A 71,086-nucleotide genomic window follows, 5' to 3' on the forward strand; every position below is an offset into this window, starting at 1 on the left:
GTGGAAACTGTTGGGGAAGGGAAGGTGTCTGAAGAATGAAACCTTTCAAAAGTAAGGTCTGTTTTCTGAGGATATGTTTGATTTTTCTTTCAAAACCTGAAATGTGAAAAATTAGACATTTCCTTGCAATACTTCTGGGAGCTGTAATCCCGGTTATGTGTAATCTCTTTCTCATTTACAGGCCAGGCTTCACACCAGCACTTTATCTCTCCCCCCTATATGCACAGCATGGACCATATGGGCAAAGCAACTGTGCAGGGCTCCCATGATACAACAACTGCATGATGGGAGAATGCATCTGTACAGCTGGGGGGCCAAGAGGATGCCTCACAGACAAGGACCAGGGTGTCTTGGTGACTGACAAGCTGAAAACAAGCCAGCAGTGTGCCCTTGTGACAGAGAAGCCAACTACATCTCAGACTGCATTAGCAAGAGTCCAGCCAGCTGGTCAAGAGAAGTGACCGTTCCTCTGCATTTGGCACTTGTAGGACTACATGTGGAGTCCTTTGTCCAGTTTTGGGCTTCTCAGTGCAAGAAAACTATTGACATACTGGAAGGGATCCAGCAAAGGGTCATTAAGGTAGGTGGTCAAAGGCCTGGAACGTGTCATCTGAGAAGAGGCTGAGAGCTGGATCAGTGAGGTCTTATAAGGAGAAGATTAAGAAGGAGGGACTCATTGCTGTGTCTAGCTATTTTATAGGAGGTTATAGACAAGACAAGGCTGGAGTGCTCTTGGAGGTGGACAGTGATTGGATAAGAGACAATGGGAACAAGTTGTAACATGGGAAACTATGATGAGATATAAGAAAAAACCTTTTCACTGGTGGTTGAATCTTGAAAGAGGGGCTCCAACTGAGAGGCTGTGGAATCTCCATCCGTGGAACCATTCACATCTCTCCTGGACATCATCCTGAGCTACCCGTACTCCTTGGACCCAGAGAAGGCAGGGTGGAGACTTCCAGAGATACTTTCCAACCTACCTGACTTCATGAACATGTGAGGCACCCAAATGAGTCCTCCAATTAAATTCCATATCCATATTCCCAAATTGAAAATATTTCTTTTCTTTTCAGCTCACCTGTGTACCACCATGTAGATTCCTGATCCACAGGTGTCTACAAGGTGATCAGTCTTCAGACTCTAGTGACGAAGAGGCAGATTGTATTAGGGAAACTGCCTGCCCTTCCTCATTTCCTGAAGCCTACCCTGTCGGAATTACCCTTGGACTATTATAATGGAAACTACTCGGACATCTCTTAAAAATAAAGGCACCTGAGTCCTACCACTCACCTCAGCTTCCTCCTGCAGACCTGGCAGCAGAAACATGAGCGGTGCACACAGACTTTGTCAGTGACCACACGCTCCATGGAGTAGACAGACTGCTGGCATGAGGCACACACTTCTTGCAACATGGTCTGAAGAAGAAGGAGAAAACGAAGTTAAATAACTCTGAATCATGACCACTTGGAAATGCATCTGCCAGCTAATTTGCTGGATCTTCTGCTTGTGTTGGATTTTCTTGTTCATGTTCTTTTGCAGATCTGTTGTGACAGTTCATATTGCTGTCTGACTCAATTTACTTGTCATCTTGGATAGGTCAGCATTAATCTTCAGTCAGGGCAGAAAGACAAGACACCCTTGGACCTCTTGGATGAGAGAAATAATTCATTTGCTTGAGAGCAAATGATTCTCTCAATTGAATCATTTAAAAGCCTTGAATGAGGTAAGAAACATTGTTCAGAGGCTGGGCAACTCCTGAAATCGCTGATACCATATGGCTGCTCACATAAACCACACGATCCAAACCCTAAAAAGGCAGCACATCTCAGCGTTGAAGCTCCCACAGCTCCATAAACCTGATGGCTCACTCCAGTATGTTTACTCTGTGGACTGTATTTTATGCCATGACCTGATTCCTCAAACACCACTTTATGCGAAGAGCCCAGGGAATCTCTCTGGAAAGCATTGCCAATATCGGCTATTTTATTAGTGGAGAGAGAAAGGGAATAAAGAAGCTTGGACATCAGCCTAGCTGCAGAAATAGCTCCAGGTTGTCTGCATGGTCAAGTAATCCAGAGGATACTGGTGGCAATGCAGATATCTCCATGCGCCCCCTTTCACTGTGGTGTGAAGCAGAGGCTCAGCTTACCTGGTGAGTCCACCTGCAAGTCAAATCTGTCCAAAGCCCCAAAAGAAGCACAGCTGAGCCTAACCTAACTCTGACTGACCAGGTCAGTGCTCTGAGTACTGATACACCCTCACATGAGCGCATCTCTGCCTCCTTATTGAGGGTATTTTGCCACGGTTTGATTTGATAAGAGTTATACTGGTGCTTTCCGATCCCACTGGCTTTTTGTCCAGTATGTCCTCACCTTGGTTTGCAGTGTGTCAGCTCAGAGAAAAGGCAAGATTACTTTTGCTCTTACGTGAAGTGAGCCAATTGCCAGATTTTAGCCTTGACCAGAGGAAACATAAAAGGTGTTTCTACATCAGAAAGATGCAGTGTATCTCAAGAGATGAGTTGACAAGGGAACGAGGACCCTGTCTTTTATTTGCAACAGATGTCTGAGGGACCAATTTTTTTGAACTGTTCATTTTGGCTGAATGTACCTGTAAGGTCAAGTCATCTTTGTTTTGCTATGACAACACTTTCAAGAAGAAGAGTTTAATGTCTTCAGTTTTCTTCCCTTTTTCTAGAGGGAAGTATACAAACAAACCCCCAGTCTTTCCTTCAGTTTGTAATGAACTCAGCATACCTCTGCTATTTCGATCCTCCACATAGAAGAAACCATAGCTCTGTAAATGTCTACATATGCAATGGATGTCTAAACTCCCAGTATACTTAGTGGGGGTCCACTTAAGGATATCTAGAAGGTGACACATGTACCCTAAAACAGGCCCAGGTAGTTGGACAAAATTAGTCAGTTAGGCAGGATGAATTTTACCAATGGGACTACAGAACTTTGCTGGTGCCAATGGGAGGACAGTGCTGGTGAAGGTGAAGCAGAAGTATGCTTTCATGAAAAGATAATAGATAGATCCTCCAAGTGGAAAATGGTAGCAGAAACTACATGGGAAGTGATACCATGTCAGCAGGTCTCTCAAAGAGAAGTTGAAGCTCTGCACCTTTGGCATGGATGTCATTTCATTGGAGGGAATGAGCGGGCTATTTGGCAAAGAACAGTGAGTGGTGATGGGCAGCTGCACGAATCCAGCATCATTTGTGACGATGGAGCACAGTGCCTGTCCTGGGGATAATAAATCTCAGCCAACGGATCAACTTTGCTCTATCTGGCAGAACAGATCACAGTTACATCTAGATACTCCTGCAGATGTTTCCTCTGACAGTGATGAGCTCTCATACAGCACAAAGGTGTTGCGTCCTGGCAGAGAAGAGAGTAACTGGTGACATGACTCTGTTGTATAAGAAAAAAATACTTTAATTATGACCAAGGAAGAAAGCAGAGCTGTTTAGCAAACAAACTAGATGTCTCTGCTCTTAGTCAGGAACGAATCCATATACTCCTGGTGTATGTTCCCAAAGTGGGATAATCTTTTATAGGGGATGCAGGTCTCTTGCACCAGGGGTTTTATTTTAAGTGCTCACTGTGTGATGCATTGCAAATACTCTTGCTCTTCAGAGGTATTTTTGTCAGCCCCAGGAATAAGCCTTCCTAATGGTTTGGAAGACAGAGAGGTGATTAGCAGCAATTGAATGGCACTGGGGGCAAGGAAATTATCTTAAGACTTCTGTGAAAAGCAGTTTCAGAGTGTTCCTGGAAGGCTTTTAGTACACTGCTGATTACTGCCATGCTGAAAGTTGCAGCTGGCTTATGGCTTACCAGGTGTTGTCTTTTTCCCTCTCGGTGAATTAAAATCTTTATAGTAGGAGGGGTCAGCCTGAAAATGCCTGTATTATTGATAGATGGAGAAGATGGTGAGCACAAAGCTGTCTGACCTGAGTATCCTCAGAGAGATCAGTGGCTGAAATGGAGCTGGGCAGGGTGCTACTTGATATAGGCACTTCGAGTATGACATATTTCATGTTTACTGCTGCAAAAGTACCGAATTTGTAGCTGAATTTGTCCTTGGACCACTCAAGGAGATATAGTTAAGACAAAGCCATCTGTCCTCTGTCCACTGGTCCAGGTAATTCTCCCAGTCAGTTTGCTCTTGAAAATATCTACCAAGCACCGTGTGAGAATGCAGTGACCGATTAGGGCAAAGAATGGTGAGCAATGTTATGTCTTGTATCCAAAGATCACAGAGTATGACAACTCATTTGGGATTTGAAAGTTTGTATTTGTTCTGCTGGTTTATTATTGCAAGGTCTGAAGCCTGGAGAATGTGAGCTGATCCTTCAGCTTGTATTTGAGTTTCAAATCTTTGCTTTTTTTTTTTTTCTCCTGTTCTTTCAGTGCTTCAAGGAGCCATGTATGGTCCTGAAATAATGCAGCATCTGTCCCCTCATGATATTTAAATTCCTGGCTGATGGAAATACCATGAAAGAAACACAGCTTAAATGATCTCAGTCTCATAAATGGCTCATTGAGGCATTTAGAAATCCTGTAAAACCAGAAACACAAACAATAAGATCAGTATTTTTAAGCACTGGCAGTGCAGGATATTTGGGTTTATGTGAATTCCTGCGGAATCATTTTCATTGCCCAAGCAACCTGTTTGCAGCTTACTAATACTGCTCCGCAGCTGTCCTTAAAAAGAAATGATACAAACATCTGTTATGGGCATCTTGAAACAAGCTAAGATGAGAAACAAACAAGGATAAGAAAGCAGTATTGGAAAAATTTTGAAGAGAAGCTCCAGATGACTAACTCTTCCTTACTTCTGCAATTGGTCCTACTAAAACAATTGGGAAGGTCTAAGCAGTTATTTTTTCTGGTTCCCTGAAACCAGATATGCCCAGTTGATGACGATATGCTCTTCAACCTCAATCTTTGATGTATTCTTTGTTGGAATTGAAAATCATGTTCTTGCTGCTCTTTTGGCATTTCTTACTTTCAGGTTTATGGGGTCCGAGAGGCAAACCAATGAGCTCTGGGTATTTGCCTGGTTTTGGAGGGCAGAAGCAGTACTTCTACCTGGTCTACTACACCTTGAACAAGGTATTGCATGGTGCAACATGACATCTACTATTTAAAAACCTGTCTTTGGACTCAGGGATATAGAGTGGATATAGGACTCTGAAACAGTCCCTTCCTCCTCAGTGTCTTGCTCTTCATTCATCAGTGTGAGCTCATTTTCCTGAGGAAAAATGCAAATATTACATAATATCTTACTGAAATATAGTGATTTTTTTAACGAGGTTACTGTCCTATTTTGCAGAAAGGTAAACAGATGCACTGAGAGATGAGGTGGCTTGCCATAGATCAACTAGAAGGTTTACAGCCAGACCCAGGGTTTGGTAGCCTAAGTCTGAGCCAGGCTGTAGGGCACAGTTCCCTGAGAAACCATCCAGTCACTCTTCAGGTTCCTCACCTTCTCCCACACCGGAAGCAAACTTCTCGCTTGCTTGCCTCACTTCCAAACAGAGGCCACCCTGCAGTGTGACTTGAGGCACAGCACTGAGCAGCGACTGGTTCATCAACTGCCTCTCCTTGTAAGGCGTATGGAGGAATGATACCTCTGCTGCCTTCTCACATGGAGGAAACGGGTACAGGCAAGTGTTCAGATCTTTCTTGGTGTATACATCCTATCCAGTCTCCACACCTATACAGAGTCCTGGATTGGGAGGCATATATCATTTTGGACTCAACTCAGTTTTCAGACAAGAGCTTCAATGCTGCTTGCTGCAGGGCTGTTAATCCACCTACATTGTAAAGATGTAGACTAAATCTCTCCAGTGATTTATAGTGCTTTCACTATGTGATTCAACTGGTTCATTGAGAGACGATTTCTAGGTACTTTGAAAGGAAACAAGCACTGAACAAAAGAAACTCAACCAGACAAAAGTATTTTTAGAGGTAATGTTTACCTTCAGAACGCAGCAATAGAAGTTAAAAAAAAAAAAGCCACAAAATATCTGAAATCTTGAGTTGAGAATGTACAAAACAAAGTCATAATAAAAAGAAAATTGCTTTACAAAGTCTCAAAATTAATTTAAACAGTAAACGTGTGAAAGCATGAAAAATCTAAAATAAGGGTTTTGTATATATTGAATAATAAATTACAATTTGAAAAATAAAGAAAGGAAAGCAGTAACCATTCCGACTCAAGTAGAGAATCTTTCATAGTAACTTTCTTTGGGGGAACGGCGCTGATAATAGCTGTAGGTCTTGGCTTGACAATTGTCAGAACCATTGAGTACTTTCCAGGAACTGATAAATACCTCCCCCAACCCCAACAGTGACCGCAATTTGAGATTTTTTTTTTTTCCTTTTCTTAATGGCTAAGGGAAAACCTATCCAACCCACTCATCAATATGAGCATGTGTATATATGTGTGTTTAGGATGCCCTTCTTGGAAAGTCTGGATTGAAATTAGAAAAAGAAGATAGCATAAAGGTGTTTGTTTGCCAATGACTAGATTGGTTGGTTCTTTAATTGATCCTACCTGTCCTTTCTTCTGCATTAGTTCAGAGAAGCCCAAAACAACACCCTCCACCCTCCACCCCCCAAAACACTCCAGGGGAAAGAAGCTACTCTAAGGCGCCCATGGATGGATTTGTCCTTTGTGCTTCTAACAGTGTCAGGGCTCTGGGTTGTGGTGCAGCACCAAGTCTGGGTTGGCCAGGAGAGGGCTGTTCTTCTCCAGCATCAAGGCAGATTGCATTTGTCCTGTCTGTATGCAAACACCGAGATGATGGCCCTGAGAAGTCCTAAGGGTGTAGATGAATCCCTGCGTGCCATGTGGATAAGCCAGGAGATATTTTTTTTATTGTGGACTTTCTTTTTCATCCTACACAGTTCTTTTTTGCTTTCCAGAATCTCCTATTTCTTTGGCTTAGAGTTGCCAAAGGTGACAAAGACCACTCCTGGCTCCTGAAAACTGCCATTGGTGTGGAAGTCTTCACCTGGGCTCTTCAGGTACCTCTGAAACATGGGTGAAGCAGATACCTCGTACTGGGGATGAGAGACCACATCGCACGTGGAGGATGTTTGTGTCTCAGATTGCTTGGTGACTGTGGTGGATGAAGTGATGATTTTGTTTCCAAACTGGTCCATTTCCTCATACTGCTCCATGACAGTTCGTGTGGCTCCATAGAGCTTGGACCCATCGGGCCCTGTCTGCAACTCCAAGATGCTTTTCTGCCTCCGTGGACTTTGTGGGCTGGGTACATTCAGGGAGCAGTAGTCTGGAAAGCCTCCTTTCATCCCACAGTGACAGTTGCCTTTGGAGGTGTCCAGAGGGCACTTCTCTTTCTCACTGATCTGATGGTTGGCATTGCCAAGGGTGTGCTGCTTCATTGACCTTAGCCCAACTTTTGTTTGGCTGGGCTCCGATTTCTTCCCAAAGAGGGTCATGTCATGCCCAGCAGACCCTGCTAATGGGTGGTTAAAGGAGCTAAAGCTGTTCTGAGCAAAAACATCCCTCTTTCCTGAAGTATCAAGACAGTCTGGTGAAGGGACCTCCCATGGGGAATGTGCTGTCCTGGGTGATTCTGCCTGTTTCCTGGCAGCAGACTCAATGGAGATGTAGGAAGGTGAGGAGGGAGAGCTGACACGAGATTGAACGAGGTGAGGAACTTCAAGCTCTGCCTTGGTTACCTCGGTCTTTTCTGCCACCTTTGCACCCTTCACAGATGCTACTTCCCCTGTCTCCAGTGTGGTTCCCTCCTGCTTGGCTTTGCTTGAGACAATACTGATTTTACGGATGTTGCTGCTGCTCACAGAGCCTTGGGTGTTCCCCAGAGACTCCTTGAATAGACCTGAGAGCCCAGAAATGTCTGACTCAGACTTGAGACTAGAGGCAGAATAAAGAGCTTTCTTGATGGCCTCCTCGATGTCCAGGAGCCGGGCGAGTGTCTGCTCCTTCAGGTGGATAATCTCAGCACTGGCTCGCTCCAAGTCCCCATAAACCAGCTCCACCGAGGAGACACTGTCAGTGTCCTCCTTTGCCTGTGTCTCAGCCCTGTCCTGCTGCTTGGCCTGATGGGCCTTCTGACGAACAAGCCAGTCAGGGACCTTCTCAAATAAGCTCTTCAGAGCTTTCACGTCCACTTTGCTTGTCTCCTCTTCAAATGCCTTTACCAGAGTCAAGATCTCTTGCAGCTCCTCCTGTCTCCTGAGGTTCTCAACGATCTCCATAGCCTCCTTGACATTGCCTTTCATGATCTCCTCTTTGTGTACTGACAGCCTCTTCCGACGCTCATCTTCTGTTTCTCTCTTGGCTTTTTCTCTCATAACAACTGCTGGCTTCTCCTGACCAGGTGTCTCTGCCTCCTCATCAGGACATTTCAATTGCCCACTATTGCCCTGCTGTTGCTCCTCAAAGGAGTTCATTTGCTGCTGCTGGCAGGACATTGAATGACACATTTGTCTCCGCTCATTCACCTGCTGCATGACTCTCTGACTCTCCCACGATCCATAAGAATTAGATACACATTCCCTTTCCACCTTGGATGAGGCATTTTGTGCAATGTCATGACCTCTCTTTGGAGGAGTGTTGTGGTCCACAGAAGAGGTGCTTGCCTCAGTCTGTTCTGGCACATTAAGTGTCTGTGCTCTACCAAGACAGGTTGGATGTGATACTGAAGAGCGCCCATTCTTATCTTGGCACAGCTCTGTGTGTCTCTGAACCACCTCACCAGGGCATCTCCTTGGAGCTGCTGCTTTCCCGCTCATTGTTCCCTGCTTGACTTCAAAACTAACCACTCCATTTTTCACTGGCTTTGAAGTCTTAGCACTGTCTGATTCCACCTTTCCTTGTTGTCCTTTGCTTGCCTTGTACCTTTCCTCTGCTATTTGAAGAGGGGTTTTGGCAATATTTTTTGACGGTTTTCTATCAGGAGTCATATCCTGAGCTGTGACAGGTTTGTCCACAGATGTCTCCAAAGCACAGCATTTTGCCTGAGCCTCCCCATGGACTGTTTGTTCATGTACTTCCATGCAGCTTAATCCCAGCTCCGTGGGGGAAGACTTTGGCTTGCTAATCTCCCTCAGGCCTGGAGGTTTTGGAGGTACAGGTGGAGGGATGGGTTTGGTTGATCTGCCTGCGCTGTTATTTGCAGAGGCAGAATGGGCCTCATGGAAGAGGTGTTCAGGTTTTGGAGGAGGAACAGGTTTTTTCCTTGGTGGGGCAGTAATTTCTGGTTTTGGAGGAGTCCTGGGCTTCTCTGCAGGACTCTGATCACTGGGTTTGCAGGACAGAGAAGGGAGGGCAGGAAGAGGGGTCTGGAGTGGTGCAGAACATCCTGGGGCTTCATCTTTGTTGGTTGGTAGTGGAAGGGCACCTTCTCTTGTTGCTTTGGTTGAGGGTGGGCAATGCTCTGCTTTCATCACAGCAACTGAGGGAGGAGGAGGAAAGTCATTATCAGCCTGTGACCCTGAAGCCACTACAGCTGTCTGGTTACTAACGACTTGAGTCTCATTTTTCTTTTTACACACGGAATAGGACTGCCCTGCATTTCTGTATATCATAGCAGCTTTAAAGTCTCCTCTGGAGACATTAACGTTAGACTTTTCCAGTGACTGAAGTGTGGCTTTTAAATTACCTCGGACAACATCCTCCTTTTCTACCAGGCGCTGTTCTGTGGCGGCACTTTGCAGTGCTCTGATAGCTGTCTGTACATCCCCTCTGATAACAACATCTCCTTCTTCTGGCACTGATTGCTCTTTGTAAGCAGACTCAACAAAAGGGTTTATATAGGTTTTCACGGGTGTGGCAGTATACAGGCCATCCTTAATGCTAAAATCTCTACTAGGCACAACTTGGCTTTCCTGGCTCAATAGTTGTCCTCCCTGTACTTCCTCTGAAGCACTGACCTTTTTGTGTGATGCTATGCTCTTCTGAGACACGCTCGTGTGGGTCTTGGATGTCTCCTGGACTCTAGAGGTGGTGGTCCTTACAGCAGTGCTGGTGCTCTCCTGCGTGGTGGACACAGAGTCTTGTTGGCGTACGGTTGACTGAAGGGTCACTGTTCCTTGTGTGCTGGCTGCCTGCTGCCTGCAGGCCATGTGGACCTCCTCCCTGTTCCTCTGTAGCTTGCTCTGGACATGGTGTTGAATGTTTCTTGCCTCTGCCGTGGCTAGCCTCAGGCTTTGCATCGCAGCCTGAAGATCGCTCCCAATGGCCTTTTCTTCTGGCTGCCTCTGGCTGGCTTCCTCAGTCACCAAACTCTGCTGTTTCCCAGTTGCTTCTCCCATCACTTGAGTTGGAAATTTGCCTTGCATCATAGCTTTGGGTTCCTCCAAACCGGCAGTGGTGGCTTCTTCTTTCTCTGACTTCTTGCTGACATCTGCAACCCTTTGAATTGACTTTGTAGTTACTTTAAGCCCTCCTGACAGAATTTCTTCCTTTCCCACCACTGTGGGCAGCGGCTTCCCAAGACATTGCACAGCAGTGCCTGTCACACCTGCTGCATGCACAGCCTCTCTCTTTAATGCACCCTCTTTGCCCATGCTTTCACGTGCAAATACCTTTTTTGCTCCCTCCATAGCCCCCGGTTCACCCTCTGCAATTACTTTCTCTACTTGCTCTTTATGTGGTAAGAGATGTATCTTAGCTCCCTGCACAACCTGTGGGGCACTCTCATCTTCCCCCTGCTCTGCTTGGGAAGAGATGAGGGACTGTATCTCCGACTCCTGCTGGAGGTTCTTCAGATAGTCTAGATCTCCTTTCTCAATGCAGCTCGCAAAAAGCTGGACATTTCCCTTCTCATTGTCCTCACGCTTGATGGTTGCTGTTGCTTTCTGCTCCTGAGAAGAAGCCAACAGGTTACCTATTGTCGACTTCACATCCCCCTTGACAACTTTCTGCTGGACAGAATGGAACAGGAGGGAGTAGAGAGTCATCTTCACTGATCCTGACTTTGTCTCTTGCAAGACTATCCCCTTTTTGATGGAAGCGTCTTGACTGAGAAGACCCTGTAAAGCCTTAGCTACATTTCCGCTCAAGTCCTCTTTGCCTTTAACAGCTTCACTCTGGTCCAGTAGCTGCAATGGGCTTACTTTGATCTTGCCCTCTCTGTCCTCCTCCACCAGCACACTTTGGGCTTCCACATCGGTTCTGTGCAGGAGCTGCAGCATGATCCTTTGCAAATGGCCTCCCACAATCTCCTCTTTCAGGATCTCTGGAGCACCTGGGCTGCTGAGCTGGTACTTCACCATCTTCACACTCTCTGTATCATTGGCTTCAATGAGGATCCCATCATGCTGAATAGCCTGGCAAGTGCAGAGCATCTCTAAAGTCTCCTTCATGGTCCTTTCTTTCAGTTCTGTTTCTATGCTACCTTCAGATGCACTAAGTTTATCCAAGGGTGTGCTCTCAAAGAGCCACGTTGTACTTTTCACATCTGCACGAGGGATCGCTTCTTGGGCTCCAGCACTGGCCGTCACCTCTGGGTCCTTAAGGGTGTCCATTGGCTGCGTTTCAAACAACCAGGTGCAGCGTTTTACATCCCCTTTCTGTCTGTCCTCTCTCTGCACTGTACTGATAGATGAGCCTCTCTCTGCATCCCCGTACAGGGAGTCCACAGGCTGGTTTTCAAAAAGCCAAGTGGATGTCCTCACATCACCCCGCTGAACATCACTGACACTGACCATCCTCACGTACTTCTTCTGGCCCACTTGCTGGGACTCAAAGAGCTGCTTGTTGGACTGAACATCTCCCTTCTGCACATCATCTACTGTTCTGGGCACAGACATCTTTCCCCCTGAGAAGGACTCAAGAGGCTCTGTCTCAAACCTCCACCGGGCAGCCTGGACATCTCCTTTCTTGATGTCCTCTTGGGTGACAGCCCTAATCACAAACACCTCTTCTTCCTTCTTGATCTGAGCCAGGGGCTTAGTTTCAAACAACCACCGGGCACCTTTCATATCACCTTTCATGATTTCTTCTTTCCGCACTGAGGTGACCTCATGGTATCCCCCCTCTTTGTCCTGGAGAGCATATAAGGGTTGGCTTTCAAAGAGCATTGTGCAGGACTTGACATCAGCTTTGCTCATGGTGTCTTTCTGGATCTTCTGGAGCTCTGTCTCATCCACTTTGTCATGGATTTGGTCAAGGGAATAGGTCTCAAATACGAACCTTTTGCCTCCGGCATCTCCATCCTTGATACCCTTCTCTGGAGGGATTTCCTGGATGCCCTCAGAGTTGTCCTTCAGGGAGTCCATGGGGTAGTTCTCAAAAAGCCAAGTGAACTTGTGCACGGATCCGGCTTCAATTGTCCCATTGTCCTTCTGGGATGTTGGTTTGGTGGCTGTATCCAAAGGCTTAGCTTCAAAGAACTCCTTCACTCTGGAGACTTCGCCAGACTGTATCTCCACACGACTGGAGTACCGCATGGTTTTCTTTCGATCAGCTTCACCAACAACACCGCTGCCCAGGGGTTCTACCTCAAAGAGGTGTCGGACAGTTTTGACGTCAACTCCCTGCAATTCCTCCTGACTGTATGCCTTACTGACTTGTAAATACTGCTCCTCTTGGCCTTTCAGGGAGTCCAGGGGCTGAGTCTCAAACATCCATGTGTATGACTTCACATCAGCTTGGGGCACAATGCCATCCTCCTGCTTCTTTTCAGCCTTCTCGTACAGGGTGTGGATGGGCTGGGTCTCAAAAAGCCACCTGCAGGTCTTCACATCCCCCCTCTGGGAGATCTCCCGCTTCACCAAGGAATGCTCCTCACCTTGCATGGCTTGGTGATGAATGACATCCATGGGCTGAGTTTCAAAGAGCCACTTGGCTGTTCTGACATCACCAGCCACTACCTCTTGTTTTGTAATACCCCGTATTATATCCACCTTCTTGATGCTTTCATCAAACTGATCCAGGGGCCTGGTTTCAAACATCCATTTGTAGTTTTTGACATCACCACTGATGATTTGCTCTCTGCTTACAGAGGTGACTTCATGGAAATTGCCAAAGCTATCCTTGATGGCATATAGAGGTGTTGTCTCAAACAATATTTGGTTGGCTTTGACGTTGCCAGCTGGAATCTTCTCCTCCTCTTTGGTGACAGGCTCAGCATCAGCCTGCTTAATGCTATCTAAGGGGAGGGTCTCAAACAGGGTCTTGAAAGACTTCACATCACCTTTCACTACCTCTTCCATGCTGGTAGCTGGAATTTCTTCCTCAAAGGTCTTGGAGATGCTGCCAAGGGGACAGGTCTCAAAGACATGTTTTCTTTGCTTCACATCTCCCTTCTCCTCTGCTGAAAGCTCTACTTTCTTTAAACGTCCCACCTCAAAATTGTCTTTCAGGGTTTCCATTGGCTGGGTTTCAAATAGCCAGAGTGTAGATTTCACATCACCCCCAATGACTTGTTCTTTGGCTACAACGCTCTCTGAAGCTTCTCCTTTCAGAGAATCAAGAGTCTGGGTCTCAAATAGCATTCGCTGCTTACTGACATCTGCCCCTGTGACAAAATCTGTTGAAGCTTTGAAATCCTGTTCTTCAACTGTTATTTCTCTGATTGCATCCAATGGCTGAGTTTCAAATATCCACCTTGCTCCACTGACATCTGGCCTTCCAATTTCTTCCAGTGAAATCCCACGGATTATTTGCACTTTGGAAGTGTCCTTGTTGATGGTATCCAGGGGCTGAGTCTCAAACAGCCAGCGAGCTGTTCTGACTGCATTGCTCTGAATTTCTTCTCGGCAGACAGACTTGATTTCATGGATGTTCCCAGTTTTATCTCTGATGGCACAAAGGGGCTCCGTTTGGAAGAGCCTGATAGTCTTCTTAACATCACCTTTTAGCTCCTGGATTTCTGACTTCAACTGTAGGATGCTCTTCTCCTCCACTGAGCAGCAGCGTCCTATTGCATCCAAGGACTGTGCTTCAAAGAGCTGCCTGGCACCTTTCACATCACCTCCCTGGACAGGTTCCTTAAGAACTGCCTCCTGCACTTCAGTTTCATCTGAATAAAGTTTATTTAATGAGTCTAGTGGTTGAGTTTCAAACAGCCATCGGGCAGTATGCACATCTCCTCTGGCAAGGTCCGTTTCTGATATCTTGTCTGATGTTGACAGACTGTCCCCATTGATTGACTGGTTTTCAAACCTCAGGGAAGTACTTTTCACATCCCCACCGGGAATGATCTCTTCTTCTGTCAGCTTCTTTGTGGCTTGGTGGTCCCCAATGGAGTCAAGTGTCCAGTTCTCAAAGATCCAGCGCATTGACTGAACCTCTCCTGGAAGAACTTTGTCCAGGTTCACAGATGCCTGTGCATTGGGATCTTCAGTATTAAGCATTTCTGCCAGGTCTTCCGTCACAGCTTCCTCCAAGTTCTTCCTGAGCTCAGGATGCATGTGTCTGTAGAGCCTCTTTAGCTCATTCACTTGACGCTGCTGATAGAACTTGGAGAAGGCTTGCTTTGGAGGAGGCACAGGGAGCGGGTTGGTATCCTGGCTCCCTGGAGCGATGACCTGGACTGAGCCAAGGGCAGGAGGAGGAGGTAAGTCATCTTCCATTTTCGTGACGGCAACTTTAGATGATTTCTGAGCCTCTGCCATCTTTAGGGAAACAGTTTTAAATGTCAGCATCATCTCTTACCACCCAACCCCGTGGCTGTTAGTAGTGAGAACGGCAAAGGAAAAAGCCAGTCAACAAGGGAAATCCATGCACCCGCTGAGCTCCATACCTTTGGTTCAGTAGCACACAGCACTCCAAAGCATCACACCACTGCACGCGCTCCAGGCTTGGTGTTAGCTCTGGTTCCACAGCAACACGCTCTAAAGCAGAGTGTCTAATCCAGGCATGTGTGGTGGTTAGTCTACAGTCCCCAGGATTCAGTCCAGCTACAGCATAACAGAGAAGCCCGATTTGGGCTATGTCAGCAAGAGAGAGTGACCACAAGAATGACATGAAGAAGGATGTCTTAGAGTAGCCAGCTAAAAGTTAATGTCTCTCTCCTACTCCGAAGTGTCCAGAGCAGTGTAAAGATCTGCAGAGAATCTGGGAACATAGGATATGGGTGCAGGAGAAAGCCAAGGAGCTATTTGTGAAGAGGTCTCAAGAGGAAAATGGGGAGAGGAAATGAAACAAAAGTGTCAAACTGAGCTGATGAGGGCAGCCTATTTTTGGGTAGTGAGCTAGGTCGATGGGCTTTGGTGGCACTATGGGCTGCCCACTGACCAGGAGTGAGGGCTTGGGGAAGGACGTTTGTCTGATTAATGATTTCTTCTGTTGGACTCATTCGCGTACCTCGTGTAATCATTTGCATAAGAATAGATGTACAATTATACAATTAGAGACTTAAATAAAGCTCTTTTGACTTGCAGGCTTTTACAGGCATCAGGCTAAGGTTTACAAACTGCTGGAATTAGCAGGACAAATCCTGTGCTGTGTTAGGAGGAAGAAGCAAGACAGGGATCAGAGGTTTCCATAACACCCATAGCTGGGGGCCAGCAGAAGTTAGACCTATTGAGACTCACTCAGCCTGAGCTCAGCTTGAATTCACAGCAGCTGTTGGTAGAGAAGTGAACAGGGGGTGCAGTCGTGATGGCTTGGACTGTGGTTGTTTAGCCTACCTTTGAGCCTCACTTTCTGCATTTTTTTTTCTCTTTAGCTTGGGCAGCCTGGGCGCCGAGCGCTGAACTGAATACCTGCGACCTGCTCTGGCTTGGCATTTATCCAAGGGGAAGGTAGCCCAGGCCTGTAATCATTATCTAAAAGAGACTGTAATCCTGGTGGCTTTCCTTTCCGTAAACAGATCTGCTGACCCTTGGCATGCCTTTGGAGTTACGTCTGTAGAGTTATGCCTGGAACATTATTAGTTGTTGCTCAAAGCAATGGCGCGCGGTGTTATTTCACTCTGTTACACGCAGATCGTTCCGGCTAAAAATAAGTATTGAACATTAGTAAAAAACCCCGAAACCCAGAATGCCAAAATCAGCATATTTTGCAGCAAGTGTAAAATGCAAATCTTTCACGTGAGCCAAAATACTTTGAATGCACTTTTCAAAATAACGTTTTTTTTGGGGGATCTGTGACAAACTTCTGAACATGGGGAAGGGCGACCGAGCAGCTGATAGCTATATTCAGTATGAAAGCACTCCTTGCTGCCTTGTGGCCTGCTTAAAATCACACCCCACTGCAGTCCACAAATATTTGGTTAGATAACGGCGCTTGTCTTTAACATTTCTTACCTTGTTTTTTTTCTTGCTGTGGGGAGAACGAATGGAGTTGTCCTTCACAGTAGTCTGGAACCAAAGACACAGGCAGAAATGACATCAAACTTCATAGGAAGACACGTCTGTTATCTGTGTGTATATGTATCTACTACAGAGACCTGAAACCCATTATAGGTGAGGTGTTTTTTTGCTCACTGGCAGTTCTGTACAGCTGGGAAAAACAATCTTATTTCAGGTTGATCAGAAATATTTATTTCCAAAAGTCTCAGTCAACACGTGAAACCCCAAACACATTTGTTTAGAGTTGGGGGAAAAACAAAACAGGTACTGATTTCTCCAAAGTTTGATTTAGTCTGTATTTTTGTTAATATTTAAATATTTTTAAAATAAAACTGAACTGCATTTGTAATTGCATTATGGATTGTGAAACTCATTGTTTTGAAATTTCTTTTTTTTTTTCTTTATCTTAGATTTCTAATTTTTTCCAACCAGAACATCCTACTGGAATGAAAATTAGATTTCAATTAGTACAGATTCTGGTGAAAAGACATTTCCGGTGAAGAAATATTTCTCAGCAAGTAGTATGACTCATTGTATATGGCTGAACAGGACACAAGGTTCTGGTGCTTCCCCAGACTGAAGTGAGACCCGTGTGAGCATGGATCATAGGTCAGCCTTTACGGGAATCTCAACCTGCTTTATTGCAGGTAACTGGTTGTAATTTTCCAATTACAGTCTCCACTATTTATTATCAACTTGCTCTGATTCAATCTGGACTCTTCCAGTACAGAGCCCTGATACATACGAGAGAGACTGCATCTCTGGGCAGAGACCCTGCTAAAGGTTAAGAGTGGGAGAGAGTATGAATGAGCCTGCAGGAAAGGTCCAGATGTGAAATCACATCTGACATTACTCCTGGATCACCAGTGGAGTGGGGAAAATGGGAAGAATGTAGCTCAGTGCCTCATAACCCTTATAACCTGAATTATCCTATGATCCAATGGTCAGCCTGGAGTGGGTGATTATAGCCCTGCATCCCAGACCAAAGGCTATAAATGGAGGAAACCAAGGAGGGCGCACTGTGAAGCTATCCCTGAGTATCATATATATGGACATATATATGTGCATGTGTTGAAATGAGTATAGCATGGAGATGTGCATGTTACTGTGTGCTGAATATTTCCTCCATGGATATGAGTATGTAAATATATATGTGCAGATAAAGTGGAAATCTTATGTACGAACAAAATGTTTCTAAGGGCTAGTGGATGTGTGCGTGTTCGGTACGTATGTGCGTGTGTGAATATAATGTGTATATATATGTGTGTGTGCACGTATATGGAGCGTACCCATCATATTGGCACTTAGGGATGTGGTTTAGTGGTGGACTTGGCAGTGTTAGGTTTACGATTGGACTCAATGATCTTAAAGGTCTTTTCCAACCTAAATGATTCTATGGGACACTTACATATCAGCACCTCTGATGACATTTATACAACATTTGCAAATGACAACGGAAAGCTGGTCATTTTTGGAAAGACAAATGCCATGTTTCTGCAGCTTTATGGAACCAGACATGTTTTCTCTCACCCTCTTACAGGCACTTGGACATGGTTCAGATGTCGTTGGGGGAGGACGATGGCGTGCGGTGCTTACCGGCTGTGTGGGGCTGCCGACGCGAGCAGCAGCAGCAGCTGTCTGGGAGAGATAGAGAGCTGACAGCTCCTTCACAGAGGGTGCAGAGGACCTCCCTCGTCCTTGGTGAAGTATGCGGCTAGTGTTGTCTGATACGTCTAAAAATGACCGCGTCCTCTCATCTGAAACAGAGACAGACGTGCGCGGTGAGCTGCATGCCGAAGACGTGAGGGCATGGCCAGCCTGGAGCATGAGCATCACTTATTGAGAGCTCTGCCAGGCACCTCCACTCGCTGAACACTGATTGCCCCGACAGCCCCTGCCCTGGTCCCCCAGGCTGTGACAATTCAGTTGTACCCCTCCCGAAACTTAACATCATGCCCTTTTGGTTCAGGGAGAAAACGTGGACATTTGCACCTTTCTCATGGCTAAAATGGACTTTAAGTCTGGATGAAAGTATGGCATCGGGCAGTGACCTGATGCTATGGTCCCGCAGCTGGGCACAGAGCCTGCACCCATCCCCACATCCCTGGACAAGGCTGTCACTAAACAGAAGCAAGTCGGAGAACATGAAGGAGTTTTGCATATTCAACTTGAACTAATTCCTACTTTTTTTGCTCCATAGCCACATCGCTCTCCCATCGGTGTGCCTCATGAGCAGTTCCACTTATTTATCTTTACCTCTCCCCTGGGAGTCCCCTTCAGGAAACTGAGAGATGGAGAGGCTACGAGACTTGCCCAAGGATATAGCAAGGAGTCTTTGGCAGAGCCAAAGGACTGAACCTTGCTCTTAGTTTAGAGATTTGATATTTTGAGCTGCACCATCTCCCATGGGGCCCTCACTGAGGCCTAGTGTGGCATTGCTGAGATATTCAAGATATTCATCATTCCTCCTACCTTTGTTAGGATGTCTCTCATGGGGACAACTACGGCTGAGGATGTCCTTATCTGGTTCGTGGAGAAGTAGCTACTCTGAGAGGAGATAATCTATTAGCCAGATCTCCCAAGGGGTGCACAGAGGGGCTGGATGTTTGGAACTGTCATGCACTTTTGGGCGATGCTCAGCCCATGCTCCCTCATTCCCACCTGTTGCACTCCCTCCTCCTCGGTCCTTGTCCCCCTAAACAGCAGGGGCTTCCCCTCCCTCTGAGGATGAGAGCTGTGTCCATCCTCAGAGAGAGGTTCATGTTAAAACTAATGGCTCTAAAGTAGATGGGTTCACTTTTTAAAGAAAGAGGCAACTCCAAATGCTGGCTAAGGAATTTCTTTTTGCATTAATTTGCTCGGCATGTGCAGGATGGCCACCTCCAACTCCCGTCACAGATGCATATAGAGCTTCACACCTACATGATGCACCTCAGTCCTCCAGGTTAGTCAGGGTGGTAATTTCTCTGTCACTACTGTAAAAACACGAGAAGGTTCTCCTTTCATCTGCAGACTTGCACTGCTGCATTCGGATTTAGTGCGGTATTTGCAATGCTTTTTGTTTGAACAATGGGCTCTCTCTCCACAAATCCAGCTATTGCACAGGCAGGAAAGGGCTGATGTACTTTTTAATATGTGCACATTAGAAGCACTGCAGCAATTCCAGCATTCTTTGCCCGCAAATCTCAGTCCCCAAATCACGAGATTTTGTAAATAGCAAACTTAATGACTCCTTTCTTTGTTTTCTGGGCTTTGACTTTAGATTCTCGAGTTTTTCTCTAAAATACTGAAGGAGATCTACTCGATTTTCAGTTTAAAGTGACCACAGCTAATGTCACTTTGTATGTCTAATGTCACATGTACGGCTAATGTCATACACTAACAGGATTCCAAGAGTTGATGCTTCCAGTGAAATACCAGCTCCTATGGTGACAAACATGCACCAAAAAAACATCAAGATAAGAGCAGAGGGACTGCAGTGAGCTTGTCAGACACTGGCTGATGTGCTGCTGGAAGGTGCCAAACCCCCATGTTTGCTTTGTCCTTGGTTCCAGCTGCTGCTGCAGATGTGCAGGCATTTTGATGCAGAACTGAGGCTGGAAACATGAGGAAGCAGCTGGATGCAGTACAGATTTGGCTGCCCAGTTCTGCCAGAGGTCACTAGGACACCAAGGGAAGAAACGGAAGGAGATATTTCCTTGATGCTTTTTTTTGCTAAGTCACCATGCAAATATGAGACCTCTCTCCCTGATTTCTGTTGTCTGCAACTTAAAAACTGAGTCAAAATGAATTATCCATCTACAGCCAGTGGAGACAGTGGCACTTCTGGGGCAGATTTGGTGGATCTTAAGATATGGCACAAGGTTGCAAGATAAACCACCCTCTGATTGCATCAGTTTTTCCCCACTCTGCTCAAAACACCCCAGACTTTGACTAGAACTCTGGCTTTTTGAGATGAACAGAACCCTGGAAATGGGGAGGAAAGGGTCAAGGCACTGCTGAGACACCCACTTTTACGGGAGCCGGTGCTGATAGCTGCTAACACAAGACCTCTCTGCCTGCTGCAGTGGGCTTCTCCCTTCATTTGAAGGCTTGAGGCACATATTTGAAGAGGTCCACTACTTAAAAATGGAAAATGAAATAATTGCCAATGAAAGTACTTCAGATTTCATGGTCTTTCCTTGTTGCAGCTGTATCCTGTGAGAAGAGCATTGAAGCATGTGCTGAATGAGCTGCAGAAAGCTTTGAAGAGGGCTTTGAAAAATCACGCCTGGGAATCTCTCTTTTCTCCTACATTGCTGAATTGCCTACTGGAAAGGCAAAAGGAATCCAATCAGTCTGGAAAAGAGAAGGTTTCTTCCCTGCAAGGTAATGAGGTTTGGCTAAGTCTCTCAGTAAGACCAATGGGGAGAGCTGGGGTGAGTCAGCCTTTCCAGCTCTAAACCAGAAAGAAAACCAAACATAGATTTGCAGTCTTTCAGTTGGGAAAATGGACACTCAATCAAGGGCATGGCCATGCTGAAAAACCTCTCATAGAAACTACCTCTAGGAGATGGGAGAACTTCACAGCAAGGCAGGGACCCTGCCTAGGCACAAGCATCACTGTGCTTAACCATTTCAGTGCTAAGTGCTTAGCAAAAGCATTCCCATGTCCTAGAGCTGAGCTGGTGATGCTTAATTGTCCTCTCCTACCCCAGTCTATGGGTATCACCCCTGAGCCAACATAACTTGTATTGGCCCACGGACCCGTGGAGTGAGATGCTGCACAAAGAAGAGCAATGTGTCCCTCCAGCCAAGAACAAATAATGCAGCTGAAGGAAGATTTCCAGTCCATGCAGTGGAAAATAACACAGCCTCAGTGCTGCCTAGTCCTTCATCTGTTAGCTTGGATGGATGAAAGGCCACAGGGCTTCTGTTTTAATGAGGGATATAATTAGATACAAGGCTTTCGTTGAAGCCTTCCTCTTATCGCTGCCTTTGTTTTCTCTTTTTTTTCCCCCTTCTCCTTTTTGACATTTTTGCAGTGCACAGGCTGTGTACAGCCCCCTGTTTGCTTATCACTTCTCACAAAACTGCCTGCCTTAGATAGGGGCTGCTCAAACCCGCCGGGCGGGCAGGCGGCTCTGCGCTAGCGGGAAGCCTGGTCGCTCCGAGCGGCTCTGCCTGGCGAAACAGGCTCCTGCCACCCTCTAAATTGCTAATTATAGATAAGAACGAAGGAACAACAATTCATTCCTCTAACGAGAAAGCCGAGCTGTCGAGTGTGTGCGGCTAACGGCGTCCCAGTGGCACCTAGGACATCTTGAGAGCTGTGAGCACAGTGCCACTGCAAAGCATCCCTTGGGAGGGAGGGGGAACTTCCCAGCTGGGGATGCTAAAGCAAAGCCAAAGGATGTTAGGCAGAGCAGGCTTAGGCCATTATTCGTTGTGTATGAGACAGAGGGCATGGAAGCCCATTTTAAGACCTGTGCCTGGCTCTGTGTTTTTGCCTTGCTGAGCAAAAGGGCTTCGCTGGCATGTTTGGCATCCGTTCCAGCGCTGAGTGACGCATCCCACGCGGCTCTGGCTGACTAGCACTGACTGTGGCCCCAGGGATTTTAAACCTGATACTTCAAGCATTAAAGCATCCCCCCTGAGCTAAAATAGAAGAAAAGAGCTCCTGAGGACCCCCTCCTCCCATCCCACCCAGTGGCTGGCACCACGGCCAACAGCACTGCTAAGTGAAGGATATGGGGAATGCTCCTCCCCGCTGGGGTTTGTCGGCAAAATGTCCTTCGTGCCAGCGTCTGGCGCCGGATGAATCTGCACATTTCATGTGAGGGGCTGCAATGTTAGGACTGTCCATAGGGAGCAGCTGTTGGGATTTCTTTAGCTCTTCCCTTGCCCCATGTAAGTGCAGCTCAGGCTCAGTTTACAGCCTCTGTGCCCCATCAGCTGTGCCCCAGTGAGCAGGGAGGGCTGTGGGACCTGGAAACTTGCAACGGGTGAAAATCTTTCCTCATACTCATTTGTACTCACTGATCTTTCTAGACACAGAGGGAAAAGGCAAGCCAACAAGAGGAAAAAGACTCTTAAATATTCATCTAAAAATTCACTCACTTCCTCTTCAGTTATTGCCCATAAATCACTCAACTGCTCTGTCTCCTGCCGAAGATAATATTACAGGTCTCTTGAGCTGTAATCGCGTTACATCTGACAGCCAACTCCCAACAAATGGAAAACAAATCACTAACAAAACCCTAACCCCCTCCTTCCTCTGAGAAAATCCCATCTCACCAGTAACATGGCAGCTCCGGCTCATTCTCCTTTCTATTTAAACCACTTTATCCTATAAAGAAATAACGCTACCCACCTGTTGGTGTCCACCACCTCTGCTGCTGGCACTCCTTCGCAGCTCAGCTCCCACCACCAACCCCAGTGAGCTACCAAGCGCCTGAGTCACCTATTAAAAAAGGAAGCTGCAAGCTCAGCACCAGTCTCCCGGGCCGCCTGGCCAACCACATGTCATCGGCTTTGCTCCCAAAATCAGCCGCCCTGAGCAAACACAGCTGCTAAGCAAAGCCCTTTGTGTCGCTGTGTGAGCCCCACGGCAGTCCATCAACCAGTGGTTGTGTAACGGGGCCGGAGATCAGCTGGGGTCTCGCAGAGGGTTTGCACGAGCCAGAGGGAAAGGGATAGCCCAGCGGTGGAAGTTGTGCCAGGGTCCTGTCCCCCTCCATTGCTTGCTGAAGGGAGTGGAGCCCTGGAGAGCATCCCAGCCCGGCCAGCTGAATCCAACATTCTCCGTTACCTGCATAGTGGCTGCCTGACATTGCTCCTCTGCAGATCAACTTTGGATTTGCCATGATGGCTGTTGGACCTTGCACATCATGGAGCACAAGCATGTCATGGTCTCACCTCTTGACTGTGCCACGGCTCAAGTACCGCAAGACATTCGGCACATCCCATGGTGCAGGACCCAAAACCCAATACTGTAAGGCTGATGGGAGCAAAGGGACTTGTGTCCTGGAGCTTCTTAGCACTGGGGAAATCAGGGCAGGGAAACAGCAGTTTCTTCACACTGTTTTCCAAGGGGATGGAGGTGAATCGACATGGAAATTCTTCTGGGTTTGTGGTGCTCTAAGCTCGCTGTTTCTTGGGAATTTGGGGCCATTTCTGCTATTCCTCCCGGCCTGGGATGGGTTGTGGTTTACCCTTAGTCAGACGATCATTACCTGTTGGGTCCCTGGACTCAGGCTGTGTGGCTGGACCTGTGCCCCCATTCCCACCTGCTTGTCCCTGACGTGCATGTCAGTGAAACCTCAGCAACTCGCTGTCCCCCTTCTGAAGCTGGAAGCCAGTCCCTGCAGATGGAGACCCCATTTCTAAGTGTCTCTATCCATAGATGTGGAAGCTGTGTGTGCTGAATCACACCTACCCCATCCTCCTCCCAGCTTTTCCCCCCTGAGAACTGGTTCCCTGACAAAAGGAGCTGCTAAATACCGGCACCGCTCCACGGCTGGGCTGCGGGAATTTGCGCGGATGGGTAAGCACCCATAAAAGCTGGCTGGGAAACCAGTGCTGCTGCTTAATCCAGGAGCCTGGTGGCCCATTAGCAGTGCTCGGTCAGTGGGGAAATGTTTAAATCTCTGGCCCCAACCCCTGCACCAGCAGCCCTGGACCATGGGGAAGTTCTGCCGGAGGAGATGCATGCCGAAGGTGGTGGGGGAAAAGGGGAAGGATGCCTCACTGCCTCAGTTCGGGTTCTACCGAAAGGGTAAGTGGTCCTGGGATGCTGCAGCTAAGGATGTGCAAGGAAGGGTGGTCCTGGGAGGGTGAGGGTTTCGGGAGGGGAGAGCATCTTTAGCTATTTTTCATTGGCCTCATCACCCACTCTTGAGGCTTTAGCATGTGTTAAAATGTTATGTGCTTCTTTTTCCAAAGGAAGGGGGCAAAAAGATGGGACAAGGGTGCAGCTGGGAGCATCAACAGGATTTTAGGCAGCCTCCAGTAAAGGGTGAGGACCAGTGATGCTCTGAGGCGTTCTGTTTATCCTCACGGGTGCTCCCTCCTGACTCCTGCATCACACTTTGCTCTGTTTGCAAACTGCAGTGTTTTCTCTCATTTTCAGTTCTACAAAGGACAGCAAGGATTTGAAATTCAAGCTTTTTCTTTTTGCCATGGATTGACCAATTATGTGAGAGAGTGGCAATTGTAAACATCTTTTTCTAAAAGAAGTCATTTGGTTTTTGACTGTTTTCATCCAAGTTCCCTGTTTATTATAACTATATGGGCTAGGAATCGACCTTTAAAAGGGAGAACTGAGATTTTTGTATGTTCACCTAACAAACTCAGATGCAAGGACACCACTGATTACAGTTAGATAACTAACAAATATCAGCCAAATTCACAACACTCTTTTTCTTATTCCAAACTTTCATGAATAGACCTTCTCCTTTCAAATACATTTGTACAGCGTCGAGTACAATAGATCCCTGATTTGGAGATGAGGGGAATCTCTGGTATAGATCATAGATGTAATGACTAATGTACATCAAAAACCATAAATCATTCTCTTCTGAAAGGGTTTAAGAAAGGTTTTGTGCTGTCTGCAAGCCATATGTTGCAATCACTTGAGTAGCTCTGGCTCGTAGAGCTCGTATGTGAATTTTGGCGTGGGAAATGGGCTGAGAAGAAAAATGCCAGAACCAGAGGAAGGTGTTAAACAAATAAAATAAAATAATGTAACTAAAGAGCAGCTCTGTGAAGAGGAAATAAGATTTAAAATATCATTTCATGCTTTAGGAATTGTCTACTAAATTATAGTCAAACAATTAACATTTTGCACATGTATGAAGTTGCATTTGCAAATCTGAGGGAGTGGGAGGGGGTGAAGGAAAAACAGCTACTGAAGAGTGTCTTCTCTCCAGCACCTGAATTTCAAAATCAGATTTCTTTACAATCTCCAGCACCTCTAAATTGACAATTTGTGACCTTCAGTCACTTCTGCAAACGTTTTTGGCTGCTCAGTGTCAGCTGGACTTTCCTTTGCAGGAGCAACATCAGAACCCCCAGGTAATTTAAACAGCTCCCAAGCAGAGTCGGGAAAATCTAGCCTCAGGCGGAGCTGAGTGTCTGCCCCGAGGCAGCTCAGGGCTATTTCTGGGCTTTGCAAAAATCCAGGAATGTGGAGGACTCTATTCCTGGTACCAAAAAATGCCAAGAAGCTCTGCTGAGAGACAGCTGCAAGTGACATTGCTGGTTGGGGATGTGGCCTTCCCAAGTGGGCCAACTGCTGTGGGATTGTCTTTCCTTAGAGAGGGACTTCAACACCACCCAGGTTGGCTCCCCACTTTTGGGATACCAAGCACCTAGATGAGGCGGACGCAGCCCCGACTATCCGCTCAGCCCTGCCTCATTCTCCGTGTTCCTCTGTTATTTGCAAAGGGTTAATAAAAGCCAAGCGGACATTTAATATATTTCTCCCCGAGGCTGTGTGTCGCTGGGATCTCGGTATCCAGCACTGCCCTCTGACGTGCCAAGGATCGTGTATCACGCACCATTCCCATACCCTCCAGTAACTATTTCTGTTATTTATACAGGGGGCTTTGACTAAAATGGTGATAAACACCTCTGCTGCCAATACAACAAGAGCTGTTTTGTTTTCCTCTTTCTCTATTTCACCTGTCTTTGAAGGCAGCAGGACTATTTCTATCCCTAACCCTTCTGCCAGACTCCATGTCCTCTGCTTGCTCTACCCGCTCCCGTAGAGCAGCGTGTCAGCCCTTGCAGGCTGCAAAGCAGGATGACCATTTGTGATAGCGGCTTCTTCTCTCCCTCTAAAATCTCCTTTCCCAGGGAAAGCAACAGCCACCTACTCACTGGAATAACCTTTGCCTGGGGAGAGGGCTTCTTGGCATGCCATGAATACCAGACCTTTTAAGGGAAGTCCTCTCCAACCACCGCAAAAAGATACCTTGGGAATGTCTGCGCCGGCATGAGCCCAGCGAGCATCTCTGGCCATACATCCTGCCTGGGATGAAGAGCACAGCTGGGATCAGGGCTGCTGGGTGCATCTTTAAGCATTTCTTTGCCATGCCGTAGTGTTTCCGTGGGGGCATTGCATGGATACTATGCGGCTCTGAGGAGCTGTTGAGACCCTGCCTTTGCTTTCTATTCTTATCATGGTGTTTCCATGCTGCTGTCAGCTCTTTATCACTGGCAGCCAAGAAAACTTAATACTGTTTTGGAAGAAACAGCCGTAGCCAAAAAAAAATTTAGCAGTATCATTTAAAGAGAAAAGCCCAACCCACCTGTAGCTATTGAGTTTCGCTGGCATTCCCATTTATTTCTGAATGAGGCAAATTGCCAGTGGGAATACGGGGGAGGAGAGAAATGGGTGACTTTAAAAGAGTAAGATACCAGGCTGTACAGTACTTAATGCAGAGATTCCTGCTGCCATGTTCAGACCCAGACTTGGAGTTTTTGCCTGTGTTGAAGAAGGATTTCCATCCTGCCGGCATCAGAGTTAGAATATCCTTGCCTGGTTTCCCTCAAAAGGGATGTTTTCGTATCCTGAAAAATACTGCATCTATTCAAGAGCTGAAAATAGCCTTTGCAGGATGTTCCTACAAATTTCTACCCATACTGGATCCCTTAATTGCCACTAGTGGATTATCTACCACTTTGTCTGGACAAGAACATGGATTTTCATATTTTGCCTCTTCGCATCAAGTGATATCTGTACCTAAGGCACCAACTCCACCTCTCTTTTCCCAAATCTCTGTTTTCTAATAAAAACCTAAAGCTATTTCAGATATTTTCTGGCAAAGATTTGGGTGAAAACTGAAAACCTCAAGGCTTTGGGGGAAGTTAAAGAATTTGTTATTCTTGCAGCAAACAGCAGGATGTGTATCCCGCAAGGAAATGTTAACCACTGCCTAATGCATGAGCAGAAAAATACTGCTTTCAGCTCAGGCTATGGGGTTCTGGCCCACCACACAGTGACTGAGGGTCAGCACCGAGACCTGGACCCAGAGTCCTGGCTCTCTGTTGTTGGCCACGACACAGACCTTAGAGCTAAAAGACTTCAGCAGGTGGATAATCAGGTATGACACACACACGTGCACACACAGAGGTATGTTTCTGCTCCGTCTTACAGAGTTGTGCAGGTTTTTGGAGTTTCTTCTTATCTGTGAGCACAAACAGGGAGTGGTATGGCCATATTAATGCTGCTAACTCAACCAGCTCCTGAAGCCCTTTATTTAGTTCAGGGTCACAAACACATTTCTCAGCCCACCTTGGAGCCCAGGGGAGAAAAGGGAGGGAAAAAATTTCCCTCCTTAACTAATCCTACTCTGCCTCCTGTTCCCTAGGGATTTAAGATGAAGCAAAGCTCATTTCCCTCCAAACAGTCCATGTTTTTCTAGCTATTGCCTACTAGTCCTGAATATGGTTTTGATCTGGAAGGTGTCCCCTCCACTCCCAGCATCCATCCAGCTCACTCGAACCGCGTCCGGATTCTTTCCCCTTTTGCTGGTTATGGTGACCAGAGTTCTGGTAAATAACAGTATTTTTCAGGGAGAGATTAGACACTGAGATCTGACCCCACGATTTAAGACTCAAAGCTAGGAACTACAATATTTCAGGACAGGCGAAAAGCACACATGTACAATTCTCTATTTCTGCCTTGAACATGACCAAGGGCCCTAGACGACGGTGCTGAACCAGACTCAAGCCACCATCCATGGACAACAGAGACGGCAGCTTCTGCAGAAGAGTGGGATTTACCAAACTCTGGTCCAATAAAATAAAATCCATGGCTTTCCATGAGCTGCAGCACCGCTTTCATAGCATGAGGTGCTAAGCATCGTCATTTGCCCTGCATTTTAGCATCAGTCTGAGGTTCGTACTCATGCAACACCTCACCCCTCTCTAATCTACCCCAAAATACTTACAAGGAGGTCTCGGTAGTCCCAATAGCTGTGTCACGCCGTAGCCAGCCCCAGTGGAAAATCTACGTGAAACTCACGTCCGGGCAGCCCTTAGTGTATCCTATGAGGAGCCCTGCTCCACTCTCCACACCCTTCGTCCTGTTCTCTGCCTCCCAGTGGTCTCTGGCAGCTGGTTTTATCACCGAACATTGGGCTATGTTGAGAGGATGAACCACTTGGTCTATTTTTAGGGAAGAGTGAAATTGCTCTGCCACCAGGCTGAGTCAATCCAGCAATCCTACATGGGGGCTGGGAAAGTCTGGGGGCCTGGCTTAATTTCAGAAGTTATTCATTCAAAATACCCCTAGTGTAATCCTGTATGGGACAGGGGATGCCTCCAGGCAGTGGTACGATGCGGAGGAAGCATTTCCCTGACTCACTGTCATGTCCTCGGGCTGTGATCTGCACCACCAGGCCCCCTTCCCCTCCCCTCTGGCCACAGCCAAAGTTTTAAGGGAAAAGTTGGGAAGGCGACAGATATTAGCTGCCTTTTCTGGTTCCCTATTTCCTCATCAGTTACAATATTTTAGAACCAAGAAAGATGCAAAAAATATTTTAGGAAAGTGATGGGAAGCGTGTGTGCCAAGGATGATCCAGCTATCTGCTTTACGGTCAGCTGGGAATCATCCCCCCCCTTGCAGACCCTCGGTTAGCAAAGTGCTGCTGCAGGTAGCTGCTCCGGGTGGTGTTTGGACAGGGATAACAATAAAGCACTTAGCCCCGAAGGGCTCTCCACGCCCTCAAAGCTCAGCTGGGCAACAGGTGCTATCTTTAGCATACTAATGGTGGGCACCACCGTGTAGCAGAGCTGGGGACCCTGGCCTGGTCATGTGGATTTACAATTACAAACATAACCAAGGGCTTTGGGGCTTATTTTAACTGTCCACCTGTATCAGGCTGGGATAATGGTGTGACTGAGGAACCCAGTAATGCTTGAACCAGGTCCAGCTGCTCTCTCTTCAATTTTCTTTTTTGATACCTTTAGAGAGCCTAGGCTTGAGTAAATCACCCTGTGGTGATGAAAGGATTTGTGGGTTGGCTATGCCAGTACCAGAAGTCACCATCACCTGAGATAGGACACTCACTCAGCGGTGCTTAAGATCACAAAACATAGAGTGAAGGCCACAAGAGATCTATGCTCGAACTCACCCTGCTTGTACCCTCCCAGGCCCTCCCCATGGCCCACAGCTCCCGATGCCAGACAACATGGGACTGCAGCGATGGGAGAGAGAGTTGCATGGATGTGAGCTGTGCTGGATCAGGTGGTCTTGGGGCAAAACCCATATCTGTTTTATCTGCCAGCACAGAGCTGTCTTAGCCTTTCTCTGTGGTGTGTTTGTATAGCATGTAGCACAGGGACAATTCCCTTTCAGCCAGGCTTGTTGATAACATAAAGATCTCAGCAGCTGAGCCGGTGAAGCACGACCTGGTCCCCAAAGGGGCTTGATGCTCTTTGCTCCAAAGGGCCAAGCAACTCAGCACTGATGATTTTCTGGTTTGAGTTTTTTGGTTCCCTCCTTCTGAATGCCTTTGCTGGAGTTTTACAGGAGTGTTTGGAGAGGCTGCTGCCCCTTTCTTTTTCCTATGGATCTGCAGGTATCAGTCCCTGGAGAGGATGCTACACATCAACCAGGCTGCAGTTCAGCATGCGTTGAGGTTTCCTCACCAACATCACATCGCATTGCATCTCATTGCATCACATCCAGCTCCTGATGATCATCTGCCTTCACCAATGCTCCTGGAATGGCCCAGCTCCTCCCTACCATAGCCCCGTTTCTTAAACATCCTTCAAGGCTATAGATTACCAGTCCTCTGCTATCTGTGTTAAGCCTGATGCCTAGGAAGTTCATCATCTCTCCTTCTGAAGTGGTCTCTGCGTTCTGTAGCCTGCCTCCTATGAAAACAGGCTGAACGAGTTGGGGTTGTTCAGCCTGGAGAAGAGAAGGATTTGGGAAGGCCTTAGAGCAGCCTTCTAGTACCTAAAGGGTATGGCACCAATCATTCTTGTCCAGCTGGACTGAGTTGAGCTAATGAACTACTACTAATTAACAACTCAACTCAAGGTACCTATCCTGCCCACAAGAGGCAGGCCATTTCCTCCTGGCTGCAGAGGATGCAACAGCATCCCTGGTGCCGCAGCCCAGGCTGGTGAGCAACAACTGGTGACCCCGACGTGATACATCGATGAGACCCTGGGAAGCCCTGGGAAGCCCTGACTCCCTCGCCGAGCCGAGAGCCCGAGCCTAAGGAGCCCGAGCCAAAAGAGCCGGAGCCAGAGCCGGAGCTGGGAGCTCGAGCGAGAGTCCTTCAGAGAAGAAGGTAAAGCTGCAAGCCCCGACGTGGTATTCGCGGGAGGGAAGCGTGCTGGAGTTGGATGAATGGGCCGGGTCTCTGCTCACCTTAAAGCCTTTGTGAAAACAGAAAAAATGGTAAAACAAAAAGGGGGAATTATGGCACCAATCATTCTTGTCCAGCTGGACTGAGTTGAGCTAATGAACTACTACTAATTAACAACTCAACTCAAGGTACCTATCCTGCCCACAAGAGGCAGGCCATTTCCTCCTGGCTGCGGAGGATGCAACAGCATCCCTGGTGCCGCAGCCCAGGCTGGTGAGCAACAAAAGGGGACCCACAAGAAAGCTGGAGAGGGATTTTTTGTAGTGATAGGACAAGGGGCAATGGCTTTAAACTGAAAGAGGGGAGATTAGATTAGATTAGATCTAAGGAAGCAATTCTTCACTCGGAGGGTGGTGAGGCACTGGAACAGGTTGCCCAGAGAAGCTGTGGATGCCCCATCCCTGGAAGTGTTAAAGTCCAGGTTGGATGAGGCTTTGGGCAACCTGATGTAGTGGAGGGTGTGCGTGGTCGTGGCAGGGGGAATGGAACTAGATGATGTTTAAGGTCCCTTCCAACACTAACCATTCTATGATTCTATGATTCTTTGTTACTTCCTTCAAAAAAAATGAGCATCAGAGAAAAGAGCTAAATTAGAATGGGCTGAAATTTAAGCATCTAGAGGTGGGGGGAAATACAGCTGCCCTTGTAACTGCTGCATGCTGAGAAGCCCATACGTTGCGAGTGATGACTGAACAAGGCAGCACTAAGCAGCCGAGGAGGCGCAGATCTAAGTGGTCTGTGCTGAGTTTACCCCAAAATGCAGAGCAGGAAAGTGAGCAATGTCATTAGGAAAGTGGTAGACAAGTCTTTAATCACCAGCCAGTCTGTGAGTTAGAGGGCTGGGGAGGGCAGGGGCTGTCAGCAAACATGCACCCGCTCTGGTAGCATGAACTGGGTGGGAGGGGGGGGGTCAGCAAACACAGTGGTAGGCTGGGAATGGAGGTATCTTATTTATTCCATGTGAGTAGAGGAACATAGGAGGTGAAGAGCGTATGGGCACAATCTCCATGCCTAGGTGGAGGACCTGGTCTGCCAAAGGCTGTGACTGACACGTTCCCCCCGTCAATGCCCCTACAAACTCCCCCTGTGATTGCCCTCCTGCAAGCCTGCGAGATCTGAGCTACCTGACAGCTCTGCACAGCTTCCAAGGAAGGGTTTTTCTCCTCATGTCTGGAAGATAGTATCTAATTAGAGAGCAGGACATGAAAAATATCCAATCAATGTAGCACTGGGTCTTTCTGAGGTGTGAGAGTGTGATAAAGGGAGATCAGCAGCCTGGGGTCTCTGGGGGCAGAGGGAAGGCTTGAGCCCTCCACTGAGATGGGTGGCTCTTGCTGGGAGCCAAGAGAAGGGGGCAGAGGAGGAGCTCAGCAGCGTGAAAGCTCTTTAGGTTAGATCAGGTGAGAGCACAGACTTAGGGCTTAAGCCAACTAAAAGGGACTAGCCTGTCTGTTTTGATGGCTACCACCAGCCCAGCTGCTGGCAGAGCTTGCCCAGGCATGAGCGGAGCCTGATCACTTCCCTGCCCTCCACGGCTGCCTGGGAACCGCTGCGTGCTCCCACAGCAGCTCCCCCAAAACATGCCTGTGATCCCAGCATCCCCAGCTGGCTGCCACAGGGGCTAGGAGAGGTGAAAGGGGATGGTTGGCATCTGCTTCTGCTCTTTTTTTGTGGGGTGCTCTGGTCAGCGGGAGCAGGTGGATCCTATGCTTAAACACCCCAAGTTTCCCTCATGTTTGAGTGGCAGAGGCACACAGCGCTTGGAGTCGGATGGATTTGCCGACATTCAACTCCCGCTTGTCGTGCGTATGAAAAGCAACTGCTGAAAGGGAAATGAGCTTTTAAGGATGATTTTGACTGCAGGAACCTCTATCATTGCAAGTGCCAGAGCTGCCTTGAGCTCAGAGCTGTCTGTAGCACAAGCACAGCCTTTTATCTTAAATCAGTGTTTTTTCCTCCGCCTTTCAGATCTTTCCAGTTCACTAGTGATGTTCTCCCAAACCCGCCTGCTGAACGGTGTGCTAGACGCGGGGACACTGTCTGCGAGGCCCCAAGTCATGGAGAGATGGAGGGTGATGGCCTCCCTCCAGCACTGGGCCGGAGACATGGTGTCTGGTGGGTGCTGTGCAGCAGCGTCCATGCAGAAACCAATTTTGGGACAGAAGTGGGACCGTTTTGTTGTCGCTAGATGGCACCGCACCCCCTTGCAGGAGAAAGTGCGGGTGCTACAGCCAGCAGGGGAAAAAACACCCAAAAATGCCAAGCACTGCAACCAACCCGGGGTCTCCCTGCACGCAGGATGGGGGACCCCACCATTTTCTGCCCTCTCCTTCACCTCCTCTCCTTGTTTTGAAAATTCCCCGTGGATCGAGGTTGAAACGAATAGAGAATAGAAAGAGGAAGGGGGAGGAGGGAGTGAAATGCATTTCGGAGGCTGGCTGGATGCTCTGCAATTTGCAGTCATGTCAGGCTCCCGTTTCATCTTTGCTCTGCACCGAGGTAACATCCTCGTGTGCCCTTCAGCTGAAAGCACTGAATAATGGAGCCATATCAATACATACTTGCACAAGCATATGTATGCGTGCGAGGTGGGGGAACGGCATGCCCGCCTGCATGCCCCTCTTTTCTCTCTCTTGGCCATGATTTTCCTCTCTCTTATTGCCAAAATTCATCTAGAAGTTGTTAATTTTTAAACTCAGAGTACTCAGGAGAGTCTACCTGCAGCAAATTAGCTGATGTCTTCTTCTCTTTAATATTAAAGGACTCAAGCTTTCAAATGTTTCCCTTTGGGGAAAATGGTTCCTTGATTCACCATCTTCCTTCCTAGGAAGTATTTTGCTCTGTCTTGTAAGTCTTCCACTGCTCAGTTTAATCTCATTACTGCTAACTATAGGCACTTGGATGTGTTTAATTAGTGATTTGGTGACGTCTTTGGTGGCAGCTTCCTCCGGATCTTCTGATACTGTCTTCGTGGCTGGGGATGTAGCCTGGCTGGTTTAGCTGCCTGGGAATGGGCTTTTCTAAAGGGTGTAGCAGCCTTCTCCTTCGAGCAATGCTCAGGACTCCAGCAGTGCCTGAGAGGTGACTGTGCTGTGTCTGGGTACAGCAAGCAATGCTTTGACTTCACGTGTAGTTATTCAGCTCTGAACCGTTGCACAGACACGTGTTTGCTGATAAGCCAAATGCCAGCCAGCAGAGCTGTCTTGAACACTGCCCAGCTGTTGTCCTCCACGCCCCAGACCTGAGAACCATGCTCTTTGCTTAACCTTACAACACTGTGTGGCTTCAAACTGCTCGACACTCTGCCTTCCCCATCCCAGGTCACTGCATCGGCTGGGTGTCCCCTCTTCAGTCCTGAGGAGGGTCTGTGGAGCAGTCCCTGTGTGATGGCGAGGAGGATCCTATAGAATTTCTGCCCTGGTCACTGCTGGGGCTCATGGAACACTGATGTCTCTCTTTCTCCATGGGAATGACCAAGCACAGCACAGGTATAGTCTCAGACATGTCTTGTCCCAGAAGAGATATGGGGCAGCTGGTTCCTGGACTTTATTAGGAAGCATTACAACTTCTGTCTCCGAGCAAATCCAGCACCTACATCAGGGGTAGCAGTCATATTCCCAGCACTCTGGCTGCACTTGCCTCCCCAGAAGGACCTCACACCATGCAAATCCTAGCCCTACCAAAGCAGCAGTGCTGGAGATGACATGAAGTCTTTGCTATTACAATGCCTTTGAGTCAGGGGCTGGAGAGTGGTGTAAGGCTCTAAGATAGACCATGATTCATCATTTGCCAGCCAGAGGAAAAGATATGCCTCGCGCTGTGAAAGGCGCACTGCAGCTAATACCGTTATCATGTTTAGCAAGATAGCACGGTGACTTCACGTGCTGTGACGTTAAAAAAAAAATCCCAGCAATGCTGTGGAAACTTCAGCTCCTTCGTCTGTCTATGTGCTCATGTGAGGGACTTCTTTTCCCATGCAGTTGGGCAATTAAATACAGTGTCTCAAATCCAGGCAACATGTGGGGTTTTTTTTTAACCCTTCTTATGTGAAAGAAAAGGAAGAAATGGAAAGGAAAGAGAACAAATCCTAGATAGATGAGATATGGGGTCCCTGGATTCCTGATCCAGACTGAAAGGAGGCAGGATGGTCCACCAGTCTCAAGTCCAGTCATTAAGGGGTTTCTGGAGAGCTGTTTCTTTCTGCCCCAAATCAATCAGTCAAATTTGGTAAAATTCAACCCTTTCCCATGCAAAGCTTCTCTCACTCTTCACAGATGCCTCTTGCCTTGAAATATCCCTGACCTGCTTTAGTCCCGATGATATCATAGCGCTAGGGATCGCTTACATGCCCTATCTTAAGCCAAGGATGACTGTGTCTGACACACCACCACTGCCAAATTCAAAAAGGAGCCCAGCCAAGACTCCTTAGTTAGGTACAAAGGAACCGCTGCCGTTTCCTATCCTCGAAGCAGAGGTTCAGGGAGCATTACTCATCCTGAACTAAACATGGACACGCTTCTGCCTTGCTATTTAATACCAGCTATTTTTAAATGCTGGGATAACAGCGTCAGGAGAGTCAGCGTGGCTCTGTGGACTCATCACTGGCCCAGATCCCAGCTGTTTTGGGATTTGCCAGCTCCGTGCTATGGGACCGATCAGGGTTAGAAGGCTGCAGTCATGGAGCCTTCTGCTCACTGCCCTTCCCACCCTCAGCCAAACTCCTGCATGGCCAGTCCTGGTAATTCCCACATGATCCCCAGCCGGAATCACCTGGTCAGTCTCTGCTATGGGATTATGTGGGAAATATAACTTTGCGTAAAGACCAAGTAGACCCTTCCCAGTTGCAACTATAGAGCTGGCAGTAGAGCAGCAATGATGACCGTTAACCAAAATAAACTCAACTCACAGCTTCTGCCCGTGGCTGAGTCATCGACTATCTCTGGAACCGAAGAGATGATCGTCTCTCTGATGTGGGACAGCTTCCCTCCCTGTGTGGGAATGAGAGCGGTAAACAGGTAAGTTCCCACAGAGAGGAGCTGCTCAAAGTCTCAGTGTGAGGAAGGCAACTGCACCAGAGGCTTTCCAGAGACAAAGGTGGCTCTGACACTGCCTCCACATACCGTGTGTGGTTTGGGCTTTTTTTCTGTAGACCTGACCCAGGCTTGGCTTTGCTCTGTTCTCTCCAAGGACAGTGTTTCACAGCTTTTTGGGCCTTTCTCTTTTTCCAGACCTAAGTGGTATTTTCTCTACCCATTCTTGTTCTTGAGACCACCATTGCTGCTCTTTCAGGGTCTGGATTATCCATCCATTTCCTTTAGCAACTCCTACAATGATTTTAGTGTCTCAAACTCAGTAATGATTGGTGTTGCCCTTTGCTATACTCCCAGTCAAGGAATCAATCTCTCCTGTGGAGGAGTAATCACTGGGGTTATATTCTGCAGTGGTGGGATTGACATGACTGTTTCAGATAGGATCCGATCCATAATTAATATTCCATTATGATAATGACTTCATGGGATTCTATTGTTTCCTTGATGTAGGTCCCCCTCCAAACTAGACGGCCCATTCCCACCAACTTCTTCCCTCCGGGAAAAGGATCATCACAAGGAAGTTTGTTGAAGATATGACCTGTGCCCTTGATACCATTAAATCTCCCAGAGCTGGAAGAGACCAGAGATAAAATAGATGGGAGCACGGAAAGAAAGATGGATGTCTGGATTGAGAGGGCCGGGCCAAGGAGATGTGTTGTTGTGTCTGGGTAGAGTAACAGGGCTGTGGGAAAGTTTAAGCCACATAATCATGAAGTTGTGCTTGCTCGTAGGTGTTGCCTGGCTCCAGCCATTGTTAGCTGCTTGCATGAACTGGCACTAACATCAGTTTCCAGCTCCTTTGGTGCTTTAGTATTTAATAGAGTCAGATCTATCTTTCACTCGTCACAGCACATGGTACCCCTTTTCCACCTGATGCTGCGGCATTGCAGAACCTGGCCCAAGGGAGACCCAGTATGCATTTGAGGCTCTGGTGGTGTGTCTACCAGCTTTTAATAATACTGAAAGAGGTGGCATCCATGCTGCAGGGAGGTGATGTGCCAAGGAGTTTTCTGTGGTAGGCTCTGTTGCTGACCCACACTACATCTTGGAACTAGCTCTATACTGAAGCAAGCTCTGATGTCACAACATGGTTTCCCTGTAAACCTGCTCCTCCTTCCCTAACCACAGAAGATTAGGCTTCCACAGGGCAGCCCCTTGCTTGGGGACTGGCATCAAGTGGATGATGAAGCCCAACTACTTGTAAGGATGGCTCTGGACACCCAAAGAAAATAAATTGCTTTTGAAGAAGAGTGCCTACTGACCTTTGCAGGAGACTCCTTCCATTTGATGGTGGCAGGACTCCATTGTGTCTTCTGGGGAATGCTCTGAAGAGAGGAAGGGAAGGATGGGTCTTTATAGGGTTTGGTCTCTATGCTCAGGGGTTGGATTGTCGTCATGATTCTGGCATCAGTCTTCCACTTCTGCAAAATGCCATCGGGAGAATGTGTCTTCAGCGGAACAAAATGTGAACTCTTACACTGTGGAGCGGCTTTAGGAGTGTCAAAGCTGGTCAGGAGTCCTTTGAAATTCCTTGTTGGGGTACTGACGTTAGGGATCAGAAGATCCTCCATGGACTTGCTCGAGCATATGTCACTGGGATGGCTTTGAGATGAGGCATAGTTTTTCCCCATTGGACTGACATTAGTCTGTGATAGATATCTTCTCTCCATGAGCTACAGAAAACCCAAACGAACATCAAAATAGGTTCATATTTAAGTTCAATAATAAATCTTCTGAAATTTTTATTTCCTGCTTTTCTACTCCAAGCATCACATCTGTTGAGCTTCTAACTTTTTGAGACAAAAGCATCCCTTTCTGCTCTATGTTCTCTGGAGTGAATGTCAAGGACATGATTTAAACACTCTAGCCCGTTTCGAAGCGCGGAATAAATTTTTGTTTTGCTTATTTCCAGTGCATCCTCCTGATTTGTCCACTGTCATACAAGGAAGCTTTGGAGTAGAAATAATATGACCACTGATAGTCTTCCCTCTTGGATAATTTTTTTATCCCCATCTCCATCCTCTTCCTCTAGGAAATTGTGTTTCCAAACATTCAGAAAATTATTGTCTCTGTCATTTCATAGGGAACTTTCAGTTTCATCTTAAAAACCTGGACTGGAAATAAAAATTTTCACATTCTGCCTTTTTTTTTTTTAATGAGATGTAATTCAGCTTTCTCTGGTCAGTGGGAATCAACCCTGTCTTCAGCAGGGAAATTGGATGAAGTCCAGAGTATCTGGCTTCCGGTGTGTGATTTTATCATTGTTATTCCAGGTTGTAAGAGGCCCTTATCGCAAAGCAGGACCTAACATGCAAGTACAGAGCCAAGAAATACACCTTATGCCAGTGAGTTTACAATTAAAATATGATATAAGGACACTGATAGATGGGAGGTACACCTTTGCCATGATGTGAGAACGGTAGTCACAGCTTCTAGTTAGAGGGGAATTCAGTTTAAGATGCTGAAATGTAGATATCTAAACGTAGCTGTGAGTAAAATCTACTCATGAGCTTGATGTCTAAGTCCCATTGAATTCAAAAGTGCCAAGAAGGTGATTTCTGCACCGTAGGGTAGACAGTTTTCTTTGGTGAGTACTTAGTTTAATTTGAGATACACAGGGTAACCCCCAAAGCCTCCAGTTGATGGTGCAGGAGGGAAGAGATGCCTCAGTGTCATAGCTGTCAGCCCTGTGTGACTGTCTGGGTGCCTTAAAGACTTTCTGTGCCTTTGCCTCAGGCTGTCCTTCCCTCGCTACTTAACTAAATCCTCTGCCAGGTCCTACACCTCTTGATGGTGTTCCATTAGGCTCTAACCCTGCAACCTATTCACTTCAGAGCAATCTGATTGCTGTATATGAAGCTTTCATCCCCTTCTGGAGCATCTGATATGTAAAAATCCATCTGTACATACTAAAAGGGAATTGGATCTGACTTGTCCTGAGGTGTGCTCAGAACAGCATCAGATATTGGAAAAAAAATGCTAGGTACTTGTTTGTCTCTAATTGCCAAAAACTGGGGTGTTATATAGCTAGGACATGCTCTGTCCCACTTGGTCCGAGCCTTTGGCTCTCACCTTGGGATTTTCTTGCATAGACATGCTGTCTTCACGGTCCAGGATGCTCTGGTACCTGTGGAGAAGACAGGAGATGGCATCTTAATCCTTTTTTAGTTGGAATGTATTTTTCCATATAGTGGACAGGCTCCTTCTGCCTTCCCCTACCCTCTGGAAAAAGTCAAACCCAATAGACTTCAAAAGCAATCTTGAAGAGTGAGAGAGATGTGAAAAATCCCCCAAAGGGGGCTGGGTTTAGATCTAATGGATTAGCTCATTGCAGTGCTGCTAGATCCATCGTGAGCCCTCTCCTCCCAAGCTCCACGCGGTTGTATCCCTGGAGCACTCTGCGTCCCCCGTGCTGGGGGGTTATATTCGCTGTGTATTATTCCACTTTGCCAATATGTGACTTGCATCTGAAGTCAGACTTTCCAGAAGATCCATGCATTGTTTATTTATTCAGCTTTAACTTAATGTAAGGGATTTATCAAGTCACTACTTGACCTAATATAACACCAGTGATGAGTGACATCTTTCCAGAAGAAATTACCTTCCTTCTCTTGTCCCAAGCAGTCTGGGTGGAGAATGGATTGAGAGCAGCCTTGAGGAAAAGGACTTGAGGATATTTGTTGATAAGGAGCTCAACATGAGCAGGCAATGTGCGCTGGCAGCCCAGAAAGCCAATGGTATCCTGGGCTGTATCCAAAGAAGCTGTGATGGGTTGATGTAAAGGGGTTCTGGTGGCAGAAGAGGGGATTTGCTCTCTGTGACTTCCCTGGTTTTGGAACCGGGTCAGACCCAGTTCTGGCCACCAGATTGGACTCCCATCCCCCTTGGGATTGAGCCAATCGGTATGTCTGCAAATTGCCCTATTTAAGTTGGGACAAAGGAACCGGACAAGGTGCTCTGCCCAGGAGCGAGGAGAAGGGAGGAGGGCACTGTCCCCGCTCCCTGGCTCCCGGCCAGGCGGCTGCCGGCACCGGGCCGGCGCCACCTGCTGAGGATGGCGGCAGCAGAGCCGCTTGGGGAACTCAGGGAGTGCCCCACTCCCGGGGTGCCTGCTGGGCAGAGTTCACCCAAAGAGGACTGAGATCTGGGAGAAACGGCCACACCGACACCGGGTCAGTGCAGATGGAATGGGACGAGGTGTGCTGGAGCTGAGTTTCCCCTGCAACTGGTGGCGAGATGGCAGTGGCCCCCCTGCAGCCAGGATGGACTTGGTGGGGCAGAGACCTGCTTGCAGCCTGTGGAGAAGCCACGTCGGAGAAGAGATGCTGAGCCTGAGGACAGTTGTGGAGAATGGAATGCACGACAAGGTAAAGACGCATCTAAAGTCCGTGGGATGACCCACGCCAGAGTGAGCGGCAACAGCTCCCTAAGAATCTGAGACTGTGGTAAAGCCCGCACTGGAGCAATCCCATGGGGAAGGATTGCATCTTGTGAGCAGGACTCACTCTGGAGAAGTCTGTGGACTTTTCCATGTGAGTACAGGATCCACTGGAGCAAGGGAAAAAGGGTGTAAGGACTCCTCCTCCTTTAAGAAAAGGAGTGACTAGAACGACATGGGATGAACTGACCTGCACTCCCCCATTCCCTGTTCCCTGCGCCACTGGGGGAGGAGGTAGAGCCGGGAAGAAAAGGAAAGGGGGCAGGTATTGTTTTTAAGATCTGGCTTTGTTTCTCTTTATCCTTTCAAGTAACTGTTAATAAGTTGTTTTGCTTTATTCCCAAGCCGAGTCTGTTTTGCCCGGGACCATGGTTGGTGGGTGCTCCCTCTGTTCTTGTCTCGACCCTCAGTCTTTTTTATTATATTTTTCTCCTCTCCACTTCACTGGGGAAGGAGTGAGAGAGCAGCTGTGTGGAGTTTAGTTGCCAGATTGGCCTAAACCATGAGAGAAGCGTGACTAGCAAGTTGAGGGAGGTGATTCTGCCCCTCTGCTCTTATGAGACCCTACCTGGAATACTGCGTTCAGCTCTGGAGTCCCCAACACAAGAAGGACATGGAGCTGCTGGAGCGAGTCCAAAGGAGGGTCACAAAGATGATCCGAGGGCTGGAGCACCTCTCTTATGAAGACAGGCTGGGAAAGTTGGGGCTGTTCAGCCTGGAGAAGAAAAGGCTCTGGGGAGATCTTATAGTAGCCTTCCAGTACCTAAAGGGGCCTACAGGAAAGCTGGAGAGGGACTTTTGACAAGGGCGTGTAGTGATAGGACAAGGGGCAATGGCTTTAAACTGAAAGAGGGCAGATTTAGACTAGATCTAAGGAAGAAATTCTTCCCTCTGAGGGTGGTGAGGCAATGGAATAGGTTGTCCAGAGAAGTTGTGGATGCCCCATCCCTGGAAGTATTCAAGGTCAGGTTGGATGAAGCTTTGAGCAACTTGGTGTAGTGGAAGGTGTCACTATACATGGCAGGGGGGTTGGAAGTAGACGATCTTGAAGGTCCCTTCCGACCCAAACTATTCTATGATTCTACAATTCTATGATTCTTCCTTACAGTAGGGAGTGACCTTTCAGCTTTCTCCAAAGACCCTGTCATATAGATGACTATCTACAGTGAAGACTGACCAAGTTTGGGATATTTGGAACTAAACTGTCTCAAGGGGAAGTTCAAGAGACAGTCTTGACAGTTGCTCTGTCACTCGTATGTTGAGGGAGATGCTTTTCGGGTACTGTTGCTAATCTTATTTGTCTCACTCTTGGCAGCGTTGTGGTCTGATCTCAGTTATGGGTTGTAACCAGAAAAGAAATTATCCCTTAAAGGGCTTGGATTGAAATGCAACTCTCCCTGGAGCATTTTGGTTAGAAACAGTTGAGAGAATCCGGGAGGGGATGAGATGCCTATACCCCTCTTGTCTCTTCATCAACTCATCTTTCCAGCATTTACTGGTTTCCTTCGTTGCCCCTTAGAGACTATCAAGATTAAAAGCTTTAATTATCCCTCCGGGAATGCTCCAGTCATTGGGGTTGAGGGCAAATTCCTCTGTGTCATTGTATTTGGGGAAGTTTGCCGAGTGGATCTGGCTTTTAAATCAGGGTTTCTCTTCCAAGACTAAATAATGCTTTGGTAATACGTAATAGTTAAGAACACTTATAGCAGAAAACTACTTGCCTCTAGGTCGAGACCTGACACGCTGGGATGCTGTGCTTGGGAAAGACTTTATCTGAGTGAGATTTGTTTGTTGTGGAGTTGGGAGAAGGAAAGTCCATCCTAGAAACACCCCCCACGTGAACTGCAACCATAGATTAACCACCTACCTGGCAACCAGTTCAGAGACGGACACAGACTTTCTCAGAGGAACTGCCTTGAGCTCTGGACTGCTCCTTGGAGAATGGCACAGCAAAGGAAAGGACTGAGCTGGCCTCAGCTTCTCAGTTTTTTCCATGTTCTCTGTCTGCTGGCATGGAAGCAAGAGAGCAAAGGTTACAGTGCTGGATGCGAAGACCCAGGGAAAAGAGGCCAACAATTAGTACATCCATCTTCACTCGTGGGATTGGTGCATCAGTAAAGGGCTGTGGAACAAATGCCTTCACTGGTACATCTGCAAACCTCATCACATAAATTCATTTTGGAAAAAATAGAATACGGTTAAAGAAGACACATTTTTAATTAAATTACTCCTAATTCAGGGAATGGGTTTTTTCTACCTCTGTCTACCACTCTTCTCATCTTCTTAGATCACCCAGTTCATCTCTGTGACAGGGAGAGAGAAAGAATCTGAAGAAGAATTAGCTTTAAATAATTTAAAAATTATTTGATGGAAATTTTCTATATGGATCACTGGTTAAAATTTTCCTATGCTTCCAGTGTTGCACAGACTTGAACCAGCTCTGAATTCAGGCAGTAACTGGAGAATTAAGCACCTCTGGGCCTCTTCTGCTAAAAATGTTTTTGTTTTCCAGGCTTCAGAAATGCGCGGCAGAAGTCTCAGGCATTGGATTTGTGATGGCTGATCTGACACTTGGAAGTACTTTAGGGCATCTGGGGTTCATTTTCTGAATTTGGACAGAGCTCTAGGGACCTACAAGTTCTGTGTAATTGCTCTTTAATTACTGACACAGACATTGGAACTATGGGATTATTATATATTTATATTTAGATTTTGAAAGCACTTGTTTGAAAAGCCGTGTTGCTTGCAAAATACATTTCATAAGCGATTTCTGTTGCACTGTCCTGAATATTAGGCTGTGCCCAGAGCAACCGTCCACCAGTGTCTGGGTGTCCACTTCCAGATGGACACAAGAGGGGCAAATTTTGATGGGGAAGGGGGGTGACATTCAGCATTTTGTGAATCTCCGCCTTCCCTCTCATGCCTTTAAAACATCTAAAATCAAGACCAGAGGGAGGAAGATATATTTCTCACTAATTGCTTTAGAAATTTCCTCTTTTTTTGTTTTCCAGGTCATTTCCCTTGATGTTAGAGAAAAGACAGATTTGTTAGATCGTAGGCTGCACCGCCCACAGTCCAGGGATTGTTTCCCATTTTTTGCAGTGTTGTCTAACATTAAACAATTCCAGGTGAAGAGCTCTCCAGGGATTTGCGCAGTGGAAGAACAAGTCTGTTAGGAGGGAAGCATTCCCTGGTTTTCCATTTATATCCCCTCTTTTCCTTAAATACAGTACAGGCGGCCAACGGAAATGCTCTCTCAGCCCACCCTGAACAGTTCCCACAATCAGCACGGCATCCCTCAGTTGCTGGGTTTACAGGATTTTTCTGATATTAATTCATTCCATCTCCTATGATCTGGGAGGGTTTTTTTTCTGTGTAAAATCACTTACATGCTAGAGCGCTTTCCTCCACCCGAGATCTGCCATTTGATAGTCTCCTTGGGGCTCTTCAGCACCACGCTTCTGACTCCTTCCTCTCCCCCTTCTTTACAAGGCAGGAGGCAAAGTCCCTTGGCAGAGCTGCAATTAAACATTAAAAGCTGATGTGCAAATGGGGATGGTGTCGATCGGAGAGCTGGCACTGAAGAGCAGAGGAGATGAAGCCTCCTCCCTGCTCCTCTCAGTCTGTTGCCAATGATTAAGGTCTCATTTTTCCCCATAGAAACCCTGGGAAAATTCAGATCCCAGCTGAGGCACCAATAGATCCAAAGCTAGATCCTGATTTAGGTAGAAGTCTGCTGGACTCCATGTCCCCACCTTGTCTCAGGTGGAGCAGAAATGAGTTCCTCTCCATGGGGATTTTAAATGGATGCTTCTGGCACAGGTCATATATTCATCCTCCAAACCAGTGAGGTCTTTCAGCTCAGCTTGTGGTCCCCTATGCTCATGGCTTTGCTGGGCAGGTTTTGCATAAGCTGCAGGAGCAAGCATCCCTCTGGGGTGTAAACAACTCTAGGGAACACACTGCTCCTCCTGGCAAAAAAGAAAGGCTGGCCTTAAGGAAGGCAGGATCCAGATGAAATGAATAGAAATACCTCACTTTTGGGGCAAGAAAGGGCAGGACTGTCTGAGGGGATCTGATTTAGGCTGAGTCTAAGTCTGATTAAAGTTGGAGTTTGGCAAAGGTAACCTCTTCGCCGTCTCAAAAAGCATCACGGCCACAAGTAGAGCTGCTTTTGCACCTAGCAATAACTGGGTTTCTATGAAGTTTTTTCTGGGGATTATTCTGCACATGCTGGAAAGTTAACCAAGCAACAAGGGCAGTGCATGAATAAGAGCAGATAAGAGTATGCTGGTTTACAGTGAACAAGAATGGCTGTATTTGACATGGAAAGCTGGAAAATAATTTACCCAGAAATGCCTAAGCTAGGCAAGAAACCTTTGAGACGAGGAGCGAGTGAGTTAGGGCAAAGCACAGATCTGGATAAACAAACCGACTGTCATTACTTTACAAAATAATAACTTGCACTTCTCTGTGTGTTCTGGTTAAATTCTTACTGAATCAAAACCTCTATATTGAGCTTTTATTCCAGCATCTAAAAACAACTGAGAAGCATTAAGGATTTTAATTCTCTACCCTGTGGGTACAGTGAGTCTGATTTCATATGGCAGACTCTTCTCATGCTATGAGCTGTGTTCATTGCAGCCGTGCCTAAGGACCAGTCTAGAGCACAGCCCTGGCTTTGTATGTACTCAGATTTGTGCCAAGCTTGAACCCTTCACCCTTCCCCTGTGCTCCCAGGGTCTCCCTGACCTACTGGATGTTTCCCACTGAGCAAGATTCAGTTCTTGGAGGGTTGTGCAGGATGCCCTGCCCTGTAATGGGAGAATACCAGTGACTATAGTAGCTGCTGGGCTATCAAGAGACAAGTTTCATGAAGGCTAGAAGGATTTTAGTTGCATGGGAAAAACAAGGCTCTGAAGCTGGGATGCTTCCTTGTTAGTTATTGAATTTAGAGAAGAAGGATTTGCCTAACAGAATGAAACAGTGAACGTTGCAGTCCGTCCAATAGTGAGTAATAGCGGATGCTAAAAGGCCCGTGAATTATTTTGGGGACTACTGCAATCCAGTTCCTCTATCCATAAAAAGACTGCGTGAAACAATTCTCTGCATAGCTCCATGGCACACTCACTAGATAAAGTGTGTTTTGAAACTGTTTTTGCCAGGATTACACTGCCTTAGGCTGGTTCTTCAGCTACTGTCTGTGCTGGGAGCCTTGCTCAGCTCACAGTGATTTTAGTCTCCACTATTAGCGGTGCACTGGGTTTGCTCTGTTGGCAAGAAGTTGTGGGAAGATGGGAACGAATTGTTCATGCCGAACAGTTTCTGTGAGCTGAGAAGAAGAGGTGGGTCCCGGTTCAGAGAGAGAGAAATGTCTGCTGGGTCAGAGCTACACACACCTGCACTCTGCTGAGCTGCCCTGTCTGGCACCCTCAGTCCCTGCTGCCCATGGCAAAATTCTCCAAGTCCTATTCCCTGCTTCTCCTCTTGTTGCATTACTTTTATGCTGCTGTAAGTAGCTCCAGTGGGTTGTGTGGAAAGATGCCTGAATCAGGTTGACTTGCCTCCAGGTACCAAACCATGGAAGTGGGGTACTAGTTAGAGGATGGAGGGACTGGCTGTAGCAGTCCCCAAAACACTTTTTCCTCCCACAACCAAGGAAGGGAAATCATTACTCTTGAAGAACCCTGGGGTTTGTGTCTTGCCTTGTGAGAAGTAGGAAGAGGTCTCTTGTAGGAACTGGGAGCTTCAATGGGACATGATTTTTGAGCTTCAGCAGTTTCCCCAGGTGGAGGAGATGAGGTAAAGAGGGGCGTTTATGAGGACTCTTCTGCACATGTTCCTCTGCAGCTCTCAAATGTTCTTTCCAGTCACTATCTCAAGCAACCCTTGCCCTGTTTGGGACACAGATTTTCTTTTGGCTGCTCTACTCCTATTCTCCAAGGGCTCCGAACAGCTCAGCACTGACTATGCTCCTGGAAGGGCATTTCCAGATGTACTTAAATCTAAATAAAATGTAGTGGCCTAGCATGCCAAGCTACAAAGAGCAGTCAGCCACAAATACCTCCTGTTTCCTGCAGAAAGGTGGGAACAATCATGTTACGTACGTGCGCCTCCAATCCAAGGACCCCTCTATGGGCTCTCATTTTGGGAGAGAAGATAGCCAACATGTTTGAAGAAGCCAGGCTTCCCTTTCACTCCTTTTTATTGTGATAAACAGCCAAACCACTTCCTTTTCCCTCAAGAAATGAGAATTTCCCTGCAGAAAATGAGAAGAGTGCTAGAAAGTCCTCCAGATGCTTCCACAAGCCTGAGCAGCGAAGTGATACCACTGTCATGTTCCTCTGCAGGGTCACAACTCTACCTGTTAAAGCCATCTACCCTTCCTCATCCTGTGATTGTGATGCAGGTCTTCTCCAAGGTAGGGGCTGGAGATTTATTCCAGGCACTATAAGGCTTTTTTTGCCTGCTCAGGACAGCTCCTATCACACTAGGAACAATAAGGTCTGCTTTTGGCTTGGTTTGCTATGTTCAGACACGCCGTGGGGATAGCGAGGGCGCTTGGTTTGTCCATTCGGGCCAGAGCAGGGCATCCCAGCTGGATGCTGGGGTTTGGTGTGCCATCCCCTGCCGAGGTGCTGAGCTCTCCAGCATGGACATGAGCTGGGGTGGGCAACGCTGCTTGCACTTTGCCCAGGCAGTAGGCAGCAGGCAGGCAGCGTGTGAGCCAGGCAGAGGGAGTGCAGGCAGGGCACAGGGGCAGCTAGCAGGGAACTTTGAACTGGGGGCTACTAACGGTTAACACAGACAATTATTTCTAGCTGTGTCAAATAGACTGACCTAAGCCCACATGAGATTTGTGCTGACCAGACAGGGACAGCAGTTTACATAACCACCTCTAGGGTGTTTTTTTTTTTTTTTCTTTTTTTTTTTTTCTTTTTTTAGTTGTATAATGTTGTTTTGATAGCTGTATCCCCACTAAAAACGTGTGTGCTCCTCTCTCTTTCCCCCCATGTGCCCAGCCTGCGCTGCTTTGCTGCACGCGCATTTGTGCCCTGCTCGTCAGATGGCTGGGAGCGGGGACGGCGCGGGGTGCGAGCAAGCACGAGAGGGAATAAATCAATCTGGGTGTGAATAGAGATCTGCTATTTGTTACAAACAGATTGATGCATAAAGGGTTTTCTGAAAAATACTGGTCGTGACGTGCATCTCTGCCAGATTTTATCCCCTGTCAGGGAATTTATGGCAAACTAGCTACAAGCAGGGGAGGAAAAAGTCAGATTTTGCACTCTCTCCAGCATGTTCTCCCCATTTTTGGGGGGTAAGGAGAGCTGTTTGCCTATGTGGCTTCGGAGTCGTGTGTGTGGCTGCATGGCGAGTGTTTAATCCTGCAGCTGAAGGCACCGTGCAGCTCCAGGGAGCTGATGCTGGCAGAGCTGATTTCCTTCCTTTGGTCCACTGTGCAGGGCTCTGCACTAGCAGTTTACTAAGGACGGGTGCATTAGGGGAGGAAAAATCCCTGCAAAGTCCCTGGTATTGCTTTCTCTCCGCTCTCTATCTTTTTCTTGTGGAGAGTATCTGGATCCACGCAGTCATTTCCATAATTATTGGTTCCATGTTAAGTAACCAAAAAATTATCTATCAAATGCACATGTGGAACTAATGGGGCTTATTTGAAAAGACCTGTCTTTGCATTTACAGCTGGCGCATTGCTTGGTCCATTTTAATGAGCTTCCACAGCATCGGCACGTGCTGGGGATGGAGCTCATGGGTGTGCTCACCCTGGGCTGCCCGTGCCCCCTGGGGACCGTGGGGCTCCGGTTTCACCCCAGTGCACTGAAACACAAACGCGTGGTCTGTGGGGACAAACACAGGAAAACTGCTGCAAGAACCTCCATGGATGCACACTCCCTTTGAATGCTCCTTGCTGCAGATTGTCGAGCCTTTTTTTAGATTTTTTTCATTTTAGGAGCCAGTGTAGAAGGCTTGGGAGACTGGATTTTCTTGGGAGACTTCTGTAGTGGCTGAGTTTTACGAGGGCTGGAAATACCATGGCAGGAAATTTGGTAATATCCACTTCGAGAAGAGGATGGCCTCTGGCTTCCTTAAAGCAACAAAAAAATCCAAAAGTTGAAGTTTTTCAGACTCCACAGTCTCAGGTTCATGTGGAGGTAGGGTTGCAGAAATGGCTAAGGTTATAGGATTCAGGGTGTGGGGACATCCAAGGCCAACTACAGCTCCTGCTTGGAGAGCTTTCACAGGGACCTTGGCATGACATGCAGCAAATTAGGGGTATCTTGACCTTCAGTGGAGTTCAGATGTGGCCCTCAGGACATCAGCATTGCTGTAGGTAAGCTCACCCACCACTGCAGGCTGTGAGAAGATGTTCACCCTCGGCTGTAATGAAATGAAACAGTGGTCCCAACATACTCAAAAGGAGAGAAGGCTTCTGATGGCCTTCGTTTTAGAGTGATAGGGTCTGATTTTGAGAATAGCACTGGCATAGCCTGTAGGACCTGATGAGATTTGTGGGTGGAAAATAACCTGAACTTCCAGCTACAAGATTTCTTGAGATGAGCAATATCACTTAGACTCCAGGTTGCCATGAATCCTGATTTAGAATCCTGCTGACTACAACAATTTGTCACGAATTGAGTGATTTAAATAGCTTAAAGAATCACCATCAGGGGTAGTAGCAAAAGTGGTTTTAATATGATGTCGTAAAAGTGTGACTTAACAAACTTTGACAGCCAGGTTCACTCTATTAACTACTGCATGGAAGGAATATACAAAGGAAAATCGAGTTAAACTTGAGTTAGAAGGATTCACAGAAAGACCGAAGACACAAAGGGTGAGGAAGATCCTCCTGTTGAGTCATGAGGTTCAGACTGGACTGCCTTGCTTTCTAAACTCCTTCTCAGAGAGGAGTCTAGGTGGAAGGAAGGAAGGAAGGAAGGAAGGAAGGAAGGAAGGAAGGAAGGAAGGAAGGAAGGAAGGAAGGAAGGAAGGAAGGAAGGAAGGAAGGAAGGAAGGAAGGAAGGAAGGAAGGAAGGAAGGAAGGAAGGAAGGAAGGAAGGAAGGAAGGAAGGAAGGAAGGAAGGAAGGAAGGGGAAGACTAGAGCTACCTTTAATTTTTAAATACAAATAAGCCCCTGCAACAAAAAGCTGTGTGACTCTCCTCACTCTGAACGCTCTGCTTGTCCCATGCACTGCTTTTTCTGAAGAAAAGACTTGGTTTTCAAACTTCAGTGTATAAATCATCTTATTCTGACCATACGGGACTGCAGTGTCCCTTCGGGCTGGTCATGTTTTTCGTTCGCAGGCTTCTCCCTGCGGAAGCGGGTGATTGCCTGAGATGGTTTTATGAAAGTGTTTGGAGGTGGATGTTTCTTCCACCCTCCCCAGCAAAATATGAAACCGCAGATTGTTCAGTCTTCAGCTTCTCATTGAAAAGTATCTTTTTTTTTTTGTCTTCCCCCCTGGGAAGCTCTGAAAATTAAACCCAGCAAAAATACATTTATTGTGAGAAGCGAATATTTCCTGGCTGTCTCTAAGACACTGTGGGGCTGTGTGCTTGTGTGTCTGTGTGTATTTGTGTGTCTGCAAACTACACAGCGTGCATATTCTGTGCTGTTCTGCTCTGTGGGCATACATCAGAGCTGAGTGCAGCCATAATATGGGGTGAAAACCTTTCCTTCGTTTATTTAAGGAGCTGGAGAATACGTATTGCCCTGATTGATGCTGAAGGAAGGGGAAAGACGATAGCAGCCCCTCAACATCTCTGCCCTCTCCTCCCTGGCAAATACACCCTGGCCCACAGTTTGCAGTTCATTTTTGGGTTGTTGGAAAGATGTGCAAAGGTTTGGTGACCATCAGGGCACCTTTTTTCTCCACGTATGCACTAGAAGCTCTTGGCACTGCAAACCTTTGTACCCAAAAGCATTGACTCAGGGCTAAGGGACGGCTGCAGAGCAACTCAGGGGGAGCTGGCTGAACGGTGCTGCTGTCTGCCAGCCCCGACCATGAGCCTTGCAGCAGATGCCTGGGAAACTTGTTAAGATCTGTCTTGGGAATTTGAGTGAGAGTACATCTAGGTGAGGGGGAGATGCTCGCCGTGTTGGGCTCAGCAGAATGGGTGAAGGGCCAAGAAGCAGCTCAAGTCCTGCATCACTGCACCGCTGCCGAAAGCCACGCTGTACGCAAGCGGCAAGCCCGGCTTCGCTCATCTCCAATTCTTGGTGGAGGAAAATGTGTGTTGCTCCATTGCTTTCAGCTGAGGGTTTGGAGCATAACGGCTTCAGAAAGACCCAGGGGTGCTGGAGGGTGGTGGGGCACGTCCCCAGGGCCCAGCCCAGACAGCCCTGCTCCACCTTCAGCCTCTCTCCAGCTGGCTGCGACGTTCGGCAGCTGTCATCGCCTCCTCTCGGTCCCTGGGCTGAGCTCCCTCCTGGTGCGTGGTTAGGAGCAGGGAAGGGGTTTGGGGCCAAGGGATTGGGAATGAGACAGAATTGCATCAGTCTTGCATGTCTCAGGACTCCAAACTGCTTTTGTTAGCCTTAAAAGCAGCTTTTTTTTCCACCAGACCTGGTTTGACCTTCAAGATCAGATACCAGAATGAACTGTAGGTTGAAAGGTGCAGACGTGCTGTTTTTTTTGCAGTGGGCTGAACACGGCTTGCAAGCTATAGGTGAACTGGCTGGATATCAGTTTTACTACACTTTAGTGCCTGCAAGTCCTCGCTGAGGAGCTGTATTCCTGAGCTCTAGGTATTTATCTCGAAGGTCTTCATGTTGCCGGCTTGATGAGACTGTTAAGAAATAGATCTGGCTTCTTGTCTTGGAAACATGCAGATAAAGAGGAAACGTTTGCATACCAAAGCAGAATTCGAGTGAGATTTATTCACTAGTATTATTATTGTTATTATTAACAGTGCTGTGCTTCTGCTAGTCTCTGAAAGGCAGAAGAGGTAAAAATGAAAGATCTCTTCCAGCCCTTCTTTTCCTGTAGAGAGAAAGATTTGTGAAGCCTGAAACCTCCCAGCCCATGGTGCCACCATTTACTCGAAACACAGAAAGGGATCTCCAGCCATGAGAAATGGTGTATTAAAGGGTTCAGAGGCTGTCTGTGTGCATCCTGCAGCTGCCAAATGTGTGGAGCCCTGGGGACATCCCCACCAGGAGAGAGGTCGTCTGTCTACAGCAGCGTGGGGACATATGGAAGAGTGTGTCAGCAGGCACCGTACAGCGTGTGCCCTCAGGAGCTTCACGTGCCTCTGACAAGACAAAACCCCGTGGGAAAGGCGGGCTGGGAATGGAGAGGAGCCAGCGAGCACAGATCATACACGGTGGTGGTGGGGGAGGAAGGTTTGGCAATGCTGCTGTCTGCTCAGCCGTGTACTTTTGCTGCCCGTACAGAAAGTCAGGATTACCTGTGGACAGATGCTGTGTGAATAAACCCTCAGCTGCAGAGGCTCAAACCCCTGCTGTGTTCTCCCCTCTCCTTGCTTGTAACCTCTTTGCATTTCTGAGCTTCATTTCTTTGTTTACAACCCTCTTCTCTGTCTCGTCTTCACGTCTTCAAAGGTAAATACTCTGAATACGGTGTTTGTCAAGCAGTTTGCACGTTTTCCATAATCAGTATTTTTCTTCCCTATGGGTTGCTGTAATCCTTTTGTCCTGAAGGACTGAGTTTGAGTGCTCCCCTGACTTCAGAGGGTCTATTGAATGCATCAGGGAAGTCTGTCTGCCCAAAGAAGGCAGTCCATCAAGGATAGAGGATTTAGGTGGCTGTTGAATTATTGTTTCCAAATAGTTGTATTCCAAGTAGATCTTCTTTCCATGGGGTTTTCCTGAACCACCTGCCCAGAGTGGTCTGCTGTCCAAGGATGGAGACCTGCATCTACCACCTGCTTTCGCTGGTGCAGCTCACTCACAGTTGGGCGAGTAAAGGGGACAGAGCCTGAGAGATATTTATGTTTTTAAGGCTCAGGGGTACTGCTTGCGAAGGTGTGTGTGTCCAGGGACAAGGCACCTTGGTCAGAGCCCTTTTTCATGGATGCTGTTGGTATCACACACTTCCCTGATGTCCTCATCCTCAGAGGAGCACCATGCCAAGCAGAAGGAAAACATCTGGGGAGTGGGAATCACTAAAGTACCTTGGCTTGTTCAGGTACTAAAACTGCCTTGGAAGATGCCCTAAGCCAGTCCCTAAACCGCATCCCATTCTGGAAAGAATCTAGAAGGCAAAAATATGCCATTTTTTAAAATAAAACACCTTCCAGTTAATTTTAACTTTCTGTGCAGTTTATTTCCCCAAATCCGGTCACTGCCATCTGCCATCTGGCACTTTCCTCCCTGTGCCTGTCTGCTCAAGGACATGGCGGCAAAGCACAGTGGGCTCTGTGCTGGATTTTCTCATGATGTGGTGCAGATCGTGCTGCCTCTGCATGGTCCTTCCCACTGCATCTATAGCAAGAGATGAAGCTTCTCCTAGGACTACACTGTCATCATAGAATCAGAGAATGGTTTGGGTTGGAAGGGATCTTAAAGATCATCTAGTTCCAACACTCCTGTCATGGCAGGGACACCTTCCACTGTCACACTGTTCCCCCATCTTCTGCCCTTTAGGTAGCAATGGTGTTTCGGTCCGAAGAGGATATTTTCGGATAACAAACCCATTTGGCCTCCTCCGAGGACACAAGAGGGCGCTTCCACCTTACTTTTGGGGAGTATTTCCTCGTTTGCAGGCATTCCTCTCCTCTTCACCCCATCAGCTGGAGAAGGTTGGGTGAAGGTCTTTAAAGCAGGGAACTTGTCTCCATAAGTGTTTGCAAGGCACTCAGCTGAAAAGAGCTTCATCCTCACAGGGCTTCCAGAGCCTCCCACAGAGTAATTAGATCATGTTTATTTATACAAATTAGGGAGTGTCTCCACTTCAGGATCTGATAGATTTTCGGAGGATATCTCAGAGGAGCTTGGCTCTGAGATATGTCATTGGTTTCGATCATTCACTGCGAGGAACACAGATGAGTCAAAATGGTGTTGCTGGGATCCTCTCTGACTGTAATAAAACTGATGGATTCAGGGGAAATTTGGTTTAAAAATAAGAGGTAGGAGCCTGTGAAGGGAGAAGGGACAGATTTTGCACTCAGTGTCCCAGGGGGTGCAGTGGCAGAGAGGGTGCAGTGAGCACATCAAACATCTGATCTCCCTACTGCCAAGGAGGAGACAGAATGGGTGAGAAAGCTGCCAGAGATTGGGAAACCACCCTGTCTGTGTCCATTTAATAAAGGTCATTTCCTCCCTAGTGTACTTTTCATGAGAAGGTTGTTAACTGCTGTCGGCTGTATCCCAGCCATGGTCTGGAGATGGAGACCACAGGACCCCTGACCTCCAAGCTGACCTGCAGAGCACAGAGGCATGACACTGGCAGTAAAAGGTACTTTTTATTCACTGCTATATCCAAGTGCTCCATACCTGGTGTCTGAACAACAGCCTGGATATCCAAGCTGCACAGCAGTGATAGTTTACAAGCAGTCTTGATACTCCGTTCCCATGCCAGCTGGCTCTTGGGACCTGGATGCCCGTCTCCTGTGTTGGAGTCTGCTTTCCTTCCTCCATCCCCCTTCAAGGGATGCTCTACAGCTGTCTCCAGACAGGCTGTCCTCAGAGGAGCACAGGGTTAAGGGACATCCGTACAATGGCAACATGTTTTGTCTCTCATTGCAGCTATGAGAGCAGGGAGTACTGCAGCTGCACCTAATTACCTACTCATAAATAGAGCCCAACTAGCCAGTGCCCAGCTTTTCCTAGGCATCCTTGTCCCATCACCTCTGTTTCAACATGGGGAAAGCAGTTTTTCCTCCATGTGTTTGGACAAGGATGCTTTTGCTATACAGCTGGCAGAAAGGGGTAAAATGTTTATAGCAAGAGCAAGGCTGACCTCATACAACCTTCAGGACAAAATCAAAGCATTGGGGTATTTTTCATCATGACAGTACGGCTTTAGGTTTTCCTAGGGCTGCACAGTTTCTAGGATGTAGAAATAGTGGGTTTTTTTTGTGAGTGCTGGGTGACATTGGATGGGTTACTGCCTGGTATTTTATTTTTTTTTTAAGACTGTTGAATCAAGATGCTTTTAAGATGCCTATCTTGCAGAAACTGTTAGGGAGGAGGGAGGAAAAGTCTTTCTTGAAAATTAAACCATTTTCTGGTGTGTAAAGCTGTGGTCTGGAACAGGATGCTCTCCATACACTAGTCACATGTTAAAGGATTCTTTGAAGTGTTCTAGTTTTAAAGGAGCAAACCAAAAGCCATTAGGGGAAAAACAAACTAAAGGTGCTTGGCACCTTTTAAGATCAGAGTGCCTCTGTTTAGGTCCTCAAATATGGAGCTTGACACAGAAAGGCTCTGATTTCCAGAGCATCCATGGCTTCTTGGAGCTGGAGTTGGTAAGGGGGCTTGTGAGCAGCACTGTGAGGTTTTGAAACTGTGTGTTTCCTTTTCAGGAGATATAAGTGACTTAAACAGATCATTCTTCTCTACTGTCTCATCCCAGGTGGAATCCAAATGTTCATCAGAAAGAAGAAATTTGAGGCAATCAGGATGAGGTTGTGTCTGTCTCTTCCTCTCCATGTCTCAGCCCCCTTCCTCAGCCCCAGCCCAACATTGGCAACCCTGATCCCAGCCTGGTCCTTGGGTATGGAGCATCCTCTGATAGGGTTGGAGGTGGAAGGCAGGAAGGTGTCTTTGAGCCCAGTTTTGCTGCCCTGGTACCTAACGGCCTCCTCCCTGCACCATCACCTTAGGGGATTTTGTCTGCAGAGTCAAGGCCAAGGGAAGTAGGAGGGCAGAGCAGGACATCTTGTGTCCTGGTAAGACTCTTTTTCGAGCAGCAGGTCATAAGGAAGCACTTTTTCTTCATCAACATGCACCCTGGCACTGTTTTGGTCTGAGGTAGCATGACCCCGGGCAATGCTTGAGTCTGATTTGGACATGAGCATATCGCTCTGTGTTTCACTATATAGATGCAATACATGCCGTGTCTTCAGGACTACAGACTGATTTTTTATTAGCCCAGAGGCCTCTCAGACTTAGGGATTACACTTAAAAACACACTTAGTTCTCCTTAATGTGCATACAAGGGTCCTGCAATAACTAAACCCATCCGTTGAACATCTGATCCTTTCTAAAAGAAAGCAGGACATCTAGGTGGAAGAAATCAATGTGAAAGAAGAAATGGAAGAAATCAATGTGAATTTAAGAATTTAATGAAGAATGAATGAATTTAAGAATTTAATGAAGAAATCAATGTGAATTTATCATTAGACAAACACTGCCTGGGCAACCTTTCAGATAGATTGTGCTCTTGTGCATGGGGTGGCACAGATACTGGTACTTAAAACTCCAAAATAGCATTTGTTTCTCCATCAGCAGAGAAATGTGGCAACATCGCCCTATTTATAGCCCTAATGCTATCTGTTGGAAGGATCTTCCCAAAAGCCTTGTTCCTTTTTCCCTAAAGAGCCTGTCTGAGCCCTCCTTTATTCTAAGCCTCCACAGTTTGAAACCTTGACCTTCGTATCAGGCAAGAAGATGTTGAATTTCACTAGGGGAACCTGCATCTATTTGTCTTAGTAAGCAGCACCAGTTTTCCTCTGGGTCCTTTGGGGGTCTACATGCCCCATTTTAGTTACTTCTTCAGGACTTGACCTTGCAGTGTTTTCTTACTGTTGTTTTCACATTTGCAAGTTGCCTTTTCCCACCGGGCTCCAGGCTTGCACGGGAAAACATCCCAGATCAGATACCATAAACCCACGAACAAGGTTGCTTAACGCGATCCGTTTTGCAATGTTTCCACCCGTATCTGTTTATCCCCCTTGCCTGCCTCTTCACAGCAGGGCGGAGGCATTTTGCTCCCCAGCTCTTGGCAGTTACGGCCTCGGCATTCCCAGGGACATGCTGGCCAGGCTCGGCCGAGCACAGATGTGAGAACGTATCGCAGATATTCTCCACTTTTTCTTGTCCATATAAGGGAACGTTGCCCTTCCTAATGCTGGGGAAAGGGGGTAGTATGAAGAACTTGGAGGATTAAGAATGAAATCTGGAGCCTTTCCCCCTCTCCTCCTCGCAGGCTCACGGGCTGGGGAGGTTTGTTACCATCTGAAGGCTGGTGAAATGGGTTGGCTCCTTGCTGTTCAGCTCCGCAAGCTTGTTCCGACAGTTTGTTGGCAGGTCTGAATGGATCTGCGGATCCAGCCTGGATGGAGTCCTTCAAACCAGGGCTGGAGAATACTGAGACAGACTGCACACAAAATCTGCAGTCACTCGCTGCGTCCCCACTCTGTGGCTAAATAGGGCACTCCAGTCTTCAGGGCTGAAGTCCATCTGGCTCTTCACAGTCACTTAAGCAGTGTTTTCAAACAGCAGCTGCCAGGGCACCCTCCTCTGCTGCTTTAGACGCCAAGAAAGAGAAGACCACCCATTTGTCTCCAAGGGACATGAGTTCAACGTCTACTAACCATTCCCAGCTGCTGTTCTCAGCCAGGGAAGTCATGGATGCAGGAGGAATATGGGGAAGGTCCTGTAGTCCTGTAGTCCCACCTCTGCCCTGAGAATTCATGCAAGAAGGAATGGTGGTCTGTCCAAGGGGGAGAAGCTGGGGAATGATTCTAACAGCATCTTAGAAGAGAGTGAGATGCAGATAGAGTCTGTTCCCGTGTAATGTCCAGAGCTGTTGCATTGATGGGAGAGGGACCAGAGCTCTTAGGCAGTGCGTTGGGGTGACTCTTTGAAATGGTCTCCAAGGTGGCCCACAGCAACTGAGAAGCTCAGCTATGAAGCTTGAAGACAGGCTGAGAGAATTGGGATTGTTCAGCCTGTTGAAGAGAAGGCTCCAGGGACATCTTAGAGCAGCCGATCAGTACTTAAAGGGGGCCTACGAGAAAGCTGGAGAGGGACATTTACAAGGGCATGGAGTGATAGGACAAGGGGCAATGGCTTTAAAGTGAAAGAGGGGAGATTTTGGTTAGATATAAGGAAAAATTCTTGACTTTGAGGGTGGTGAGGCACTGGAAGAGGCTGCCCAGAGAAGTTGTGGATGCCCCATCCCTGGAAGGGTTCAAGGCCAGGTTGGATGAAGGTTTGAGTAACCTGATCTAGTGGAGGGTGTCCCTGCCTGTGGCAGGGGGGATGGAACTAGATGATCTTTAAGGTCCTTTCCAACCCTAACCATTCTATGATTCTATGATTCTACGATTCTGATTCTATGAATTGCATGTGCTGCTGTTGCAAGGTTCTCAGTAAGGTTAAGGGACAGCCTGAGGGACCTAGATTCAGACTGCAATGGCCGAGATTTACCTTTGAGATTGGCCACGTGGCTGCTGTGTCCATGCTGCCTGGTGTTGGTAATATTGCCGTTTCCCAGTTAAAGCTGGGCCACCCTCCTCTAGTTGTATTTTCTGCCTTGCTAATTCCCCAGTCTTCTCTCTTTTGTCCTCTCAGCTCCCTCCTGCTGGGAGTTGAACCTCTTTCCAGATGCCTGGCTACTCTCCCAGAAGCAGCACAGCACCATTGTAGTGTGTAATTAGGCTGGAATTCTCCAGCCCCATCTTTTACTTCAATTACACCAATTGTTGAGTATGTAAGAGGTTATAAACCCAAACAGACCAAGATTCTCACACTTTGCCCCTTCTTTCCCCAAGATATATCCTTTTAGCATTTTACCAGACAATACAGGAAAAATATCAACAATTATAAAGCCCAGCACTGAAGGAGGACATGTCTTGGAAGGACGGAGTAGTGTAATCTTCATTTTGTGAATGAGATGGAGCAGAAGAAGTGTTGGGTGGGTTTACCAAGGCCACCTGGCACAGTGACAGCAAAGAGAGATAAAAAGCAATGTTTCCAAGGCCAGTCTTAATCCACCTTCCACTCGCCTGCACCAAAATAACTCTAACATGTGATAAAGGCCACATCTTTCATGAACAGTTAATAGAGACACATTGTAGCCAGACGTCAAAATAATACTAAATGCAATACAGTAGTGCCAACCTGGATCTTCTCTTTAGTGGCTAAAATCCAATGAAAGCACAGAAGCATTTTCAGAAGTCCAGCTTAGACAAATCCCACTGAATGGACACTTTGGAGATGGCTATCTCTGATAATCTCTTCCATCAGCTGCGAAGCGGCAGCTGTGTCTTCAAGGCTGGTTACAGCAGTCAACCCTTCTGAAGACAGCAATAGTTCAACTTCATTAGAAGGTTTGACTTAGTGTAGGATAGACATATCCCATCAAACAGCCCAGGGTACTTTTAACACCCAAAACGAAAGACCACCGTCCCTCTTTGGTATCCAGTCTGCGTGAATTCACTGTTACAGACCAATCTCCCTGCCATTGTAAGGGCTCAGGACTGCATCTGCAGCAGGATATCTAAGACTAGCTCCGTGTACTCCAGCTGCTGATGTGACCCTGGGCCGGCAAAAATACCATGGAGATAGCGATTGCATTTGTAGTGTGTTAAAGGGTAAAGGGCATTTCTAGGAATTTCCCTACTCTGGGTGCAGACTTTAAATGTGTATATAAAAGCACAGGAAAAAATACAGACATAGGTAAAGATGCTTGGAAATTTCCAGGTCTCCCTTATTGCCATCTACTTTAGGTTGGCCCTGTCTTCTACATTAAGCCAAAACCAAAACCCCCAAAGCATTGGACTAGGTGGTTTAAACATCATCAGAGCAGCTCTCTGATTGTCTCATGTTGTTAGACTCCATCATGCTCCTTTTCAGCATTGATGTAATCTATATCAGCAGGAAGGCAAGTTACCACGAAGATAAAGCCAAAGTGCCAAAGGGTAACAGCCGCGTGACTTTTTTTTCCTGTGTAGCAGTTTCTGTAGCAGTGACAGCTTTTGGATCACAGGTCTAACTCAATGTCTGTCAAAAGGATGTAATTCTCCAGCGTCGCCTGCTATGAAGCACAGCTGAGTTCCTCCTGAGTGCCTGAGCTGATGCCTGTTTCAGATGTTCACACATCTTGGCTCCCTGGTCAGCAGACCCTGGTGTTCACCATGGAGGTGGTTGTCACACCAGTGGGGACTATTCAAGGGCTCGAGGTACGGTAATCCCTTGTCCTGGTTTCGGATGAGACAGAGTTAGTTTTTCTTTTTGGTAGCTAGTGTTTTGGATTAACTATGGGATTTGTTATGAGAAGAATGTTGACGTCACACTGATGTTTATAGCTGGTGCTGAGTCATCAAGGACCTTTCAGCTTCCCATGTTTTGCCAGTATGCAGGAGCACAACAGGCTGGGGGGAAGCATGGCTGGGACAAAGGGCTCACAACTCCCCTTACGATTTCAACTTAGTTTTGGGATTGAGGGCTAAATTGGCCAATGGAATATTCCATATCATGCAACCTCATGCCCAGTATATAGATGAAGGTTGACTGGGAAGTTGGAATTCATTGTCTTCCTTCTGGGGAAATTCTCTCGGACTCTCGGTCTCTTGGAGTTCTCTCTCACTCTCTTTCTGGGCCTTTCACTCATCTGGATTGCAGTGTTGGGACTTACCTGTTTTGGGATCACTTGCTGGGATGGGACAGGCATTTGTCACTAGGTGGTGAGCAATTATACTGAGCATCACTTGTTTGTATATATTATTATCATATTATATATATTCTATTATTATTATTAAATTGTTCTTATCCCAACTCTTATCTCTCCTTCCCTTTTTCCCTTTTAATTCCCTGGGGATGAGGAAAGGTGAATGAGCAGCTGCGTGGCATTTAGTTGCTGGCTGGATTAAACCATGACGGTGAACAATTTTGCCTCTATGTCCCCTCTGCCAAGGATGCGAGTCTCTTATGCTTCCAGATGTATAACCCTTGCTGTGGCTGCAGCAGGAACTATTTTTGGCTCCAAAGGGTGTTAGTCCATCTGCTGAGGTACGTGTAAATGTGACAGCCCTCAGATGAGCTTAGAAAATAAGCAGCATTACTGGGGTAGCTCTTGAAACCACCTGCACAAGAAAGCCCAGATCTTCATCCTGAGGAGGTCTGTCACCTGCATCAAATCTCAGAAAGTCCAAATGCTTCCCCTAGCTTAAATTATATGCTGTCACTGTTGATTGGTACGTTGAACAGGGAAGGGCACAGCGAGAGTGGAAGACTAAGGGATGGAAATACAAGGTCAGTTCAGTTCTCCACAAAGTTTGCCCTGATCTGGGAAAAGAGGGAAAGAAGAGTCCTGAGGAGGCTTGGTAACTTATCGTAGCTCCTAGATACTGCTTAGCAGCTCATGCACTCAAAGAGTGACTTCCACACTCTTCAAAAGGTCCTTCATCTAGGTGTCACACAATGCAGCCTAGATCTCTGCTCCAGCAAACAGAACCAAAAATAAGACCTCATGCAAACGTCATCAAAGGGAATCTCCTGGGGTGAAACCAGGACAATTGGCCAGGTCACTAGTAGGGACACAGACACCCTGTGCAGTAAATGCACGCCCTGTTCCCTTCATTGCTGTGTACTTTGGCTGCTCTGACGAAAAACCCTCTATGTGTGCAGCTGAGATTTTCTTCAACATATCCCCACCCAGGTGGCTGCATGGTCATAAAGGCATGTGCCATGTTGGGTGGTGCACCTATAGGTGAATCTAAATGCAGCCAAGAGCTCCTCCAAACAGAACCTAAAATAGGATCTGATCTAAACGTCATCTTAATCTGGGTATTTCTTCCTTCATATGTTTTTTTTTTGTCTTTCTTTGAGACGTGTCTCACCAAAATGAACGGGAATGTCTCGCAGTGGTGTTTATTACAGCCTTTCGCTATGTGCCGGCTGTCTCTAGAGTATCGCCATAGCATGTAAACTCTGAGTGGTGTGTGGCTGTATTGTGTAACACCGTGATCTTCTCCTGTTCTGTGGCTGGGCCTTGCAGAAGGGGAGGTATGGGTGGAAAGGCCACAATTGTAACGTACATTTTTTTCCCTTGGTGCAGACCAGACTGGTTTTCCAGCATGCTTGAGTTACGTGTCATCCACAGCCAGTTACAGAATGACACTAGGTCTTTTCCAAGCAGAAATGATGTTTAAACATACTTTGTTGTTCTTTTTTTTTTAGTGAGAAGCAACTGTTTTTGTATAAGTTCCTGTCTTTCAGCAAGCACTGAAGCCTTGAGCAGAGAAATGGGACTCACTTACCTCTCAGGAATCTTCCTCCCCAATGTATGAGAAAGTCCTGCAATGGGTCTGATAAGAGCAACATGAGCGTGTTGGTGACATGACTAGGTCAGGATCATGGTGCTGCACCTAGATGAGAACAGGATGCTAGTAGGACCTCTCTGTTCAGGCAGTGCCAGGTCCCGGTGTCCCTCAGATGGAGGATTAAGGGTCAGGCCATTGAGTTCTGTGTGGCACGTGAAGCTGGAGGGGAAAAAAAATGGCCCATAATGCAGCATCGCAAACACAGGTCTACCTGTGACAAGACTCATTTGTTCAGAATTTCACATTTGATGCACAGATCTAGACAGATCTGGAGCTGTGGTAGCTTTTGGAGGGTTGTGTTTTGCTCCTTCTCCTCCTCTGTGGGCTGAGATACCCAATCAGACTATGTGCCATAAACAATGGACTCCGTGATATGTTGTTTCCTTTTGCCAGTGAGAACCAGCAGTGAGTCTTGCTCAGTACAGAGCTGTCAAAATCTCAAAACCAGAAACCTTTGCCAAAACTCAACAATTCCCCTGGAAATCTTTGACTAAAACCACAACTCATATTCTATTTGAAAAATTTCAAGGTAGAAAACAAACAAACAAAGTAAACTCAACTTTATATCTACTCCATTTGAGTGGATATAGGCATCTGTATTTTATTTTTGAGATATTATAAGTGGCTTTGGACTTGAGATACGGTTCTTTAGTTCTGCTTAGGTGCCTGTGAGAACCTCAGTTCTTCGTCCCAAATAATTCTTAGGGCTGATGCTCAGCATGCATATTACCAGGATATGTTCAAGATGTACCTCATCTCTTGAAATTCCTGGTATCTCCAGGAAACCAAAGAGAAATGGAAAGCTCTGCCCTGATAATTTTTTTCCAAGCCATATCTGGTACTATTTTCTCTGTTACGGCTCCTGCTGCAACATTTATGATCATGTCATAAACGAGGATGAGTATTTACTACAGGGTGGCTGTACATTCTGATTTGACTGGATATTGTCCCAGGAGATGGAGGACATTCCCATTATCCTGAAAATAACCCGTGGGGTGCTTGGCTTTAATCAGGACATGAGCTTTCTGCTGTATCTCTTGAGCTCACCCCTGGGATCCAGCCCAATCCTGAGGGATAGGGAAGCGACAGAGCTCAGCGTTGGTCTTGGTTCCAGTTCTAGGACATATAATCCAATGAGTGCCCCATGTCCTGGCAACTAGTGTAGATGTCATGGTCCCTGTATCTCCACTTTTTTAACACTTACGGTAATTTGTTACACACTTATCTAGAGAGATTAAACCATTTTGAGGCTCCCATTGGCACTGCTTTGTAGGCTCTGCTCTGGAGAAATCACCCTAGATAGATCAGACAACTACCTATTTCTTTTTCATCTATGTGGACCGGGAGGTGGAGAAGAGTAAAGTGCCCAAGGTGAGACTAAAACCGATGCCTCTGTGCTTGATGGCTTAATGACAAAGTCATCTCTCTTTAAATGGAGGCAAACAGAAGAGAAAGCTACGTCTGCTGCTCTTGCTGAGAATGGTGTGGGGTTTGGGCTGGGTACATCCTCACATGTACCTGCTGAAGTGGACCGTGTCCTAAAGCCCTGACAGCCACAACAGAGTTCAGTCTGCTCACAGCCGCGGAGAATCCATCACCTCCCATTGTGGATTTCGCTGCCATTCATCAAGTGATATCTCAGCTGTGACTACTTGTCAGAGAAATTTTACTGTGGATGCTTTATTCCTGTACGACTTCCACTAGATGCCTTGATTTACAGCTTCCAGCCCTCAGCCCAGATGGAGCAGTGCAGCGACGGTATCGGGTGATGCAGCCCATGCAAGCTGGGGAGATGCTGTTGTGTCAGCCAGTAATGGGAAGGTAACAAGAACCATCTGCTTTCCTTTTTCCCTATGACCACAGTGACACAGTAGTCCTGGTCTTTAACAGGAGGAAAGAGGATTAGCTCTGGCGACCAGCTCTCTGCCTGCGTATCGCCCAGCACACACCCTACTGCCCACCAATGTCCTGTGCAAGGGGTTACCACAATTTTCCCTCTGGAAAAGACTCTGGCTCTCTTTACTGACCCACGTTCCCCATTTCACTGTCTTTTTCTCGCTCTACTCTTCAGCAGGGAGGAGGAGGTAGGGAGTGCATGACCCTGGCACTGCATCTTGCTGGGGCTGCTTGCTGGGGCTCGGGCTGCAAGCACAGAGGAAGAGACATCCCGTCTCTGAAGTGGCTTTTCCCTGGGGAAGCAGAGGCTGTGTTGATGTGGGCTCTGGCATGCTCGCACATCCGTGTGCCCGAGCCATGGGCCGGCCATCGCAGCCCCGCCGCAGGCAGCAGAAACCTCTCTGCGTGGCTTTGCATATCCGCAAGCCTGATCCAGCTCTGTCCCCTCTGCCCCTGGCACAGTCATTCCCACACATGCCTCCTTTGTCGTGTTTCCTGATGGATGTTGGCTTACACAGGGGCTGGGGCAGGATGTGGGGATGTGGCTGGCCAGGGCAGGGAGGGAGGGGGACACCAACTGAATTCACAGTCCTCCGGGGCAGGTGAGAAGCTGCTGATGTTCAGCAAAAGGGTGGTGAGTATTAACCTCTCATCTGCCAGTACCTGAGGCACTAGGTGCTGGCTATTCCATATGCATCTCTGAAACCACGAGCAGATTCCCCGCTGGAGCTGGAGGCATGGGTCAAGCCCTTGTTAGTGCCTCTGGGCACAGCCTGGCTCTGCAAGCACACCTGCACGGCTTGCTGCAAGCCAAAACAAGTCAGAAGCCACGTTAACCCTGCAGAGAGGCAGGATAGACTAATTCAGCCCCCAGGACACTTGTGCTGACCGCGTTTGCACAGACCTGCTCAGCCCAGAGCATGGGCTGCACTGGCTGTGAGCTGCTTTCCGTGGACCTCTGCCTGCAGCAGCTGAGTTCAGCTCTACTCGTATCACCTCTGAAGGAGCTCCTGAAGACCTTTTAAGATAGGGACTAAGTCAGAGGGCAGCTGTGTAGGAGCTGACACGAAAGATCAGATTGTATTGGTAATCGGTAAACAAGACATCAGATACTCAGGATATGGAGAGCAGGGGATTGATCATTATTAAAAATCACTGTCCCTTTATTTCCTTATCCAGGATAGCGTTCACACATCTTGGTTCAGGGCTTGAGGAGGTTTTTATTGGCATGTGTTTGGGCAATCTCATTATTCATGAATGACAGAGCGAGGCGAAGGGAGTGAGTTATGTCGGCCTTTGCAGACAAGTGGCAATAAAATAAGTTTATGGTACCGCCTCCTGCACCATCACATATTTATGTCCTATATTTATCTTGCTTTGTTAGCTGTTTGTGCTTGCTTGCCTTGCAGTGCCATCCTGCCTCCATTCCCCTAGACTAGCAAAGAGCCGGATTCTGATATTGCACATCGTGCTGGGCAGCAGTGCCTCCACTCTAGCTCCCTGGAGACATCCAGGCTTAAGTCCTTTTTGGCAATAGAGAGGGCCAACCTGACCTATATGTTAGCTTCCTTCAGGTTCAAGCCAAGTGGCTCTGCAGGTCCTCGGGCTTGAGCCCAATCTCTCTCAGCAGTCTGGGACATGACCTGCTCAGCAGGCTGCTGAGATCTTGAACCATAACAGGAGCAGCCCATAGGCACCTGCTCTGACAAGCAAGGGACTTGCTCCTTGATTCATGCTTGCATGACTGAAAGGTTCCACTTCTCCCGCCATCACAGTTGCAATGCCATAATTTGACTTTTCATGTATGACAAGAAAGTAAGTATTGACAGGTGGCAGTTTTATGAGCACCACTGTCACCAGTTTCCCTGTGGATTAGTATCTCCTGTTTGTTTGTTTGTTTGTTTTTTTTTAAATGGGAGCTGTATTAAAAGTTCCCATTTTCCTTGAATAAACCCATCACCTCTTCTCATACTCTTTGGGATTGCCAGCAACCATGTCTGATTGCAGAAATCAATCACTTTGGGCTGCAAAATTATTAAGGACACATTGATTCAAGGAAATTAATTTATCCTCTGCCTTTGTTCATGTACTATAGCTGTCTATGAGGTATCCTTGCCTGCATCTGGCTAACAGGTCCAAAAGTTGCCCCATACAAGAACATACGTAGACACATTTGCATGTGTGCCAATCACTTACTGGGACTGGAGAAGGACGTTTTGAAATTTGGGATAAGAAAGTGTTTTCTTTCTTCCAGGATGCCCTCTTGAGATCTGTGCTGCCACCTCTCACTCCCTCTCTCTCAAGGAAAGAGGTAGGGGCATTTTAGAGATGGGGCTCTTCCTGTGGGTGCTAATCTCAATTTAGGCTGTGTAACTCCCATAGAAAGCAAGAAGAGGAGTGGGAATTGTTCCTTGTTTGGCCTGAAAAAGAAAGGAGAGGGTTTGAGGAGAGGAGGTTAGGGGCTCACTCAGGAGATCCAGAAGTCTTTCTAGTTTGGAAACAAGGCTGAAAAAACGTTCGTGTAAAGTCAGTTGTGTTGCAACCTGCAGACTAGACAACTGCATGTTTGCACATCATCATGTCCCCACGGCCAAGGACAGTCTGGTTCCTCGATATCTAACAACATCAGAGTTTCTACATCCTGTGGAAAGTCCAACACACACATGTCAAAGCTGGTCAGAGAGAAGGGGACTAAGCCTTGAGCAGAGAGGACCTGATTCTGTCATCTTTAAAGCCAACAATGAGATTTAGACTGTGTCCCCAAGCAGAGAGGTCAAATGCATGGTTTTCATTACAGATCCCAACTTTGTTTTTTCCCCATTTTTCTGTTCCCTGTCCTACCCATGATGTACGGCCACAATACAAAGACATGAAATCTTAGCCCTTTGTAACATCTGACAGCAGCACACAGTTCCCCATCTGTCCCCGGGGGTTGCTCTGATCCTTCCACTGTGCTCCAGCCCTGTCTGGAGGGCAGTGATTTGCCTTTCGCGCATATGAATTACCTGTGGAAGGACAGACATTTGCAAGATAAGAAGTAAAGGACACTAAATTATAATAAACAGAGCTTTCTATTTCACTTCATGAGGATGTAATGATAACTCCTCTCCTCCTCTCCTCTCTCTGCTTCCTTTCTGAGTTATTGACATATATTCCTTTTTGCTGCCAGCTTCAATGGCTGCTGCTAACTCAGCCAGTGCCCATCTTTCAGCCCTGAATAATCAAGTGACTGAGACAGCTAACAGAAGGACAGTCTCCCTCTAGAACATGATGGTCCTCATGTACAAACACGTTCAAATGCAATGAGGTTGAGAGAGTCAGATGGGCAAAATGCCCGTACTTGTACACTGTGATTTTAAACACAGAATAGCAAAGGATAACAAAATTTCTACCACAATATTAATCCCATGTGGCTGCCTGTTTCAGCCTTGCATGCTCAGTGTGGCTCTGTTCTGCCCAATCCGTCTGCCTTTCCTCCCCAGCCCTTTACTCCAGCAGACAGGAGTGGGAGAGGTTGCAGGAGAGTCAAATTTCTCCTTTTCGTACCCTAGGCAGTGGTGCTAAGGTAGTAAACTGAGCAAAATAGTGGAGTCCCAGGTCCTCAGTCTCCGATCAAGAGGAAAAACCCATCCCACCAGCAAGGACAAGCTCCTGGAGGTAGAGACTGTCTCCCCCCATCACAGCAACCCATCCTAAGCCCTAAATCCAGCTAATATCTTCCAAAAGGTGGAACGATATCCAGACAATTGGTAATATTGTGGTATTTCCTTGGTGTCTGTACTGGAGAAAATTCAAAGGATGTCACTAGATGCTTTGATACAATCTTGGTCCTCCTTCGACGCCATCTCTCACACTTTGTGCTCAGGTCAGCCAGCTTCACCAAATTCTGCCCTGAAAGATGTTGGAGATGCGCTCAGCAGGACTTGCCTGCACACAGCAAATGTTTATGTGTTTGCAGAATCCAAATTAATACCTTTCTTACCGAGCGCTCGGAGCACGAAACGCGGCAGCAGCATCTAGGCAGCCTACCTTTCTCTGGAAATTTTCAGTGTGAAAATGAAACACGCTGGATTTGGGGAGGGAGAAAGAAACACAAAAGGTCTTAAGATTTCGCTGATTTCTCCTGAGACCCTTTTCCGTACACAAAGTGTTTCCTGCTCTGTTCTTGGAAGCATTACCCTTGGCTGGGCCTGGCCTTTAAAACATTACCAGCTGTATGCAAAAGAGAGTGCAAAGTGCCAAAAAGCCCTGCAGGCTATTTACATTTGGCTGGAGCTTGCTGAGTTGGCCAAGCTACAGAGATACTTTGTTCATTGGCCTTGCAAGGAAAGAGCTACTTCAAGCTGTTTGGTCCTGTTTATACACAGAGTTACCATGGAAGTCCCCATGCCTTACAGCTTTACGCACTCACAAGTCCAGGGTATATTTTTTCTGGGACCTGGTTTGTCTCCCCTCTCCCCTCTCATTTGGCGGGGGATTGGTAGGAAATTCTGGGATGAGGTTCTTGGGTAGAGGTTGGGTGCAAACTGATTTATGTCTACGGTGAAGGGCTGTTTGGTGCTGTATGGTTCCTTTTTCCATGCAAGCAAAAGCAGGTGGAGCAATGGGATATCTGCTGAGTTAGCAAGAACATTTTTTCCAGAGTGAATCGGGGAAAAGTAGCACGAAGCAAGTGGCAAATCCTACAATGGCAGGAATAAGAGTAACTGCTTTTTCAGGAGACTTTAGGGAAAAGGTAACAACCTTCACAACATTTCTGGTTAAGAGCAGTATTTTGAATTGTTGGGCTACCAGCTCAACTAATAAGGATGTGGATTTCTTGTCATTTCTTGCTTCTATTGTTTGCTAATTCACCTGTTGTATTAAAAAAGACTTCTCATAGCTGAAGATTTGTCATTAATCACCTCTTGCAAACATGTCATAGGCAGACTGATTCATGGGCATGGCATAGCTGGATGCAAGGGTATAGCTGGAGGTCCTCTTCTCCTGACTGGCTCTAGGTCTCCGGTTTAGGGCATTTTACATTTCTGCCCTGGGAATCAATGCTGGGGCAGACTAACACATTGCTTCCTTGGCCTTGCACCAAGACCCGGGTTCATCTCATGTGCTTGATAGAGTGGTTTGCATATGGCCACAATTGTGTCCTCAGCGAGTGTTCAGAGGTACCACTCTGCCGAAGGGAGTGGAGATGCATGAACTTCACAAGCTGATGGTGAAACACACCTCCACGTGTCTGAGATCTGATCTCAGAGCCTGAGTGAGGTCGATGGGGACTTTTCTCACTCATTTTAGCAGAGAAAGGGCTTGACACTGAGAGGTGCTGCAGTTATGAGTGGGTAGAAGGGGAGCAAAGCTAAGCCTTGCAGGCTGGCCAAAGGTCTCCGAGCCCAGTTGACTGCAGTGGAGCCTGGACAGTGCAGCTACACCTGTGAAATAAAGGTTCTCCTGCTGCTTTGGCCATTGAACATCCTAATTGAGGAGCAGAAATGCTTGGGAAGCAAAACAGCAAAGTGTCTGCTGTCTGTGCACTTGCTCTCTACTAAAGAGGGAGTCAGCCAAGCCTGGAGTTCATTCTTTCTTGGCCAATAGTTAATAATAACCCTGCAACAGCTTCTTTTTTTCATTACAAATTAAGGGTGGATGAATGGCCTGGATAAAATTAGAAATCTCTTCCTGAAAGGCTGAGCTGAGTTTACAAAGTTATAGCTCCACGGACGTCCTGCCACAGCTGGGGAATCCCAGCTGCTCTCTGAAGGGTGGATAGATGATAACAAATGCACACGAGCTGCTACTCTGGGTTAGTGGGTCATCCCCATCGTGATGGCTTCACATCACAGCAACTTCGAGGAGGCTGGTGGGGCGATTCCTGATTTCACCTTCCTTCACTGCCAAGACAGACATCTCAACTTTCCCATGCTGTAGTGGGCAATTCCCCCACAGGGTGTTGAGGGGTAAGGGCTTATGCGAGGTTGTCTGGGGTTATATGATGGATGTGCTTTGAGTGGGTTAGATCACAGAAGAGGAACACAGGGGAAGGACTTTTAATGGGCTCCTTTAAGCACAATGCCTAGGTACCTGTTGGATGGGGTGCTTTCTAGGTGTGAATAGCCAGGCAGGAATTTGTCAGGGAGGCTGTCCCTCATCTCCTTCAGTACTACGCCTCCTCCCAGGGCCTTCTGTGTAACTCTCTGCTCCACCCTGGCCATCCATCCTTGAGGTGACATGATGAAGTGGTGCCCATGCTTTGAGGCAGCCTGGCCCTGATGTTGGTTTGTAAACGGAAACTGATTTGTCTTGACTGTGAAACCCAGAGCTCTCAAGAGACTCATCCATGAGAAAGACTAGCCGCAAGGGTCAGCACGGGTGAGGATGGTTGTGGTAAAACCCACCTTTCATGGTATTTCATGGTCTTTTGTGGGTAAATCAGATAAAAGCACGACTGGATATGACTGAGCTGCTGTGACAGACCAGATGTCCCCTTCAGCAGAGCCCATCGCTGTGTGTTCCTGCATCGTTCCCACTAATGAGATTGAACGTGTGAGCTGAAACCAGCATGACACAAGATGGACGATAGTCGGCAGTAGCTGCTTAAACTGGTAATTCTCGTTTGATTGTGTCCCCACAGTCTTAGTTAACACAGACTCTGAGCCATTGACTTATGTGCGTTATTTGGATTTTGCTGGCGTCTAAAATGATCCACTGAGGTCAGTAGAGATGATGTACACCAACTCAGTATTAAGCCCAACACTTTCTGCACAGTATTAACATTTATATCCCCTCTAGAAAGGCTGGAGAAAGCACAGGCTACCTTCATAACGAGGTATTAAAAAAAATCTCCAAACAAAACAATATGTGTTTTATAGCCTACAAGATCTGTCTGTTGGTTTTAAAAGTCATTCTGGGCCCTTATGTAACGACGTAATTAGTTGATACTATAAACTTATTATGTACCTGCTGGAACACAACAGCTCCTTTGAAGCAATTCAGATCTATTGTGTAATTACATAATTAGGCCACATGCCATACTTGGGAGGTTGTGCAAAGGGAGAAAGCTTTCCATTTCAAAATAACCAAGAGCCTTGGTGGCGATGGGTGGTTTTTTTTCTGCTGCCCTGCAGTTTAGAAAATGCAGAACTCTTAAATATATCAATCTTCTCTGGCTGAGTTAAGCACCCCAGGAATCTCCAAGGGGGTCTGCAGTGTATTGACAATGGAAAGATTTCCTTGGACAGTGCAGACCTGCTCTGCGTGCTGTCAGATGTGATGGGATCCAGCACCTCCAGCTGCAATGGAAGGGAAGCAGAAGTCGAGTAACTGGTTAAGTGTCTTAAATAATCTAGTTGCATCAGGTTTAGGAGGTTTTTTTTCAAACACTCCAGAAACATTACAGCTGGATTTTCCCTTCTCTCTTATAAGAGCTTTTATGCGTCTTCCTCTTTGGGTAAACGGAACAGTCCTGTGTAGGACATGTAGGACATGAGGCAAGGGCTGGTTACAGTCCAAGCTGGACTTTGGGAGAGCTGACTTTGGGCTGTTTAGAAGTCTGGTTAACAAAGTCCAATGGGAGACAGCTCTCAAGGGTAAGGGGGCGCAGGAGGGATGGTTACTATTCAAAAAGGAAATTCTGGAGGCACAGGAGCGAGCTGTCCCTGTGTGCCGGAAGTCGAGCCGCCGGGGTAGAAAACCAGCTTGGATGACAAAGGAGATTTGGGAACATCTCAAAAGAAAAA

General features: G+C 47.2%; 1 protein-coding gene across 2 annotated transcripts; it reads right to left on the bottom strand.

Annotated features, from left to right (window-relative positions):
* Positions 1 to 6,947: 6,947 nt before the first annotated feature.
* On the bottom strand, positions 6,948 to 43,038 carry XIRP1 (xin actin binding repeat containing 1). 2 transcript variants are annotated; one of them, XM_086614939.1, is made up of 8 exons: positions 42,987 to 43,038; positions 42,075 to 42,207; positions 38,842 to 38,896; positions 37,032 to 37,442; positions 35,586 to 35,667; positions 17,907 to 18,067; positions 16,266 to 16,319; positions 6,948 to 14,630 (listed from the first exon to the last, which is right to left on the bottom strand). In XM_086614939.1, the coding sequence occupies exons 2-8, from the start codon at positions 42,200 to 42,202 to the stop codon at positions 6,948 to 6,950; spliced, it is 8,574 nt and encodes a 2,857-aa protein (XP_086471065.1). In that variant the 5' UTR covers positions 42,203 to 42,207; positions 42,987 to 43,038. The 2 variants fall into 2 exon arrangements, with proteins under 2 accessions (XP_086471065.1, XP_086471064.1); XM_086614938.1 differs by lacking the exon at positions 42,987 to 43,038 and having other exon boundaries at positions 42,075 to 42,202.
* Positions 43,039 to 71,086: the final 28,048 nt, after the last annotated feature.

This window comes from Tauraco erythrolophus, chromosome 7 (assembly GCF_009769465.1).
Source record: "Tauraco erythrolophus isolate bTauEry1 chromosome 7, bTauEry1.pri, whole genome shotgun sequence".
Classification (NCBI taxonomy): domain Eukaryota; kingdom Metazoa; phylum Chordata; class Aves; order Musophagiformes; family Musophagidae; genus Tauraco; species Tauraco erythrolophus.

Bases quoted from the DNA above. Each gene is read 5' to 3' on its own strand.
- XIRP1 (XM_086614939.1), bottom strand. From the start codon at position 42,202: ATGGAAAAAACTGAGAAGCTGAGGCCAGCTCAGTCCTTTCCTTTGCTG. The intron at 37,443-38,841 runs GTGAGAGCCAAA...GGTTTTCTGTAG, and splicing joins CTATGCAAGAAAATCCCAAG to CTCATGGAGAGAAGATATCT. The intron at 14,631-16,265 runs GTAAGAAATGTT...GTTTCCCTAAAG, and splicing joins ACAGCAAGAAAAAAAACAAG to ATGGCAGAGGCTCAGAAATC.